Below are 72,089 nucleotides of genomic sequence, written 5' to 3'. Positions count from 1 at the left end.
TTCCAAAGTTGAATTTTATGGCAGTGGATTTGCAACTGGGGACTCATATTGAACTTGAAGTCAACTAAAACTTCAGGTTCCTTTTGTGCTGCTGTTGTTATTATTGTTGTTGTTGCTTTAACATAATCTACCGATTCTAAAGGTTCCCCCAACTTATTTATAAATGCAATTGATATTTTTATCTCGAATTAAGAGCTTTATATTTATCCTTGCAGGATGTAAATGCATCATCTTGCTAATTTCAGCTCATATTTCCAAACTGTTACAATCTTTTGGACACATGATCCTGTCATCTATTATATTAGCTGACTCTTCAATTTCTGCATCATCCACCCATTTAACAAATATGCATCCCTTCTGTGAATTCACTCAACTCACTTCTAAAATGTTGAACAGGACACATCCAAACCCAAGTATATGTCTGTACCACAAGCATCTTGTTAGAAGATGGACATCATTTTGTTTATTACCCTGTCTTGCCTTTCATCAGGAAAATCATGGTCCTGAATTAAAATGAGTCTGATGTCACTAGCTGAGACGTGAGGTATGTGAGATGACTGTGGCAGGAAGAATCACTAATGGAAGGGAGAAAGCTGCTATTTTTCACACAGATCTATAGTTAAACAGGCCTCATGGGAAAGGTAGTAGAGAAGGGCAACATACAAATTGAATTAAATTCTCATAAAATAAGATGCTCTTAATCTATTTTTTCCTGAACATCAGTGTACTGAATAATTAAAAATGCCCTTTTTCTTCTTAGATTTGCAGAAAGCAATAAATTCCTCATATCCACTTGGCAGCTTTATTAACTATTATTGTTCCTTTTTATCAAAAAGGTCATCTGCATGCTAAATTTTTTTTATCATTTTGGTAATTGTGTTTTCATGCTTATATTTGCATAATTATATTCAAAGCTTTCATATTTAATAAATGCATTGAATGCAGACAAAAAGGCAGAATAATATTGGATATGAAGAAAATGAGTATTTTAATGCCTATATGTAATTGTGGTCTTAATTAATGACCAGTCCAGAAGAAATTTAGGTATAAAACCATTTTCTTTCATTTTTAATTAGAAGTTTCCTATTTTCAAGGTAAAGAAGGAACATTTCTGCCCTAGCTGGTGTAGCTCAGTCAATTTAGCATAGCTAAATCTATGCTCAATTTTATTTCTCCCAGTCAGGGTACATGCCTGGGTTGCAGACCAGATCCCAGTGCGGGGTGGGGGTGCACATGACAGGCAACCACACATTGATGTTTCTCTCCCTCTTTTACTCTCTTCCTTCCCCTCTCTCTAAAAATAAAGATCTTTTAAAAAGATTAGAAAATAAAACCTTTAAAAAAACATTTCTTTTTCTCAATTAAGCTGTCATTGGGAAATTTGCACTATTATCAGAGAGAGGAGCCAAAATATTTTTAAAATGTTATCATTAGGTTAGTCCCTTGAGGGTCATAGCAAAACAGCGATCGAATTTGGAACACATGCAATCTTGAGGGGATAAGGCTATGACAATTGCATCTCCGAGGCACTGGGGAATATTGTGCTAGGCAATATCAGAAAAAGAAGATAATGGCAACCCCAGACCTTTCAGTGGAAGAAGAGGGAACACCACAACAAGAGGTCTGTAAATCTCAAATACATATATACTCACCTGGCTATCTTCAATGCCCGAATCTGGTCAAGAAGACACCAATTCTTGGCCAGTTGCTGCTCTTTGAGGACACATCACTGCATGGTCCCATTGTTCACCTAAAATCTTGTTCAAAATAGGAAACCTGATTCCTGGTTATTCTACCAAATCCATTCATATTTCAAGGTATACCAACAATGTTGTGACCTAACCCATACATACAACCTAGCTAGTAGGAACAGTGGGGCACACCACTGCTGTTTTTCTTGCATGCAAAAAATAAGTAACAAATATTTTTCTTTATATTTCATTTTCTTCTTTGACTCAATTTTATTTCTCCCTCTCTTTCCTGTTTGAAACACTAAATCTATGCAGTAACTACCTAATTTAATAGTGATTCTGCAAAAATATTGTGACAGTAGAAGGGATGTATTTTGCATGTGATTTTTGTGTGTAAAGGTGATTTTGTGTGAGTGGAATAAATGAATAACTAACAATAATGTGCATAACATTCATGACTTATAAACATCTATCACAAAATCACTACCATTACAGGGCTGAAAGAAACTTTAGGTTTTCTCCTCCTTTTCTGCAATATCTAAACTTTTCTAACAGACATGACTTAATTAGTGTGAAAGAGAAAAACACAGGACCAAATGACATCACTCATGCTGAGAAACCATGATACCAAACCTAGATTTAATACCTGACCTAATTGCTACCCCAACCTCTCCTAGAAACATAAACATAATCAGTCAGTCTGAAATTTTCTGGTCAACATCAGCGAGGTAATCTGTCACATGGGCCCTCTCTATGCCCCATAAAGAAGAAGCAACCTACATGATAAAAACCCTTGCCATTCTCTTCCTCCCATAAGATGTCCTGACCTGAAAATAATCCTTTACTTTATTTTCTTAATAGCTCCCTTTCTGTACCCTTCTTTGTATAAAAACCTTCCATTTTTTATAGCTCCTGGGAGCCCTTCTAGTTGCTAGATGGGAAGCTGCCCAGTTAATGGATTGCTTAATAAAGCCAATTAGCTTTTCAAATATACTCGGTTAAATTTTGTTTTTCAACACTAGTTATAGAAATTTCTCCCTTCTTTTCTATATTTTAATTCCATGATGTTGAGTGTGGTTTAATTGATCATTCATTTCCCAATAGTTTTAACAGTGCTTGGTGGATAAAAGGCACTGAAGGTGTATTTGCTGTAATGTAGAGACACTAAGACCCTGAAACATTAATGTGATCCCCAGTGGCTCACACAGCTACTCAGCAGGGGAAACCTTGGTAAGCCCTGCATCTCCCAGTAAAAATTTTGTGTCATTTATTAACTACTTTGGATTTGAGTCCTGCCTTGCTTCCTTGACTTGCCCTTGAAAACACAAACCATGTGTTGAATGTCTAGAGCATTGTCTTTGTTCCTCTGCATGCCCCATCCCAGTCGAAATGCCTAGTTCAGAGAGATCTCCAAAGGAGGTCTTTAAGAAAGACATGCATACTACTTTATTCTAAAAATTGTGTTATTAAAAATGCTTTATGGAAAAAATGTTTTATGGTCAAACCTAACTGGTATATCGTAAATTGCCACACATCATTCTTCTCTTGCCAAAAATTTCCCAGATTCCTATAAAGATCAGGGCAATGTAGAGTCTACAGGGTAACAATTTTTGTCTGCTGCTTGATAGTTCATCCAAAATGCCTTTAATTTACCACTTTAGATAGTTTTCAGCTCTTGGAAATTTGGAAAAATAAAACCTTTGTAGCAAACCCATCCACTCCAGGAAATTATAAAGGTAAACCATCGTCAACCTAAGGAACAAAGTGAACCATACAGATCTGTTAGATTTGATATAGCCAAGAGGAAAGCCATCCATTTCTTTTTTTGTGCATAACATCTCTGAGAATATTATCATTCTAAAATGCTAATCCTTACTCAGTGCCCTCAGCCCTTGCCCTGATGCCATATGGGAGCAATTCTCTCTGACTGTGGGCAGTAGTCCAGCCACCAGTAGGTAGGGGCATAAAACTGATAAACATCAGTCCCTCAGCTCGTAACCAGGGAAACAATAAGTAACTTCAACAGACAGGTTATTAACAGGCTGCTTAGCAAGTGTTCTGAGCTCCGCAAGCAGGGATTTAAGTCCAAAGAGGAACTAGTGTGTCCCCAACAGATGAAAAGCCCAGATGGAAGAGAGAACCAAGATAACACTTACAGCCTCCACCCTGTGACCCCCAAATTCAGCAAGAGGCTTAGTATACAGTAATCACATGTAATATTTCTGCCCTTGGAAGTCTACTTAGGTCCAGCCAACACCTGTACACACTTGTTTAAAAACAGATATCTTAATGCAGGAGGTGGAGAGACAGTACAGAGAGAAATGACAAACATCCTATGACCAACACTCCATGCTTTGTTTTGTAGGATGTGAAATTTACTTGCTTCTGAGAATAGCTTTTCAGCCATAAAGCTTTCAAAAATGTGGTGTACCTAATTCAAAGCCTTTAAAATTTATGTTATAAAATTTATTACAGTGCTTTATAAATCAGCACTTGGTCGTAACAAATTATCAGAATGTGCCATATATTAAAAAGATAAATCAGAATTAAATAGTAAAGAGAGAAGGTGTTTTCAAATCAAACAGCCAAAGCACTAACTAATGGGAACATTTGCAAACGTGACAGTGATTTACAGCAGGGCTCTTGGTAGATGCATAAATCTAGCAAGAGATTTTGCATTTATCAACTGAAACTTTTGGTCCATTGTTTATAAATCAAAAAGTTAATGAAGTCAGGGGTCTGTAAATCCAGACACTAAATTAGAAATTTGTAGCTTTTGATTTATAAATAAGTTACACCAAGAATTACACGTATAAATAAGCAGAAAAATAAACTGCATTTAACTCAGGTGAAGGTTAGAATTTATAAATCATAGTTGTAAAAAAAAATTTACCAATACCAACTCAAGCAATCCTATAATTCTGCATGTCATAAACCACAGCAGGGATGTGTAGAGCAGAATGCCAACACTTACCAACTTGAGTGTAACTAGCTCGTTTCTATTCTATTAATTTTAATGTTACAATTAAAAAAACATGGTATTGACATTGCAATACTTTTTTACTCTACCAAAAAGGATAAAGAATTGGTTATATGTAAAATTATAACCTGAAAAGACACAAGTCATGTACGTGAAGTTCAAAGATGTTCCTTTTCCCTTCAGATACACACACACATGCACGCACATACACACACAAATAATCCCAGGTCAGCACAAGGCTCTGTGTTTTGCTTTGCTTCCTAACTACCCCTCTCACAGTGGAGCCCTAGATAGGCACATGCCATTCAAGGGGCAGGCTGCCCAAATCCCTCATGCTTGCTTTACACAAGCCACATGAGACACTGCAGCACGTGAACCTGAAGGACGCTCACAGACCTGTTTGTTATCCCCAAATGTCTCCTGAAAAGAGAGGGAAGGTGCCCATCACAAAGACCAGGAGTAGAGCCCGGTAAGGGACACTAGAGAGCACAGGGCTAAGAAACCCTGACAGGCGACCAGCTCAGTGATGAGGCTAAACAGACATGTGTTCTCCTTTTTGGGGCTCAGTTTCAGAGAAGCCCCCTGCTGGACCGCGTCCCTGTGATGTACATCACCATGGGACAGCTAGGCCCAGTGGCATGTCAGGAGACTCATCTTGTCCACACTCCTCTATCTCTAATCTCCACCTCCCACAGTCCCTTGAAAGCCAAGTGCCTTATTGTCCAAGCTACCCTGTGTCATGAGCAGTCTGATAGCAACCTAGGCCTAACCACTCCATCTACCCCTGGCTGAATTCCTGGTGAATAAACCCAGTGATTATTCCTATGAGTCCGCTCAGATGCCACGATGTAGTCTTTCCTACAAGCCTGGCTGCATGAACCATAGCCTTGGCTGCCCAGCACCAAGAAATGATGGAAAGCAGACACAAACAGTAAGCTGCTGAACACACTTCAATGCACGCACCAATAATCATCATAGATGGCACACAGTCAACAGGAGAAGGGGAATAACAAACCCAAGAGATCCAAGAATCTAAATCCAATGATGGTCCCTCGGATCCGGGAGGCAGAAGCTGAGGTCTGCGTCTGCTCGAGGTCCAGAGGTCTGGTGGGCCGGTGGTCCCATGATGATCGGTCACAAGACGCTGTCAATGTGGACTCGTCCAACACAGAAGCTGTGCTCCCCAGCCTTCAAAGTCCAGGGATCTCATACCGAGGTATGCGGATCTTATCCGAGGATCGAAGTCCGGATCCTCCTTGTTGGTAAACACCCTTAATGCACATGCACATTTTGGGAGTGCTCCTGCCACCTTCATTTGCGCATGCTCCAGAGCTGTTTCCATAGTTCAACTGTGCATGATGATGAGGGCAGTGTTTTCCCCACCAGTCTGCTGTGTAGGTCTGCCTGAAGTGTGTTAGGAAGCCGAGGTGGCAAAGAAAGGGCCTGGAGCTAGCAAAGTCCAGCTAAGGGCTTTTATTAGAGGGGAGACACTGCGATCAAGGGGGCTGAGTCTGAACAGACTGCAGCCCCAAGGGAAGGGGTAGAGGGGTTTTTTAACAGTGTGAAGCAGACCCCCCTTGGGGGCGGTGAGTCACCTTGCTGGTCTGTTCCAGATGTCCAGGGTGTAGGTGTTTGTGAAACAACAATGTCCTCTGGTCAGGAATCACTGATTTGGCAACAGAAAGTCCTCAGGAGATTTATGGGCCTTGTTTCTGGGGAATGCTCGAGGGAGAGGGGAAGGGGCAGTGGGCAGTTAACCGGTTCTCAGCAGGGTGCCAGTGGCTATGCCTCAGTTGCCTCTGATGATAGGGAACCTCGTGGTCAGGTACCTCCTGACACATACCCTCTTTGTTTCAACATAGGTGGTGGCTCAGGTCACCAAGTCGCTGTATATTCTCACAAAATGTTATTTACTTTAGTTACTGCGAATGCTCTAAACAAGCTGTCTACTTATGCTAATTTATCATGGTGTCACTCATGCTCTCTGCACTCTGAGGATGAAGTATAATATCTGTCTCCCATTTCTAATTGTAGTGCCCCTGCCCGTGTCCTCTTCTCTCCATACCACATCATAGTGTCTCACCAATCCAAACCATTCGTGATCCAGATTTAAAAGGTTGCTAATCTGTGACCTCATGTGGCCTGGCATCTATACATGTTCATAGGTGTCCCGACAGATGAATGAGAGAGGGAGCCTTGAAGAGGGGTCGCTGGCAGGAGCTGTACCTGTGGAGGAGACAACTACTGCCATAACCGCCCTAGTCAGGAAGAGGTGAGAGGAGCACATTCCATGACCTTGCGCCCTTCCTGCCCTGCAATCTCCCACTGACACTTCTCATTGGCCAAACCCAACAGAAGCGGGAGTGCAGAGGAGCCCAGGTGATGCACATGGCGGAGCTCTGCCGCCCAGGACAGAGAAAATAGCAGAGAATACTTTCAGTAGGTCCAGGGGCACATGGAACATATTCCCCAGAGACCCTAAATCATGACTTGGTAGTTCTTTTTGCAAAGTGTCAAAGTTCTAGCTGCCATTTATTTGGTTCTTTAGTCATTTAAATGGCCTTTATTTCTATCCCTGTTCACAAATGCTCTCTGATAATCAGTCCTCTGACAGAGTCCATTTTGCACGTCAGCCAGTTGAAAAGCATTGTGTCTTTGGGCCTGGTTTTAAATTTTAACAAATAATATCAGGTGGCTTCTCTGTGCATGTCCTCTCAAGGGATCTGCATCGTATATAATAGGACAAGTGGTTCTATCTGTGGTCAAAACAAGCACACAATTGACATTTAGATTTTCACATGGTTTCCCCAGAGAATGTCATGCTGTCAGGAGCAGTGCCGCTGCCAAACTGAAAGGCAGGGAATCTACAATAAAGTGTGCAATCTGGAAACGTGCATTTGGAGAAGCTGCATGGCAAGGACCGTGTGAAGTGAGGAAAAACAAAGGACATGTCATGAAGTCTTGATGGAGAACAGGGTTGGAAGGATAAACCTTCAGTCCCTGGTCCATTCGCCACTGTTCACAGGAGGCTGTGTCTTCCTCGAGATGCTACAATTTCAGAGCCTGTGCAAGAAGCACATGGGGGAGTCCACAGCGTCCACATACATGAGTCATTAGTCAGTGAAAATAGAGGGAAAGGCAGGTAGTTTCTACCCAATCTTTAGTGCTCATGATGCAGTGGCTGCTGAGATCTAATTCAGTGCCACTCTAGTTTGGGTAGTAAGTGGTGGCCTGTAAGGTATCATCTGGGTGGTTCTGGGACAGATGTCCTTGGTCCCAAACACCTTGAAACATACAACTCTCTCCATCTACTCCCACCCCTTATTATCTCTCTGCTCTGCCTCTACAAACTCCCGTATTATTACCTTTTCCTTTCAGGTGTGGTAAAGGCTGCTGTTCTTGCAGGTCCCTGGGTGCCTCACCTCCTTCCCTAACCCTGTCCACATCTCTGTCAATAGCCCTACACTCAAAGAAGTCTTCTGAGGTTAATTTCTCAACCACCCTCCTTTTTTAACAACTAAAATAGTCAATATCATACAGTTATTGCAAATAGGGGTTAGATTTGCAATCTCGGGACTCCCAGTCTAGGCAGTACCCCACACAGCCCTTGTGGAAAGAAGCCTGGGGCAGGGGTTACAATAGTAAGAGGAAAGGCTGTGGCACATCCACAGAGAAAGGGTGGAAGTCAGGAAGACGGAGACATGGTCTGCGCACTTGCACTGGCGTCAACTGCACTGTGTTTGGGGTTACACACCTTAGGTGTGGAGGGATGTGGTCCTCTGACTGAACAGCACATTTCATCCTCCTCCCACAAGGGTCAACCCAAATTCCACCTTCTGTCTGAAGTTATCCTGGAACTGCACCCCACAATCTCAAAATTAAATTCCCATAGAATTTGTTGCTCCTAATATTGTGAAGTTCAAGTGAGATAATGCATATTGAAAAGCTTTGTAGAAAGCCATACATTTACAATAATATTAATGAGAACCATCAATTAAAAATGAGACTCTTTGCCTCCTACATATGATGTCTGTTTTGACAAGAAAGGAAATGTGAGAAAGATGCTACTTACTATCTCAACCAGTCATTAATATAGCTCCACTTTCTTCATAGGGCTCAAATGAAAGGGCTCAATAAACAATGAGTTAAAAAACTTAAATTGGCTTACACTGTCATCAGAATTCTGGCTTCAATGCCTGTTTTTGTCTGGGTTTATGCATCTGGATCACTGTCTGCAGCAGCCAATTTTCCTCTGCATAACTAACTACCAACTAGGTGGTCCCATGGACTCTGAGAGGGCCTAGGTCACCACAGGGACATGGTCTTCCTGACTATGAATTCCAAGAACATAACTGGAACTCTTGTTGGACGGATTTCACCATTTCCAATAGATTTTCTACAACCCTCCCATAAAACAGCTCCCATACACACACAAAAATGAGGATTTACTAAATCATAGTTTTTAGAGAAATCACTTGATTCAGAACTGGTAGGCAGCTCTAAGAGAGAAGGGAAACAGGATGTCTGTTGGGAACCACCTTGCCTGGTTTCAGGAGCTGTAACCCCCCATGGCTAAGGCTGAGTGAGAGACCTCTGGACCAGAAGCCACTAAGGAGACAAGCTTATCTCGCTGGCAGGAGCACTGCTTCTGCTCCTTGCCTGGCCCCCATTGCTTGGTCAGTTAGCCAATGATGGGTAAGATCCCTCATGGGAGGGGCCATCTAAGATAGGCAGGATCACATGGGAAGGCCCTCAGGGAAAGATTTGGGGGCCTGTGGAAAAAGGGGGCGATTGACCCTCACCCCTCAGCTTTGACAAAGCCTGAGTCCTCATTCTGCCTGTGAGAAGTCTCCAAATCTTTTGGATGCCTTATCTCCTCTGCCTGACTCAAGCCTGTAACAATGACAAAGGGCAGCACAGCCCTGTGCTAGAAACGGCGGGCTTTCTGGGATAATTAGGCCTGAGGAGGGATATGTAAAATCCTGTGAAACCTGCTTTGCTGAGGATGCTCTTAATTGCATTATAAATGCCTGGGCAGGAAATGAGTTTAGTCTCTTAAGTTTTGTAGCTTTTTAGCTGATAGACCCTGACTCAGTGTGAGCCCTTTTAGTTCTTTGCACATTGTCTATGTGTTTGATCCTAGCTGCCAGACAATGATTAATAAGCTGTATCTGTATTCCTACCCCCAAAAACCTAATAATAGCCTATTCAGGAAGAGGCGAGGTGCACTGTCCTCTTGAGAGAGTTGCCAGGCCACTCTGAGGCATCCTCCCCTTGAGAGGGTAGCCGTGCCATCTTTTTTCCTCCACAGGACTCAGTACTCCATGTGAATTTCTCTCATGTCTCATCCATCCACAGCACCATGAATACTGCTGGCCAGTATCTGCATCAGACGTCTTTCCCAGAGCTATACTTAATATAAAGCAGCCAGAGAATACTTGGAAACTCAGCCTCACTGAGAGTGTGTGGCTTCCAAAGCATGATAGAGATGGCAGGAGCTCTCAAACCAGAGCTCCTGCCATCTCTGCCATTTTGTATCTGAGCTGCGGATACCAAAACAACTTGAAGAAACGGGCTGAGTAGTGAATGAAGAATGATGCTCCAGGTTCAGTGAAGTGCAATTTCTCCTTTGGAGACTCAAGAAGAACTACAGGCTGCAGAGGCAGCCAACTCCTTATCCTCAATTTGCCCCTGAGGAAATTCTGCCAGTCAGTATTCATTGAGCAGTGAGTGGAAGCAGAACCACCTGCAAGGTGCTCTCAGGAAACAGAAACACAGAAGACAAATGTGTTTTCTTCCACTAACTGCCACTATCAACACAAACACCCCAGTGCTGTTTTACAGAGAGAACTCTGTCAGAGAGTTCCTGGACAAAAGGCTGGAGTTATAGTTACCATGGGCAGGTTAATGTGGGCACCATGTAGGCACAGCTGCTACAAGCAAATGGAGATGCAGACACACTCACTGTGACCCATGTGGACAACCCTGTTTTTATTTCATATACATAAATCTTCACCAGCGTCAGCATGTTTGGAAGAAATCTGATAGGTACAGCAAGATACTTCTGACTCAGAAGAGACCGAAGGAGTAATTTACTATTATTTAAAAGACCACCAAAATGTAACACTGATTCTGACTTGAATAGGAAGTGGAAGCTTCATTTAGAGGTGACATTTTAAGGGAGTCAATCTTGCTTTAACTTGTGTAGCTGACACTTTCAAATGCTGCCTAAGAGTTCTCTGAAGTTGGGCAACAGGCACTAGTCATTGGAATACAGGCCTTAGGTTGTAAGTTAAGAAAATACTGCCTTTGGGACAACAAAGATCAAGTGAATTTTACAGGCTATTAGAGGAAGCCTATCATAGACCATTTGGCCATTTGCCTGTCAAGCATATGGTAACCTTTTGTCATTTTTAGAAGGGCCAGGTCAGGAACCTTAGTAGTCTACCCACCAGCTGGGACTAATTCTTTCCAGGAGCTTGACACCAGCAGGATAAGCCTGACCTCAGGGCCTGAACTGACATCACCAGATCTCAAGATGCACTTCATAAAGAGCTTACTCTACAGGCTTTCAAGTCAGGAAACGCTGTTGTCAACTATACCCCTTGTGTGCCACCTCTAGTTTTTCATTGGCAATACAACTCTGAAAGGGCTATTTGAACTCTGGCCACATCTCTCCTCAGCTTGTGTCATGGATGAGTGCCCTCCTGTACACATGCCTGCTATTGCACCTGGTGTAAGTGTCACGACAACTCTGTTTATGAGTGTGTCTTCTAGTTCTGGGAATTCTAGTTCTTTAGGAGAATGTGTGTTTAACCTTCACTGAGATGAAGTATTCTCAACACCAGTCTTATCACATTGCAAAATAAAATATTTAGGGAAGGCAGGATGAACAAGAGGGAAGGAAGGAAAGGAGAAAAGGAAAAATTTACACAACTATGAGTAATAACAATTGTTACCATTTATTGAATCCTTGCTATACAATAGGAATTATCTCTTTTTTTATAAATATTCTTTTATGAAAGTCTCTGAGAACCTCTAAGATATTTTTATCTTTGCCTTACAGTAGGGAAAACTGAGCTCAAAAGGGTTAAACTCTCCTCAACTCATAGAAATAAAAAGTGGTAAAAATCCACATTGGAAGTCAGTTTGACTAACTCCAAATTCTGTATTCTTATCTACCAACCCCAGAAAATACCAGAGCCTAGAGAATTTGAGAATCTTATCTCATCCCATAACTAGTGAGTAGGAAAGTAGTAGAAGACCCTGGTTCCAGCACTTAGAAGCTCTTTGAAGGCAAGTGACAGAAACTGTTTCTAGGTATTTTTGCCATAAGCATCTTTGCTATAGATATCTTTGCCAAAAACATTTTTGCTGCATAACCAAGTAACCATAAGGGAATTTTGCCATAAAAAAGATAAAAATCGTAACACATAACAAAGGGATATTAAAAAGAACATAATGAAATGTGAAACAGTAAATAATGAATTTAAGAAGATTTTATTATGAAATAAAAATATTTGAATACATGTAAAATGTGCATGTGGTAGATTCATGGGAATTGAATAACTGATTTTATTTTGGATTGTAACTGATTTTATTTGATTTTGAATAACTTATTTTGTTTGGATTGGATTACCTCATCTTCATTCTGTGGGAAATGTGGATTCAACTCTGTGCCTTCAAAGAGGCCCCTTGGACTCTCTATCTTCCCAGTGGAGTGTGTTCCAAGGTAAGAAACCAATTCTTGGGGCAAATCATAGTCATCAGGAAGAAATGCTAATTATTTTAAGACCGCAACCATGTCTACTCATCGCTGTATAGACCAGTATGAGAGTTAGCTAGCTAAGATTTAAATATAATACAATACAATACAATACAACATAATATAATATAACCATGAGAACTTCATCAATGGAGAAATTATACTAAACTAACAACTAGCTTTAGTATATTAAGTCTGCTGAAGACAGTTGATTTGTCAGTGGAGAAATGAAGCCAAACAAGCAAATAAACTAACAAAAAAACTGTCAACCAGTTACTTTATCTTATTTACAGTGGTTGATTGATTTGTCAATGGAGAGATGAAGCCAAACAAACAAACAAAAATAAGTCAACCAATTATTTTATCTTTTTAAAGGCAAAATTGCCTTACAGTCCATTAGTTATACTGTGAAAATGCAGCAAAAATACAGCAAAGATACTGCAGTAAAAATGCTGAATGCAGACAGAAACCGTATCAAACTCAGATAAAAGAGAATTTTGTTCTTTAAACATTTCACAGATCGCAAAAAAAAAAAAAAAAAAAAAAAAGACTGTGTTCTCGGCATTGGGAACCATTGGGATCTGCAGACTAAAACTAAGGCTGAGAAAGTTCCTGGTAACGTTCATCTCTCTTCTGGGTTCCTCTGCACATCTGTTTCATACCTCCTTGTAGATGAGCATTCTCTGCTTCTCAGTTCAATGATGGAAAAATGGCCATCTCACAGTCTCTGAGCATAATGACACAGACACACACACAGCTTTAGCGCAGTCCCAATCCAGATTTCTGTGGAGGGGCATTTGATTGGTCTGGGCAGGTCTAGATGTCCACCCTGGTCCAAACACTAAAGGCAGATGGTTGAAGGCTACTAAGATGTGGCAGGGACTCACGCAAACTTTTTACCACTCCACATTGCTTTTCAACCCTGTATTAAAGGATAATTAAGCTAAATTTATGTTTTTTTACTCTATTGACCAATTTTGTGTTTAGGAATTTTGTTTCTAAAGAAGAAAAAGTGATTAATTTCTATTATTCTATTGAAAAAATTGAAAGTGTATTGTTTTAAGAAGGTTTTCAAAATTTTGAAATTCAAAATCCTTGAAAAAAAGCAAGCAACTGGTACATGAAACACATATTATACCTACTCTAAAACAAACAAATGCAAAATGTTAAATTTGATAAGTTTAGATGTCACTGAAATTTCTGAATTACTTCTCTGAAAATTTTAACAGGACCAAAATATTAAACATTAAATACATATTAGTCTTGCCAAAATGAACAACTTAGTTCATGTAACAATTAGGCTTTTCCAGCTAATGAATAGATTTATCTCATCTGCAAGAATGAAATTTATATAGTGAAGATTATGGCTCCTTTTATATATATGATTACAGTTCTCATATATTATTTCATAGGTGTGTACATTCATTTCAAAATAAAATAAATACCCATTCTTAGGTATTTTCCCAAGAGAAATGAAAACATGTTCACACAAAGACACACAAATGTTCACAGCAGCTTTCTTAATAATACCCAAAATGTAAATAACCTAAATGTCTTTCCACTGGTGAATTAATAAGCTATGATACATCAGACAGTGGAATACTCACTCATCATTAAAAAGAAGCAAGCTACTTGTACAGGCAAGAATATGAAAGAATTTCAAATGCCTTATGCTAAGTGAAGAAAGCCAGGCACAAAAGGCTAACATGCCCTATGATTCTTTTATAGGACACCATCCGGAAAAGGCAAAACTATAAGAACAGAAATCATATCAGTGCTGGTTATTAGGGAAAGGATTGACTGCAAAGGGGCATAAAGAAACTTTTGGGAAATGTTCTATATTATGATTATAGTGGTATGTACATGACTTTATGTTTTTAACTCACGAAATTATGCAACCCAAAATGATGAAACCACTGTATCTGAATTATATCTCAATAAACTTGACTTTAAAAAATAAAAGGAATATGTACTCATAGTACATAATAAATACAGCACACAAATGTGCTACTCTTTAAACTCACAAAAATAGGTTTTACATATATAATAATATATTTTAAAATTAAACTGTGTCCTATAGTCTTCTAATTATTTATTACTTTGATTTTAAAAATACCTTTTCATGGATTGGACAGTGAAGTTGTGTTGACCAACCATTCATTAATCTAAGTAATGGAGGGAAATATTGTGGTTTTGTCCTTTTTTATGAAAAGCCAGCATGTGTATAGTCCCCAGGAACACACACACACACACACACACACGCACACACGCCCAGGGAACATCTCAGGAAATTCTAGAAAACCCTGGTTTCATAAGACATTCAGAAACCTAATTTATCATAGCACATACCAGACACTAAGTGCATTGCCATTTAATCGATGAGAGGTTCCTGGGACCTTGTAAAATGAAAAGAATCAATTCAGTCACTAACTAGGTCATTCTGTTCTTTCCTTTATAGAACACTTTTTCATGTACACTTTTCAAAAAAACTGGATTCTAAGGTGGTCCAGATAATAAGTTTAAAACTTGGCCCAGACTTGTCAAAAGAACAAAGTTGAAGGGACCCAAAGATGAGGAAATGAAATTCATAGGAAACTCCAGTGTAGGAGATGAGAGTCTTATTCCATGAGTAGAGAAGGTTCTTTGATTCAGGGATGCTAGGAGTTCGGAGTTCAGCCAAGACCTTCCTGGTTTCCTCACACCCTTAGTTACAAAAGAGAGCTGCCTGGGTGTACTGTAAGGAAGCCCACATTCTCAGTTGCGTGACACTCCAGGCTCAATGCTTCACAACGGAAGCGCATGGCATTATAGGCATACGTGATTGATTTCCTGTGCCAGATCAGGGAATGTGGGCCTTCTTATGAGCAGAACTGTACTTTTCTGCAGCCTTGGGATCCCCTGAAAAGTTGGTTTTTCTAGGAAGTACTTGAGTCATCAGAATGAGGCAGTGAAGGCAGTTCTCTGGCATAAGAACAAAGAAGCTGACATTGGTTACTGAATGCTTTTCTGGGGCTACAGTCTTCCTCGTTGTCAAGGGCCCATCCAGCAAAGAGATATCTGAATAAGAAATGAGCATCAGGTGTCCTTGCCCTGGTTCCCTGGGGCCCACCTGCATGCCAGTCTTCCCAAGAGGGTCAGGCTGGAAATGGAGCATAGCAACAGGAGGAAGGGACTGGACACTTGTAGCATAGATGTTATAATTGTGCTCGTTCTCCCTCAAAAAAGACTTTCATGGTGTTAATTAGTATATACAACTTTTTAAAAGATTTTTTATTGGCAAAAGATAGGCAATTTCTCTGGTAATATGCAGGAGATACAAGCGGTTTGAAATTGGACCTGACAGAGGAACACCATACTAACCCAAGGCAGTTCTTGAAACCAGCCTTTGCTTCCTTTCATCTTGGAAATGTGGTTTTCCACAAGCTATCCTTGTTCCCTTTGGTCCATTTCATTCTATTTTCTGTTCCCAAAGAACTGGTACTCTCTATTGGCTCATGGGTTTTCTTTCCTCTTAACTTTAACATGACCTTTATCTATTCACTCTCATCCGTAGTCAGTGTCATGCAGTGATTAAGAGAAGAGGCTTTGGAATCCCATAGACCTTGGTTTGTATCATGGCCCCACCGGTTATTACATAGTTAAGTAACTTACCTTCCCTGAGCCTACAAATTAAGAACAGGGCCTGGGTCATGGAGCTATTATGGGGATTTGAAAGGCAGTCCATGCAATGTGCTAGATAGTATCAGGCATATGGTAGGGGCTCAGTGAATATTAGCTTTTATATTCTCACCACATCCCTTTAGCTTCTACATCCAGGTATAATTGATAAATTCCTTCTGACTCTGTGTTCAAATTCTTGTGAAAAAAAAATCAGATTGGAATAACTCTCCTACCCAACCACACAGCTACAGGGCTGTCCATAGGTTAATGAATCCTCAGTCATATGCCCTCTCCTCACTAATTCACCATGGTCTGAAAATGAGTTTAGGTTGCAAAACCTGCTTATCAACTTAGCAGAGGCTATGGGGAAGCAGTATCTTGAAGAAGAGACAGGGCTGGTTAGTACTGCTCAGTATCCTAGAAAGTGTTTATGAATACGGTATTTACAATATTGAACCAATGTTCCTTTATATCCGAAATGCCTATGGTAAATACTTGTTATTGGTTTTTATGAGTTTGGCTGGTAGAATACATCTGTGTTTTGCTTAAGCCTTCTTACTTCGAGAATTTCTATTGCAGTTTGATTAGGGTCATCAATATGATTATGATAATTAATTCAAAGGCAAGTCTGGAAATACAAAATAAAATTGTTTCCATGAAACTGTCTTCATGGCAATCAGCCTCTGACACGACGGTGGGAAGAGTGAACCTGAACTTTATCTTCCATCGCCTGTGTGGTGTGCATCTTCCTGAAGGTGAATTAGCTTCACACAGCAGGCAGGCATGCCACAAAACATCCTCATAAACCTCCTAGAAATAGGCAAGAAAGTTCAATTCAAATGAAACCATCTGTGGAGAGAGGTCTGTGATGCTGATGAGTACGTTATTTACAGGCCAATTCCATGAGGTCTACAGGCTGCATAATTAGGACAATAGCTACTCTGGCCTCTTGCCCCCTCTGACTCAGTTCACAGACTTTATCCACTCAGTCAAACACACTAGTTCTCTGATGAAACACAACACTGTCTATTCTAAGGAATAACTTTATTGACAAATTATTATCTACTTAGATCCAGTAAGTTATTTCTTCTTAGTTCATTTCCTTTTAAAACTATCAGAAAATAACTTTTGTAACTCAGCTGAATCAGACACTAAGTCTGATTTCATTTGTTTATTCACCTATTCATTTAACAAATATGTTCCAAGGATTTTCTTAGTCTAGACCTTGTTTCAAGTACTTGAGATACAACAATAGACAAGACAAGAAAAATCCTACCCTAATAAAGCTTACCTTCTATAAAGACAACAAAATTAAAATGATAAGTAAAATATATGGTAAGATGGAGAGTGATAACAACTGGATTTAAAAAAAAAAGAGCAGAGAAGAAGGAGATTTCTTCGTTACTTTTAAGTAGGGGGTTAGATATAACATTAGTAAGACTGGAAAACATTTCATGGATGTCTCACTTTTATATTCTCAAGTCTTAATAGGAAGTTGAAAAAATCTCTCACATGGACAAACCGATCTGCAGGTAACAACTCTCCATTGGTACCTAGCCTCAGGTAGAGCACAAGCCAGGGGCCTTAAACCACCCAAATCCACCAAAGAAGGAGTGAGTAATACTAAAGATCAGAGGAAGTAGTGGGTAAGACCATAGAGCCAATGAAAGCAAGGAATAGATCTAGAAACCTGGCAATTGGAAGAGGAGGAAATGTCAGGCTTATATAGAAGATAAGGCCAGAGATAATAGCAGGCAAAGTTGAAGGCAGTCACCTATTAGAAGCTCAAGAGATATATTGGTATAGAGTCAGTCAGGAAACAGGTCCCCAGACAGGGCCACAGTAATAGGGGACAGAACCCAGGCAAAGAGTTTGAGAAGCAGATTCTGAACAACTCAGCCAAATTAACCTCAACTCTAAATCAACATTCATCCTCAACCAGGGGCTTTGGAAAACACATTTTTAGGGCAGAAGTCAACTCATCCTGTCTGGCCCTGTAGGTAAAGGGAAGAAAGGGCGGCTATGATAGTAATTTCAAGAGTACTATTTAAAGTACATCACAACTAGTATTACAGTGTAAAATGGAGACAGGTCCAAGCAGGATGTAGACAGGCCCGAATGCTGAAGAGGGTCTTGGAAGTCAATTCCACGCATGCCCTGTTAATTGCTGAATGGATTATATGGCAGTGAAGGAGGGATGTTTAAAGCAAGAACAAGGAGAAGGTCTGGGAAGTGGCCGATAATCAGCTGGTACGCAAACACCTCAACGTATTGACTTAAGATCTATTACCATCTCTCAGGTACCAGATCTTAAATCCAAAGTCCTAAAATGACAGCTTTGATGACAAAAGCTTTGCCCATTAATAACATGTTGGTTCAGGTGAGCAGTGCAGAATGGTCATTATAAAACAGAATACCAGCCAAGCCACTGACAAACTGTATCTATAGCATCTATAGCACATTCCCTTTTCTCTCCAAGCCATGGCTCTCCATCAGTGAAATGGCCGTGATGACACCTACATCACAAGAGTGTTGTGAAGAGAAAAATGAAAAGAGAAAAGGCTCAGCAGAGTGACTAGCACATAGAAATTTTCCAGTAATCACTGAAATATAATGTTACACTGGAAGAGCCCTTGACAAGATCTTGGACAATTCCTAATTGTACATATGAGCAACTTTAAGTCCAGGGATATTGTCATTTCCTCATCCAATACTTTAATCACAAGATCTCAAGAGGAACACAGGTTTCCTGTCACCCAGGTGAATGTTCTTTCTTCTACATCACATGCTCCTTTTACAAATAATTTCTGCAACTTTGCCCCTGTGGTACATTAATAAGATATGTGTTCATGATAGGAACCTTTTGCTGTGGAAACATAGTGGGGAAGGGGGAAGAGTAAACATAAAATTAGGTTTTGTGCATAAAGGATAAAATCCATAGATATTTACTTAATGAAGGGACCTGAGGTACGGGTGGGGGATTCCAATGAAAATAGTATAAAAGCTATGAACTTATTCTTTCAAGAATGATCAGACAGTATGATGCTGTTTTACATTTATTGTCCTCACAAATATTTCCCAGTTATCCTCTAATTGGACTCTCCAGAAGCTCAGGCAGGGGAATATGTTCTCACAGCGCACAGACAATCTTGCCTTGAGAATTGTCACCACATCGTCTGTGAATCTGTGTTTCTCTAACTAGCAGCTTCAAGATGATGTTTTTAAGCAGCAATGAGTAGTAAAAGCCACAGCATGAAGAGTACATATACCAGATACACACTAGCCCTGACTGCTGGGGACACCACATTCACAGATAAATGGTAATGGGAAAAAGTACAATAAAAAATAAATTTAAAAAAATTAAAAATAGAGAAAATTCCCAAATACGTCTCCCTATTCCTCATTTGTCACTTATTTATTCTTAATCAATAAATGAGTTTGTGTGTGGATAAAGCAATGGAAACAAACATCAGGCCTCTATCTTAGCTACCTTCCCCTTCCCCATCTCCTCCCACAATCCATAGATCTATAAATGAGCAGCACCATTGATGGAAGTTGAGAATGTGGTTCTATGGCACATTAATATCTGACCGTGAATGTGATGTTGCCATATACACAAACTTTTAATAGTTACTAAGGTGGAAGAACATGTTCTACCTTCTAAGAAGCAGAAGAATCAGTCACAATCTGTCAAAAAACAACTGTTTGCCAAGGAACTCTTCCAGGAGCTTAACCTTTGTTTAATACATTATTGATTTTCTAAACTGTTAAGTATGGTTTATAATGGCAATAACCTACACGATACCACTCATTACATCAGTTAATACCTAGTTTATTAGAACATTAACTTTCGCTACAGGCAATTAACTGACAAACTGATTGCATGGGGGCAGGGGCAGAGGGAGAGAGATTTCCAAGACAACATTAGTTACCTACTTTTAAATGGCTTGTGGGAACTCAGCAGTGAATCCCCAACCCTTTTTAAAAAAAAAAATTTTATTTATTTTTAGAGAGAGGGAAAGGGAGGGAGAAAGAAAGGGAGGAAAACATCGATGTGTGAGACAGACATTGATTGGTTGCCTTTTGCATGCCCCCAAACAGGAACCTGGTCCACAACCTAGGCATGTGCCCAGGCTGGGGGCATGTGCCCAGACTGAGAATCAAACCCTGGACCTTTTGGTTTGTGGAATGAAGCCCAACCCACAGAGCCACCCCAATCAGGGCCTAAACTCTTCTTGTTCTTACCTTTTCTTCCTGGAAGAAATAGCCCAGTACCATGCAAACATGAAGCCCTACTGACATTGATGAGCTAACCCACAATTAGCCATTGAAAATGATGTGCATGGTTAATTAAACGTCACTATTAATGGAAAGATGTGTGTGTGTATGTGTGCAGGTGGAGAACTTGGGAATATGATAAAGAAGAATTCTAAACTAATGTAAGAACATTAAGTTTTGCTTCATCATTGGTGTCAGGTAACATTCATGTTTATTCCTTTACACAGAGGTAGAATAATATGTGGAAAGTCCTTCATATTTTATTGTATTCTCAACTTAGTATCATTTTTATTAAATAATATTGTCTAGCCTATCTATACTCATATAATGATTTTTTCCTAAGTGTCTCTATGAAAGATGTTTAAGATCCTCAGTAAACATACAGGGGTGTGTGTGTGTGTGTGTGTGTGTGTGTGTATTTATATTTATATATGTATATATATGAAAAAGATGCCTTGATATCTCTGTATTTTTAAATTTTTATTTATTGATTTTTGTACACAGGAGAAGGGCATAACAGAGAGACACACATTGATTTGTTGTTCCATTTATGTATGCATTCATTGCTTGATTCTTTTTTAAAAATTTTATTTATTTTTAGAGAGGGGAAGGGAAAGAGAAAGAGAAGGAGAGAAACATCAATGTGTGGTAGACTCTCGTGCACTGCCTACTGGGGACCTGGCCCACAACCCAGGCATATGCCCTGATGGGGAATTGAACCACCACCCTTTGGTTCACAGTCTGGTGCTCAATACACTGAGCCACACCAGCCAGGGCTCATTGCTTGATTCTTGTATGTGCCCTGACCAGGCATCAAACCTGCAACCTTAGTGTATCCAGACAATGCTCTAACCAACTGAGCTACCCAAGGCAGATATCTTTGTGTTTTGTTTTGTTTTGTTTTGTTTAAACAAACAAGTTTTAAAAACCTGGTATTTGGAAGAGACAAGACTTCTAGAACGGTGGAATGAAGAGATTTGCAAGTCCTGCACCTAACACACAATGATACAACTGGAAGCAATTGTCAAAAAACAGTCATTTCAATATTGTTTGGCAATCAACCAAAGGCATACAACTATCTGAGAATCATTTGTTCATGCTCAAAAAAACTGCAGAAATTTGTGCTTTAGGAACAAACAGCATTTTCGCCCGTACCTGCTCCCTTTCTTCCCCTACCCCCTGCTGAGCTCATTGTGGATAGTAGCTCTAAACTGGGCAAGCCATTGTCATCAGGAGCTTCACCACCAGTGCAGGCTGACCTGATCCGGTAACCCACATGCAGGGAATTTGTCTGAAACAATAGCTACTTAGTAGCAAACAATCAGCAAAGGCCAACATCACAGCTATCTGAGTTGTGATACTAGATGTAGCAATTTACCATACAACCCAGTAATTTCACTCCTAAGTATCTAGCCAAAAGAGATGAACAACGCAGATTTGTACACAAATGATCATAGCAGCATTATATGCAATAGTCAAAAAACTAAAAATAACCCAAATGTCCATCAATTCATGAATAGATACACAAAATGTGGACTATATATATAATACCCCACATCACATTTTGGTTATATGTATATATACATATATACATATATACATAATATTTCATTATATACATAATCAAATATTATTCAGCAGTAAAAGAAGAATGAGATATTGCTACATGCTACAACATAAATGAATCTTTAAAAAATAGCTTAAGTGAAAGATAACCAACACCAAGTGAAAGATCACATATTATATGATTTCAATTACATAGAAAGTCCAGAAAAGGGCAGTCTATAGAGACAGAAAACAGATTAGTAATTGTCAAGGACTGAGGGTGAGACTATGGAGTGAATTTAATGGCCAAATGGATCATTTTAGATTGTGGTTATGGTTGCACAACTGTATAATTTACTAAAAGATCTTTAATTGTACACTTAAATTGAATGAACTGTATGGTATATAAAATTCCCAGAATAAAGCTGTTAAAAATTGGTAAATGATAAGAGTATGAAGATATGAGTAAGGATACTAACACTAATACAGAATGAGCATTTGCTCTATTATAATAATCTAACTTCTCTTAAAGTATGAAGCATCTTGAAAGAGCATTGTATGATTCTAAGTAATTTCTCTAAAGCACATCTCTTATTGCTTCATAATATACTAAAATAGAAAATTCTAAGAGCCCCATTATTTTCCTTGGTATACCTTAAGAAATTTTTCCATTTGGAAATGGTTTCATAAATGATGATAATAATTTCAGATAGTTATAGGAGAATTTGTTCTGAAATTACATGTGTTCTAATAAACTACATATAAGAAAAACAAAGGAATTACTCTGTGTTCCAGCTATTGAAAGAGAGAAAAATAATTGTTAATAATTTACTCTGGTATTAGCTTGGCATCAGATAATGCAATGCACTGAACAAAAGAGTGAATATCATTGCAAATAGTATCTACCAAGGTCTTCTGAAACTGATGTAATTGTCAATTTTTAAACTAATTGAAAAACCTAAGACCATTGACCTTTTGTTCCCATCAGAGTTTCTTTGCTACAGATTGATCAGAAGCTCCATTTTATATTTTCTCAGAACAAATGCAACTCAATAAAACAGTCATTTTGTGCTGTAAAGTTTTTTCCTTAAAAAATAAAATATAAAATGATGGACATTATGCTTTCTCTTTAAATTTAAAATGTTGAAAGGGCTGTTTCCATCTGTGAAATTTATCTAATATATATGTACATACACGTATTTGTATACAGATACATATATAACATGTATGCATACATTTAAATAAATTCTATTACCTAATGTTGGTGGGGATGTGGGAAACTTGATAATACCTTTTGTTGCTGGTCACATTGCTAAATGGAAATCAATTTGTCTGTGTTTATCTTGAAACATGAAAATCTTCATGCTTGTGACTAGTAATTATCTTTTAGAGAGTCTGTCCAAATATTTTGCTACTTGTGTATTACTTCAATAGGTGCAGCTTCTTTGGGGTCCAGGGTATGTGTGGATTTGAGAAGGAACAATATGATTCAAGAATATTAAATATTTTCAGAGAGCCTGCCTGCATTATGATAAAAATAACAAAACTAATGCAGATTAAATCACTTTTCTCCTCTGACATTTTCTAAAACCCCTCCCAATTCAGCTTTATTGCCACACCAATCCACATCCCTTGTGAATTAATGGAGATATTACCCAAAGGATCTTAACATAATGAATCTGGAATTGTGACCTTTGAGGTTAACGTAGAAACAGTAGTCACTTCAGGTCCCATTTGGTAAGATTCTACTGTTTTTAAGGCTTTTGGTACCTTGTAACCTACACTGTCTGCCAATGAGCATATATGGAGTCCTTGTTGAAGTCCCCAGATTCTTTACCAAGGGTATCATTTATGTAACTGGATGAAGAATGCAATTATTTATGTAGGATCAGAACAAGGGCACAAAAGTTGAAATGAGAACAGTAGTTGCCTGGTGAACACACTAGACCAAAGGGTTGGCTCATCTATGGAGGATTTGCAAAGGGTGTAGCCCAAAGCTGGGTCCTCAAGCATTAACAGATCACTGGTCTCCAGCTCAGAAAAGAGGGTGAGATTAAAAAGACAAGATAGTTCATCTCATTGTTGTTGGGTTGGTTTTGTTTTCTTTTGTTTTGTTTTATAATTTCTACTGAAGTGTAATATCCAAAAGAGAAGGGTATGTATTAATAAGTGTGTAGCTCAATAAAAGTTTATGAACTGAATTTACCCATAACACTAGCACCAGATCAGGAAACGTAACATTACCAACAACACAGATTCCTCCTTCCAGCTTCTTCCAGCCAATCTCTCCACTATTCCTGACCTCCAATATAACAGAGTAACTTGGCTTAGGTTAAAGGTTTTGTATAAATGCTGTCATAAAGTATGTACTCTTGTGCCTGGCTTTGTCTGCTCAATATTGTGTTTTTGATAGTTTAGCATGTGCAATTGTTGAATGATCATCCTCAACACTGTATAGCACTTCATTGTATGAACATTCCACCATTTACCTTTATATTCTATTATTAATAAGCAATTGGACAATTTTCATTTTGGGGCTATTACAGATGAGGCTTCTGCAAACATACTTTTGTTGAACATATGTGTGCATGTCTGTTAGATATATCCCTGAAGAATAGAGTTGCTAGGTCATAGAGAATAGATATATTCAGCTGTAGTATATAATGTCAAGGCATTTTTCAGTAACTATAGCATTTATACTCCCACCAGTAGTATGTGAGAGTTTCAGTTGCTCCACATCCTCACTAACACTTAACATTTTCATTTTCATTTTCATTCTGGCCACTCTGGTGGGTATTTGGGGTATGCAATAGTGAGAGGACTTATTTCATTGTGCTCTGCTTCACTTCCCCTCAACTCAAGTGGGAGGAGCTTTGGAATCTACAAGTCAACCTGGAAATGTGTTTCTGAGGGTTTGAGGAACAAGAGGACAAGCATCTGACTTCTTCCTATCAATTCTTTTTTTTTAAAGATTTAATTTATTTATTTTTAGAGAGAGGAGAAGGGAGGGAGAAAGAGAGGGAGAGGAACATCCATGTGCCAGTTGGTTGCCTTTCACACTGTCCTGCAACCCAGCAGAACTGGTGACCTTTCAGTTCGCAGGCAAGTGCTCAGTCCACTAAGCCACAACAGCCAGGGCCTTCCTATGAATTATAAAGGCAAGATCTATGGCTGTGTCTATGAGGGGAGAATTCCCCCCACCTACCCTTCTTTAGTTCTTATAGCTAGACCAATACTTAGTGCAATTAAAACAGGACTACAGCAACAAGAGGAAAAAAAAAGTTTAATACTTGCTCATGAGAGAACCACAGTGTGATGCTCGGATCATATAATGAGGCTCAAGGAAATGATGGAACCAGAAGCCTTTTTACACTTTTGAAACAAAGAAACAACAAATTTGTGAGCAATTGACAGGACAAAAAAAGTCAGTGCTCATTAGAAAGGAATCTAAGCAAGGTTTGGACTTAGGAAATAAATTAGTAAAGACATGACAAGGTTTGTTTATACAGGCTTTTTTGACTCTAGATTTAATAACTCTTGTGATAAGGTTGTGTCTCAGCCCTTAAGGAGTAGGGAGTGCACCTCTCATGGAGATTTATCTCCTGCGGAGATAAAAGGCGGGGAGATTTACCCCCTTTTTGGGTGACAAAGGAGAGCCAGCGAGCTCTTCCTGCTCAAGCTGCTTCTCAAGTGATTTTAGTTCAAAATGATCACAAGCCATTGTGGCAGCCTGCCCTGACAGCCGGTGCTGCCCCTTGCAACTGATGGAGTGGAGACCGCTGACCTTCGAGCTAGATCCTCTTCCAACAAATGTGGGGCAGAGCTGCAGGTTTCCTGAGGACCGCAAATGACTTTGAAAAAGGAAAATAATCTGGGGTTTCTCCAAATTTACTTAGGGACCTCAATTATAAACCACTAAAAGCCCACAGGCCAAGACTGAAGTAGAGTACAGCCAGCCCGAGAAAAAGGCATTCACCTCACTGAGGGTCAAAGTGGGAGATCTCTCATAGGGAAATTGCTAAGAACCCCATAAATATGCCCCATGGGAAGGAAAGAGTCATCATTGGAACACTATTATTGCCAGAGTACCCCAACGCCAGGAGTCCAACTGACCCAGCCACTTCAGGGCAACTAAACTCTTGCTCTTTTCACCGTTGCCCTAGGGCCAGCCATGTACTAATTAGTACATGGTTAAGAGAAGAAGCTAGTTCCCAACCTTCTCCTGTAAGAAAGGCTATGCTAGCCCTGGCTGGCATAGCTCAGTGGATTGAGTGTGGGTTGCAAACCAAAGTGTTGCAGGTTCGATTCCCAGGTAGGGTACATGCCTGGGTTGCAGGCCATAAACCCCAGCAACCGCACATTGATGTTTCTCTCTCTCTCTCTCTCTCTCTCTCTCTCTCTCTCTCTCTCTCTCTCTCCCCCCTCATTCCCTCTCTAAAAATAAATAATTTTTTTTAAAAAAGAAAGGCTATGCTTAGGGAAGAGAAAAGTTTAATTCTGAACAAGTTTGGCAGTTGAAATAACACTAGATTAGACTGGAGCGAAGACATTATGAGATGAGATTAAACTTATCAATGCTGTAAAGAGATTTAAATGTTTTTTATTGTTTAAGAGGGACTGGAAAAACTGGAGGGCAATGTCAAGGATTTCATCCAGGGGCAGGGAGAGAACTGATCCCCAGTAATCATTAAAAGGAGGACAATGAGAATGAATAAGGAAGAATTGCATACAATACAGGTGATTGATTTAATGTTTAAAAAAAAAAAAACAAAGAAACCCTCTGATAACCCCAATGCTGATTTCCCCTATGATAATCAATCACTTGTGGATATAGTTTATAGGCAAGCAGCAAGCAGGAAGATGTGTGAAGTTAAAGGGAAAATGGCTGCAGTGTATATAAAAACAAATCAGCTTCAGCTACTACCTAACCATGTGCTTCAGAAAACGCAAAGTGATTCAACAGGTGTCAGATTGACACCTCTGAGTGTGCGTAGCCTCTACTTACCAGTGAGCAGTGATGACTGAACGCCTGTGCCTTAACCTACTACTGCTCTGAAGATGTTCCATCAAACTGTTCTAACAGCCCCTGGGGACAGAAACAGTCTTGCTCCAGTTGTAACAGGAGCATGTGTGGCCAACATACAGACTACTGAACTTTCCGTGACACAAGTAAATTCCAATGAAAGAAAGTTCAGGGTGTACACCAAGTACAAAGCATTCCTCAGACTGCCGCACAACCATTTCTCCACCACCAAAGCCAATGGTCCATTCTTCAACATGTCCGATAAACCAACCTCATAGACCTTCAGGGACTGTAGCAACATTTCCTAATCCTCTAGAAGGAGTCAAGAGAACATTGTCACCTCATAAGGAAGAGTGCTCCAAGAAAACCAAAGCAGAAGAGAATAAAACAAGTGAAGATGCTAATGGTCTTGTTCTGAGTGGGCATGAGAAAGCAAAAACAGAGGAACAACTTTATGTACAAAAAAATACGACTCACCTAAAAACTAAAGGGCTTCACTGTTAGCCTCTCAGAAAGCATCTCGTACAGACCTTTCCAATATCCCTGGTCTCCCTGAAAATCCTCTTAAAACTGAGATTTAGCCCTGGCTGGTGTAGCTCAGTGGATTTAGTGTTGGCCTGCAAACCAAAGAGCAGCTGGTTCAATTGGTTTGATTCCCAGTCAGGGCACTTACCTAGGTTGTGGGCCAGGTCCCAAGCAAGGGGCATGCAAGAGGCAACCACACATTGATGTTTCTCTCCCACTCTTTCTCCTTCCCTTCCCGTCTCTCTAAAAATAAATATATAAAATCTTTTAAAAAAAACTAAGACTTAACTGGTCAGAACAACTTCAGGGGACATCAACAATATGTGCCAACTCAACCTGTTGTCTTCGAATGCTAACAAAAGAGACTAGAGACTGCAAGTTTAGTCCTGACTAAAAACTGATTGTTTATTTGGTGACTTCCCTAACTGGTGAAGGAGAGCAGACTTTTTCACCCCAATACGTGCCTCTTTGAGACATAGATTATTTTGAGATAAAAAAAGACTCAGGGAACACCTCCCACCTTCCTCCTACCTGCCTAAAAGAATTTAGGTAAAGAGCCTGCTCCAGGTAGGGAGTTGTCATCACGTAGTTTAACACGAACCAGTTGTGACAGGCAGAGAGGAACCTAGCAAGGCCTGTTTGATCTGAGTCCTCTCTGGGTCCCATTGTCAAAGTTGGCCCAGCAAGCACTTGCTTCCCGAACATTTGCTTTCCATCTTCTAGTGAATTGCTTTCAACACTTTGATGTCCCACCACTACTCTCCTTTCCCCTTAGGTCCAGAATGGCATATAAGCTTCAACGGCCCTGTTTGTCCTTGGGCTCCATGTTCTCATGGAACCCCAGTAGTATTGAATACATGAGTAATTAAATTTGATTGTTTTTCTTCTGTCAATCTGTCTTATGTTATTTGAATTATTCAACCAGGCAGAAGAACTAAGAAGGGAAAGGGGAAATTTCCCCCTCCCCAACACTGGACTCAGCAGCATTTGTTACAAAGTCCTAATTAGTAAATGCAGAACCAGGAATCTATTATTAGTTTGTTAACAGTAGTATGATGTATGTCAGATATTGGTAAACTTAGTTACTTTTTCTTAATCTGGACAAAGAAAAAGAACCAAGTTTTACAAATAACATGTTCCATAAATTCCCCATTCTATCATATGTGGATTTTCATGTTAAATTGAAATTATTCAAACTCTGTCTTTTTAAATTAATTTCCCAAAGTTGGAGTATAGTTTTTACACACTTAAGAGATGCATTAATTGAGATTGTCATTCTGCTTGCTTTACGCTGTCTAGTACACATTATTTCTTCTTCTCACATTTTTGTTCTCTGTAGTCACTTTGCCTCCCCCTCCCCACTGCCTAAAAATATGGTTATACTCCTAGGTGAAGTGCACACAGTGAGTGGTATTTCATGTAGCTGTGAATTTAGATTGAAATTGTCAGGCACAGATTCTGTCTTGTCATTTTGTTTACACCATGAAGAAAAATTCAGCCTATTAAACATTTCATAAAATGGCACCTAAGCTTTGCCAAGCAGGAAAGTTGGACCTTTTCTGTATAGAGTTTTTAATTCTAGTTTTCATAACCTAGAGATTAGTCTGTTGCTTTTATATGATGATATATTTCCTCATTGCAACACATTTTTAAAGCCAAAAAGAACAGAAGAGAGAGAGAGAGAGAGAGAGAAAGGTAGGAAGGAAGGAAGGAAGGAAGGAAGGAAGGAAGGAAGGAAGGAAGGAAGGAAACAGCAGTAACAACCAACACCAAGTTCACAAGGAAAAAAATCAAGAATGAAATAAGCTAAATGTTTAGTATTAAAGAATTGAAATTGTAAATTTATTTAACTTTATTTAATATTTCTAATTTTCTGTTATTTGAGTATATAACATTCCTAATGTTAAGAATATAAAATTATGGTAATAGCTGGAGCTGTTACCATATTTTTTGGACCATAAGACGCATGTAAGTTTTAGAGGAGGAAAATAGGAAAAATAATTTTGAAGCAAAAAATGTGGTAAAATATTTAATAGCATAAATAACATAATATTTCACCAGTGTAAATATAAGCAGAACTCAACAGCAGCATTAACAACCATTATTCCTCCCAAATTTGGGGGGGAGGTGCATCTTATAATTTGAAAAATATGGTAATTTAAAAAAAACATTAGAGAGCAAAGATTCATATTTTACTTTAAATGGTTACATAAATTTAATGATAGCTTTCACTGTCTATACATTTAGAAGTTATTTTGGGAAGTAATTTATAATATTTCCACTAGATATATTTTGATTTATACAATACATATGCATGGATATATAGATGTGTGTGTCTATATATATAGTGTGTATATGTGTCTATGTATAGGTCAAAAGCATTTACTGTCTATTTCATTGTATATAGTACTTTTAAATGTATAGTTACAAAGTGTAATAACAGATATAGAATCCTGCCTTCCTGGAGGCTGGAAAACTGTAAAGCAGTAAAGAGCTAAGAGAAATTTTCATACATGTTTTCCTGTGTTTTTTTTTAATTAAAATATTTTATTTATTTATTTTTAGACAGAGGGGAAAGGAGGAACATAGAGAGGGAGAAACACACTGAGCTGCGACAGAAACATTGGTTGGTTGCCTCTTGTGTGCCACCAACCGGGTACCTGGCCTGCAACCCAGGCATGTACCCTAACTGGGAATCTAACCCACGACTTTTCAGTGGCAGGCCGGTTCTCAATCCACTGACTCACACTAGTCCGGGCAAGTGGTTTAATAGGATTACAGGATATTTTGTGGCAGAGATGCCACAGTGTTAGCTAAATCATCAAATAATTTTTAGACAATATTACTAACATCAATGTCTAGAGCTTATGTCTAAGAAGTTATACTTGTAATCCTGGGTTAACTCTGTGATTCCCTTAATCTTAACCACCCTAAACTCTTTGTTAGGTACAAGGTCTAGGGCCTTTACAAAATCTAGATAATATTGGTCTCAATCCCTTGTAGATAGTCCAGTTGAGGCAGGATGGTAAAAAGCTAGGAAGTTCCTGGGCAAGTGCACCGGGGAAACTGAGACACAAAAATCAAACAAGGCCAAACAGTTTGAGCAGTTTATAGCCAGCTGTCAAATCACAAGAACTTATCTCCCCTAACCAAGGACACTCGAGAGCAAATGGTTTATACCTCTCCTCCCTAACCAGAGAATGAGTAGCTTAAATCTCCCTGGTCTGGGAGATGGAGAACAGAGACCCAATTAATGTCATTTGTGCCAGACAAACCAAGGACAGATGAAGTCAGGAACAAATAACACAACCCCATTAAAAGCCAGACAGACTCAAGATAAAAGCAAAACAACATAGCAGACCAAAGAATATTCCAAAACCCCTCTTATGTGCTCATTTTGACACATCAGCATATTAAAACTGAACCTGGAAGGTTGATGAATACTCTGCTAACCCCCACCCCCCGCCAAGGTTCTCGCCCACAGAAAAAAGGTAAACAGCGCTCAGGACAAAGACTCAGTGTGGGCTCATTCTAGAGCTCACCCATGCCGCTTCCCTGGCGTGAACCTTTTATTTCCTCCTAAACTCTAAAGGTCCCTGAGAGAGTTGGAGCCAGTGAAGCAGTAGACAGCGGCAGCACTACTCAGGCTAACCCCTGGTCCTGTCTCCAGGGCCCCCTTTTTTTTTGACTTCCTAGTGAGCTGACAGCAGACCTTCCTTGGCTCACTCCTTTCTTATAACTGTTCTAGGGAGCCAAAGCAAAGCACTGCCTAGGCTCTCCTGTTACTTCTTCTACCCTAAGTCCTCCCTTTGTTTCACTGTTCCTCGCCTTAATAAACATACCGTCAAAAGCACCTGGACTCGTGTTGTGCAATCTTTCCTACATGAAGTCAAGAACCCACACTCACAGGCAGGCCTGAGGCAGACCCGCTCTGGGACCATGCCTGTCCAGTAACACAATGGCCCATCAATGATTATTGCAAATTCCTGGGAGAGGTGTCAAAGTAAAGAGGAATGCCGGGTCGGACTGCATGCCTTCAGTTAGTGCTTACTCTCTACTCTGTGTCTCAGTGTTGTTCCCTCCGCTCCACCCTAAGGGAAAACCTAATATGAGATTCATACCTCACTTCTTGAGGCCTCAAACCAAAAGTGAACAGGATATTATTTTAAGAATTATGTTGAGCCCTGGCTGGTGTGGCTCAGTGGTTTGGGTGTCATTCCGCAAAGCGAAGGGTCACCAGTTGACTCCTGGCCAGAGCACATGTGCGGGTTGCAGATTCAGTTTTCAGTCTGGGTGGGTACGAAAGGCAACCAATTGATGTTTCTCTCTTGCATTGCTGTTTTTCTCCCTCTCTTCCTCCCTTCCCTTCTCTCTAAAAATAAGTAAATAAAATTTTATAAAAGAAATTATCGAATAATATATGAGCATGATATATCAAAGCAAATTGAAATTGCATAATCGATATGCTTATCCTTCAAATCCATTGATCATCTAGTTACAAGAGATTTCTTCTCAATTCCACTGTCCCAAATAGCACTCTCTCCTGTTGACATTTCCTGAATCCCTCTACTCATCAATTGAAACATATTCTCCCAATGATACTACAGTAATTCCCCCTTATCCATGGGGGATATATTTCAAGACCCTTCAGTGGATGCCTGAAACCACAGATAACACCAAATTCTATATATATATATATAATGTTTTTTCTATACATACAAGGAATCTGTCCAGAAAAAATCCAGCTATCGTTAATATAACAAGAACAGTTTGCACGACATCAGTGAACCTGGCAGCCAAGGAGAGTGGACTGGAATGTTCATGTGTGAACAATGATGACTTCACTGTACTAGTCAGTGGGGGCAGTAGACACCATTGAGTGAGCATGTGTACTGTGTGGCCGTCACATTCAAAATGACTGAATGAGTAGAGCAACAAATCTGCATCAAATTTTGCATGAAGCTTGAACATTCCTCCAGGGCAACTATTCAGATGATTCAAAAGGCCATAGCCTTGGACAATCAATGATTGGCAGCTTCATAGCAACAATGCACCTACTTATGCATCACATCTCATGCAGTTTTTTGGCAAAACGCCAAATCACCCAGTGATTCAGCCCCTTTGCAGCCCAGATTTGGTGCCCTGCAAGTTCTGCCTTTCCCAAAACTCAAATTGCTTTTGAGAGGGAAGACATTTAGATCATCAGGAAGATTCAGGAAAACACAACAGGGAAGCTGATAGAGATTGGGAGAACTGTGTAAGGTCCCAAGGTGACTACTTTGAAGGAGACTGAGGCGTCATTGTCCTATGTACAATGTATCTTGTATCTTCCTCAATAAATATCTCTATTTTTCATATTGCATGACTGGATACCTTCTGGAGAGACCTTGTACATACCTATGATAAAGTTTAATTTATAATTTAAGCATAGTAGAAGATTAACAAGAATAATAAAACTGAACAGCTATAACAATAAAGTTATAATAAATAAATAATGAAACTAAATAAAGGCTTGTCATAAAAATTATGTGCATGGCTTTGGGCCATTACTAAATAAAATAAAGGTGACTTGAACACAGGCCCTGCAATCCTGTGACAGGTGATCTGACAACCAAGATAACCACTAACTGACTAATAGGCAGGCAGCATGTACAGCACAGCTGTGTTGGACAAAGGGGTGGTCCATGAGATTCCATCAGACTACTCAGAATTGTGTATACTTTAAAAGTTCCGATTTGTTTATTTCTAAAGTATTCCATTTAATATTTTTAGACCCTGGAACTGTAGGTAACTGAAACTGTAAAAAGCAAAACTGGATAGTGGGAGACTACTGTATTTTCTTACCCCATTTTTGAAAACAATTAAGAGCTTATTAGTATCTATTTCTATAACCACCACTTATAACCACCTAAATAAAAAATATCACAACAAAAGCCATATGAACAGGGGATCCTAGGAGGGGGACAAATTTACATTGATGTTTTATAGATCCATTGACTGCATTTGTCCAGTCCATTTCAGGAGAGTTGAGGCAGCACTAATTCATGCGTTTTGAGAAATATTGGCAGTGTGCGACCCTCCAAAGATACTACGTTGAATGAAACAGACAAAGCCTCTGCGCTTCCATAGCTTACTGTCTAGGGGAGACAGACAGACAAATTATCACACAACTAAGGCACAGTTCAGAACCATGATGAGTGCTGCATGAAGTGTAGGTTTGTTTTTGTTAAAGTATGCAGGGAACCCAATTTCCACTGAAAACTCCAGGAGGGCCTCTCAGAGGTCGTCATGTACAGCATGCCCTCAGGGATGAGAACGAGGCATGGAAACCGCAAGGAGGAAGATGGACAAAAGCCCTGTGGTAAGAACTTGGGTGTTGGAGGAAATGGCAGGAGTGAGTAGCATAGGGAGGGCATCAGCAGAGCTGTGGAGTGCAAAGAGTTTGTAGAGAAAGGCAGAGGTCAGCTCTAAAAGATTCAAGATGTTATCGTTAGGTATAATGGGAAATCCTTGAAATGGTTTTGGAAGGAAATGGCACAATCCAGTTGACATTTTAAGGTGATTACTCTGTAGTTTTGGAGGATTAGATCCAAGGACAATAATGGATGGCAATTATGTTTATAAATCTAGAAGAGGTTATAAAATTGAGGAGATATTAAACAAATTATATATAAGACAACACACTTAAAGTGTTTTTGGAAAGAGTTAGGTGTCAGGAAATACATCCAATTTGTCTAATGAGAGAAGAAGAGTCTATTAGGAGTGTTAGAATCCTAGAACAAAATTCCTGGTAGACACTACTTACAAAAGCTTCCTCAGGTAGGTAAAAGTCTAAATTACTTGAAATGCTTTTTCCCATTTGATCATCAAATGGGACATCTGACTCTAATATTCCCCTGTATCAAAGCCATGTCAGATCATTCAGATACAGTTTCACGGGACAAAGCCAAAAATTGCAGGTCTAATTTTTATTGCCATTGCACTCACACGTCTCCATACAGCTAACTATGTCACTACTGCTACAGTGAAGAATGGGGCTCGCTAAATTTAAAGCTATATCACTCAGAACACTTATTATTAATGTGTGTCCTAGTCACTCTAGTAATTATATAAATCCATTGTACAAGGATTGCTGTGATGGCTGAGAGGCAATATACACAGCACTATCATCATGCAGTATAGGGTTGGTACCAACCACTTGGTGAATATGAGTAACAATATCATGGACTCAATAGGTGATTTTTTAATTAAATGTATGCATTTTAAGAAATTGGTTGCACACATATTATAATAAAGAGGCAATGATAGAGGCCACTATTTGTTAAAAATGAGTTTCACACATTAAAGCAAAAATACATCATATTAACCTCATGCTAATGTTCAGAAAATTCTCTACAGTCCCTGCTTCCCTTTGTCTACAGTTTTGCATTTTCCTACCAGTTTTGGAATGTATAAATTTTAAATTTAGTGTAGGTTGGTCTATTCCCCCATATATTTCCTTCTTGCAAAACTGTTGGGGAACATTTTACATTTGAATTATCACAGTAATTCAGATGAAGTTTTGCTGCAACCAATCTCAGCTCTTAATAGCTTATTCATATGTGAAGATACATGAAGTAGGCTTTGTTTTGTATTTTAGGAAATTTAGCAGCACATTGTGTCCTTCTTTTCTGGAAGTGGAAAGTGTTAACTAGAAATAGCCCAAAGCATAAAAGAGACGAATGCAAAGCACAATTGGCCAGACCCCCTAGAGTTTTTCATAACGTCCATTTCTAATCTTCCTGGAAAAAAAAAAAACTCCAACTTTGTTTTCTATGAAACAAATTCTGGCCTTGATTATTAACCATTTCCAACCATATTCTTAGTCCATTTAGACATACATTTAGTGAAACTTTCCCTGTAAATCAATAAAAGATCTCAATCTCAAAAGTGCTTCATGCTATTTGCAGAATTTCTTTTCAGAGGGTGCCGCCAAGGGATTCCTATAATCCTAAATTGGTCCTTAGTTTTCTGTAGTATATACAATTTGGGTTTTGCTTTCTGCTGTCACATCGATGGAAATTTTAAATAAAAAAGGTTAAGAGAGCCCAAAGAATATTCCCTAATATCCAAAATAACAACAACAAAAAGGAATTGGATCCTCTAAATTTGATTCACACTAAACATGTAGCTGAAGGGAAGAGAAATGGCCTGGGTTGGAGGGTGTAGTTAACTAGAAAGTATCACAATCTGCTCCCCTGTTCAACTCTGTCTGCAGTTCTGGGGCCTTTGCTTGGGAAGAACTGGAGAAATCGTGACAATAAAGGGTGAAAGAAGATGGGCACAGTTTAATTACACAGCAACCAGCAGAGAGTAAGTGATGACGACAGAATGGATTTGACTATGTGTGGCTTCAGGGTTTGAGGAGTTTGGGAACATTTCAATAGACAGAGGGGAAAGACTGTTTCTGCAGCCATGCATGTGATACTGTGACAGAGAGTAAAGAAGAAAGAGGATTTGTGTTGATTGTCAATAAATATAAACATCCATAGCCATTTCTTTAGATGCTAAGATTTAAAAAATGAAATGGCTTTCCAGTTGGGTTGGTCATTGTTTTTTTTTTTTCTTTCTTTTCTTTTCTTTTTTTTTTATCTAACGCAGGGATGTATACATTTTGTATACAATCTCTCTAATCCTGACAAAGTCATTACTATTGTACTCATTTTCCAGATGATAGAACTGAGACTCAGAAATGTTAATTGGTTTGCTCAAAGCCACACAGTTAATAAGTAGACCTGCTGGAGATTTGAACCTGATATGTATGAATCCAAAATCTATTTTCCATTCTATCATGCTGCTTCCCTATACATTAGTTCTGAGCAGAGAAAATAAACCAAGTATTAGGAAGAAAGAATTATTGAACTTTCCCTTTTATCATTCTGCTGTCAACATAAATATTCCCTCTATAAGCCTACTTTGTTTTTAAGTATATTCTATTGATTATGCTATTACAGTTTTCCCAATATTTCCCCCTTAGCCCCCTTCCACCTGATACCCTCCTTCCCTCTAGCAATCCCCGCTCTTAGTTCATGTCCATGGGTCATGAATATAAGTTCTTTGGCTTCTCCATTTTCTATAGCATTCTTAACCTCCCCCGTTTATTTTATACCTACCAATTATGCTTCTTAATCCCTGCACCTTTTTGCCCACTCTCCCCCTTCCTCCTCCCAGCTGATAACCCTCTGAATGATCTCTATATCTATGGTTCTGTTCCTGTTCTAGTTGTTTTCTTAGTTTGTTTTAGTTTTTGTTTTTTAAATTCATTTGTTGATAATTGTGAGTTTGTTGTCATTTTATGTTCATAGTTTTGGTCTTCTTTTTCTTAAACAAGTCCCTTTAACATTTCATGTAATAATGGTTTGGTGGTTATGAATTCCTGTGGCTTTACCTTGTCTGGGAAGAACTTTATATGTCCTTCCATTGTAAATGAAAGCTTTGCTAGATAGAGTAATCTTGATTATAAATCCTTCCTTTTCATAACTTTGAATACTACTTGCCAGTCCCTTCTTGCCTTGAAAGTTCCTTTTTGAGAAATCAACTGGCAGTGTTACGGGAACTCTTTCATAGGTTACTCTCTGCTTTTCTCTGGCTGTTTTTAAGATTCTCTCTTTATCTTTAACCTTTGGCATTTTGATTATGATGTGTCTTAGCATGGTCCTCTTTGGGTCCATCTTGTTTGGGACTCTCTGTGCCTCCCAGGCTTGTATTTCTTTTCCCTTTGCCAAATTAAGGAAGTTTTCTTTCATTTATTTTTCAAATAAGTTTTCAATTTCTTGCTCTTCCTCTTCTCCTTCTGCCTTCCCTATGATTCAGATGTTAGAATGTTTAAAGTTGTCCCAGAGGTTCCTAAAACTCTCCTAATTTTTTTTAAATTATTGTCTCTTCATTCTGTTCTGGTTGAATGTTTATGTCTCCCTTATGTTCCACATTGTGAAACCTGGCTCCCTTCCCTTTATTGTTGATTCCCTGTGGATTTTTCTTTATTTCACTTAGTATAGCCTTCATTTCTTCCCTTATGTTTTTGCCATACTCAATGAGTTCCTTGAGCATCCTGATAATCATTGTTTTGAACTCTGCATCTGCTAGGTTGGCTATCTCTGATTTGTTTAGTTCTTTTTCTGGAGTTTTGATCCATTCTTTCATTTGTGCCATATTTCTTTGTCTCCTCAATTTGGCAGCCTCCCTGTATTTGTTTCTGTGTGTTAGGTAGAGCTGTTTTGATTCCCTATCTTAGCAAACATCTTAAGTTGTATGGGGTGGAGACTTAGGTACTCACCAGGGCAAGCAACCTGCTTTACCCACTTTGTGGTACTGCCAGGGGCTGAGGGTTGGAGAGGGGACAATGCTACTTCCTGACTTCTGGAGGCTTGCCTGGCATTTGCCCCATGTCTAGTCACTTCACCCACTTCCCGCATGCAACTGGCACCTTGCTAGCTGTTGCCCTGGTGTTGATTTCCAGATTGGTTGTGTTTGCATATGTTCTAGGTCTATGCAGGCTCTTTAAAACAGTCTCTCCTGAGTAACTGGAAGTTTCTTCCACCACCCTAACCGCAACTGGTATTTATAGCCAGAAGTTAAGAGGCTTTATCTTCCTGGCACTGGAAGCCTGGGTTGGGCAGTCTGGCCTAGGGCTAGGATCACTCACTCCTTGTTCTCTCTACCCTGGCCCTCCAGCTCCAGCCCTTGTACCCATCAGAATGAATATAGCTTCTTTAAATCCTTGATTGTCAGACTTCCATACAGTTTAATTTTCTGACAGTTGAATCAAAACAAAATATAGCACAGGTTAGTTGTGATTCTTGTTGTGGTTGTGTGAGGAGGTGAAGCATGTCTACCCATGCCTCCATCTTGACCAGAAGTCTAAACTTATTTAAAATCAAAACATGAATACTCTTAAATAATAGTAGATAATTTCAAGAAAAACACACAATTATCTGGTTCAATTGGATTTTGTTTGACTTATTTCTTCAGACAGACACTGTTTTTAGTGTGGGTGGCAGAACATACATTAGAAATAATGAATCAGTGGCTTGTACTAATAATACATAATAGGCATTCTCATTCTTTTCACACAAATCACAGACAAATGTGCTCCCAAAGACTCAAAGATTCGTACAGAAATGAGAAACAAAAACTGGTACTGAAGTCCCAGTTCTCTAAATAAAAGAGGAATATCACAGAAACACAAGGTAACAAGGTTTCATTGATCATTTTTCTACCTGGGATCCTGTCAGCAGCATTCAGTTTCAATCCTCTTTCTTATCAGAATGTTTGTCTGGCTGTGTCTTTATGGATTATCTATTTCTACTGAATAACTGGCAGCAGTGCTGCTAATCAAGAGAGAAAAGAAGCTGCCGTTGGTGATGAAAATTGTTTTCCAGTGACTGATTGTGCTAATCAATCTTCTACAAAGGAAATCAGGAGTAAAAGATGGCCAATAATTGCAAAACGCTGCTGTACACATGAAGAAAAACAACTGATGCACAAAGCACAGAAAAGCAACTCTTGAAAAAATGTTGCAGAGTTGGCTATTTTAAAAGTATATACATATATATAATGTTGGAAAGCAATTTTTCACAATTTAACACCTAAGCCTTATTTTTAATATGTGGGTAAGGACTATGCCTACTTTATCCTAGTATTAATAGTATCTGACAATGCTTTATAATTTGAGAGTAACCTGACATTTCTTGTTAGGAATCTGAAAACTCATTGAAAGTTATAAAAATTATCAAAATTGCTGGTGCAGGGATTGCATTTAGCCTCTGATTATAATTTTGTGTATATGATAATCACAACTGAGTTCATGGCAGAAAATCTTTATATCTAATGATTCCCAACTGTCAGCGCAGCTCAAGAAATAATCCCTAGTGTTTCAGCCTTCATTTACAGTGTGCTTGCAAGTTCATTGTGCTATTGCAAGTATGAAATCCAATGTAATGTTGATTCTACAGGTACTTCTATGCAGATATTTTCAAGTACAATCTAAAACTTACACTCTTTATAAAAAAATTATGAATTGTTTTTTCCAATCTATTGTGAACTAAACATAAAATTTTTAGGATTTTATAATTTGAGTCAACTACAGAAGAGATCTAGAATCATATACGTGAGTAAAATATGTTAGATAATGCCTGAAATTTTAGAAATCAATTTTGGCTGCTTAGAAGTGAACACCACATTTATTCAAATCTAGGAGAGCATCAGTTTTAAGTCTCACTAAGAAAAGTTAAGGAAGAAATATATCACAAATTAAATTATTATATATTGCTTTAATGAAACTCCTGCATGACACATGATCTGGTCACGCCAGCCTCTTTTTGCTTTGAACTTTGCTCTTCTGAGTGATTTGGAACTTTCTCCTGCCCAGAGTGACATTGCTCAGGGTATTTTAGACAATTTCAAAAAAAAGGTAGCCAAAACCTAAGACAGCAGCATCTATGTATGATGAGAATCTTCCTAAGGTCTCATGAAGCCTTTTTATATTTCTTTGTATAAAATCATGAAAGCATGTCCATGCCCCCAATGATAAGTATTTGCTTTAATAGCATTAATTTTATACCCTACTGCTGTATATACATGCCCAAGTAATTCCATATTTCAAACCGAATGATATTGTAATCACTGATAAATTGTAAAGCAATGAAACTCAACATGTTGATTAACATAAGTTAATGGGAATGATATTAAAAGCTATTATCAAGAACGTACATGGGCAGGCACTGACAAGTACTACATAACTGCTAGCTTGACAATTGCAGTTGTAAGATACAGATACATCCTGACTTCAGAAAAGTTAAAATGTGAAAAGTGTGCATCTTAGGATTTATGAAATATAGTAATATATTGCAAGGTAAAACTTTAGAAATAAAGATGCTCAAATTTCTTCATTTTTCACAGTAGCTCCATGAAGACTAATGAATTAAAATCTGTTTCAGATGGTAATGGAAACTAGATAAGAATGTTAGTTTTTAAAAAATATTTTATTATTTTATTTTTAGAGAAAGAGGACAGGAAGGAGAAAAGGAGAGAAACATCGACCAGTTGACTCTTGTATGAGCACCCACTTGGTACTGAACCCATAACCCAGGTATGTGCCCTAACTGGGAATCGAACTAACAGCTTTTAGCTTTGCTAATGACACCCATCCAATGGGACCACACTAGCCAGGGCAAGAATGTAGATTTTTAAGAGGATTTATACTTCATTAATTCCTATTTTGGTGATCTTCCCCTTTTGAATGATTCATTACTTTATGATTTTCTTATTTTCTTGTGCTCAGGCTGTTATTTGGTTGAAGAATGATTTATCTCATCATTCTATCAACCACTAATCATTGAAAATGCTACATAAGTACATAAGTTGTTTTTATTCTTTATAAATTGAATGTACTTGGCAATATGAGATATTCTTAATCCATTATGTAATTTCAATACATTATTTACTTTGTGGCAACTAAAGGCTAAAAATATTACTCTTGATTAATCTTCCTAAAATAACACTTTCTTTCTGCCAAATTAAAGGTCTTCCTTTTGTTTTCTGCATCACTTCTAAATTTCTCTACCCAGTTTTTAAGATTTCTTATAATTTAGCCACATCTAAATTACTCAATTTTATTTTCCTCTGCCAGAAACCACATTATCCTGATTTTTATTTTTATTTTTTAAAGATTTTATTTATTTTTAGAGAGAGAGGAAGGGAGGGACATAGGGAGAGAAACATCAATGTGTGGTTGCCTCTCACACATCCCCTGCCGGGGACCTGGCCCACAACCCAAGCATGTGCCCTAGACTGGGAATTGAACCAGCGACCCTTTGATTCTCAGGCCAGCACTCAATCTACTGAGCCACACCAGCCAGGGCTTATCCTGACTTTTAATTTTGTCATTATAATGACTACTCATACAATTGCTGTAAAACTATTCTCAAAAGTTTAACTTCTGTCCAAAGAACCTTCTGAAAGTCAAATAATTTATTGTATTATTTGGCTTTGGCTAATAGCATACAATGTGTACCACATCTGGACTTCGAGTGTTACTAACTCTTCAATGCATTTGACAGAACCAGAAGAGGAGGATCTGGAATACCAGTTCTGACTTCTTCATCTGGCTTTAGTGGTCCTTTCTAATGTTGGTTTTAGGGATGCTTTGTATGGGGTAACATTGTCACATATTAAGTGTATGTGAAAGTCTTCTCAAGCAATGTATCTCCTTTTTTGTTCTTTTATCATAACAGTATATCTCTGTCAGTAATGCAGCTTCTTCCTAAAACAAACAAAAAAAAATTTAAAAACCATTAAACCAACTATCACTGAATACATTAAAATTACCACTATATAACAGATGGCTGATACTGACTTTTGGTAATTATGTCCCTTACACATCTACTCTGCCAACAACAAAAAAAAAAAACAGAGCTCAAAAATATTGAAGGACAAACACAATACAAAAATAAGATACTTCATAGTAAAAATAGACTTACCAGTACCTGAATGTGTTTGTCTTCATTGAGAAAGTATTCTGGATTGGTAGAAGTAGTATATTTTCCCATGTATAATGCACAATTTTTGCCCAAAATTTTTAGGAGAAAAATAAGGATGTGCATTATACATGGGTATAATGATTACATGCCATAGGTATAATAATCCCATGTACAGTGCACATAAAATGTGGGTGTGCATTATACATGGGGCACATTATTCATGGCAAAAAAACAGTTTGTTTAGCTATAGGTCAAAGGCCTGAGGAGAAATTATATGTTGTTTGAGTTGGTGTGTGATGGGCAGCAATTTCCTTTCACCTTCTCTCTTCTGTAATTTAATAGACTATAGTCCTAAATACAATCTTTAACCCAAAAGCCATGGTCACTTTGTCATAAAGATTAGTCAACCATATATATGATATAAGCTGTCCTTTTCAAATAAAATTATACCATCTATATAATTACAGATATTATGATTCAATCACCACCTTTTATATAGTGAATCATATACATGTATAGCATTATATATATATAAACCATATAGATATGAGTTTTAGATTTATTATGAGCACAGACTTTACAAATTAAGGTTTTATAAATCAATATATATGAAAATAAATTTAATATTCAAAAACCAATAATTTAATTAACATGATGGGGTACAAACAACCATTAGAAACTATGGCCTCACCTTGACCAGTGTGGGTCAATTGGTTGGCTGTCCTGCAAGGCAAAGTGTTGTTAGTTCGATTCTCAGTTAGGGCACAAGCCTTGGTTGCAGGTTCGGTTGCTGGTTGGGGTGTGTACAGGAGGCAACCAATGGATGTTTCTCTCTCCCTCCCTTTCTCCCTCCTTTCTCTTCTCTCTAAAACTAAATAAGTAAAATCTTTAAAGCAAAGATATTGTGGCCTCAAGCAATGTCTTCAAATATATATAAAACATTAATCTTTTTTACTCTGATTTTGATGTCTTTTTAATTTTTTTAATTTTTAAATCATTTTTACTATTATTCTACTACAGTTGTCCCAATTTCCCCCCTTTTCCCTCCTCCACCATCCCACCTCCCTCACTACCACAGTCAATTCCCAAACTCTTGTCCATGTGTGGTTATCCATTAACCTTATATTAAGTTTTTAAAAGAATACCATGTCAGTGCTCATTTTGGCAGCACATATACTAGAATGGGAATAATACAGAGAAGGTTAGCATGGCCTTTGGACAATGATGACACGCAAATTTGTGAAGCTTTCCATATTCTTCCCAGTCAGGGCACATACCTAGGTTGCAGGTTTGATCCCTGGTCCAAGTGTGTATGATTCCCAGTCCCGGCACATATCACATCACTGTTTCTCTCTCTCCCTTCTTCTCTCTCTAAAAGTAATGAAAAAATGTCCTTGGGTGAGGATGAAAAAAATAAATAAAAACATACCATGTGACCTAATGTGATCCTAGCTAAAATCTATACATATTATATGCATCTAACAATATATCTTTATCTATATATTAATATTTAGAAGAGTATACACCAAATGTAAAATGAGAACAGAGATTAGTATGAGCCATGGCATTATTAAATACTATTCTGGTATTCTGGCAAAATGAGATTACTTTGGTGTTACAGTATGTTCATTTTATGTTATTGTTCTTTTTTTCAAATACAGAGCACTCACATTTTATTTATTCATAATATAATATGAAAATATTCTATTATGCCTATTAAAGAAAAAGCCACTTACTACTAGATATTTGCAAATTGCATGACAGTGGTCAAATATGTGTTGTTAGATTACTTTGGTTGCCTTCAGAAATCAATGGTAATATCTATAGAACTGGTAGATCCTAATCTGATAAATCAATGTAACCCATGGCTGCATTGGGTATAATAATAGGTAACAGGATTGTTTTAAGAAAGAAATGCAGTAATGTATGTACCTAGTATGCAGCCTAGAAATTAGTAAGCACTCATTAATGGTTAATTTTCATAAGAAAACTATGTTATTTTAGGTTTTTTACTTAAAATCATATCAGCAAATATACACATCTTGAAAAAATAATGACAAAATTAGTAACATAATGTTAAACGAAGAGTTGAGGAATCCATTACACCATATAGTAAACATGTAGACCTTGTGCTAATAGGTACTTTGAAATCCCATGTATATTTCACCAATGAATACCATGTGAAGGTATTTCAAATGACAGCTTTTCCAATTCATAGATTTCTACTTTAAGGGACTATATTTACAGTTATATTAATTTAGAATTAATGTATTACAAACCTCACTTCACCTTTCCATACTTCTAACATAATTTGCCAGGCATGTCTGCAACTCTTAGAAAAAAAATTATGTTAAGAAAGGAAACCATGACATTCTTATTGAAATGAAACATTCAATAATGGATTGAGAAATTCACAGGAGGCAATCACCATTGTAAATCAAAGCTCCAAAATATTTTCTGAAATTTATTTTCTCTTTGTTGCTAGTTACTATACAAACCACCATACTAGCCAGGGATGGAAATGAAGGTTTGAAGGGACACGAGTAGAGAAACAACCACAAATAGCCACAAAACTCAATTCTGTATATTTCACAGCGCTGTTAACTTTAATGAAGGTTAAGGTAGTGGTTTCAATTTGTCACTTTAGAAAAATTTTCAGCCCTGGCTGGGTAGCTCAGTTGGTCTGAGACTTGTCCTCATAGGCCAAGGTTGTGGGTTTGATTCCGGGTCAAGGCACATACCAGAATAAATCAATGAATGCATAAATAAAAGGAACAACAAATTAATCTCTCTCTCTCTCTCTCTCTCTCTCTCTCTCTCTCTCTCTCTCTCTCTCTTTCTCTGCCCCCCCAAATCAATAAATTTAAAAAATTTTCTTCAATCAACATGGAGCTGCTCCAGGTGAAGCAGAAGCAGAATCAAGAATCCTAGAGTCTGTCTTCTCAAGGAGGGTTCTTGGAATCCCTAGATCTTTCCACTGAACAGAGCTTTGAAAAGACCTGAGTTAGAGAATAACCAAAAGGAAAGAAACACAGGGGAAACACAAACCTAGATAATATGACTTATAAGGTGCAGTTTGCTTGTTTTCAATTTGAGGACTTCCAGAGAGAAGCTTCTCACCAGGGAGCAAAAATTGCAATATCTATCACGAAAAAGAGTGCATACATATTTTTAGATTCCTAAAGGTCTCAGTTCAACAACGCTAAGTCCAAAATGAGGTTCTTTTGCTCATGCTGGCCCTAATTTGACTTTCCTTATACGTTCTACCTCTTAGTCTAGCACCTAAACTCTTCCAAAGCATTGACACAGTCAGGCCCATTCTCTCAAGGAAGACTCTGCCACAAAACCTTATCTGAATACATTGTCATACTCAAACACAGAGTACAGTGGATCCACACCTACCATATCAGCTGTGGTTTCATAACACAGTATTCCCCAACCTCCTCAAAAGTCTAAGTCCTAATTTTATTTACCACCCATTGTCATATACTGGGACTCCATTTCCTAAGGAGAGCCACCACTGCAGCTCCACTGCAGTTTTGTAGCACCCCATACAACTAAAGAGTGTCACTAGTGATTCTGTGGGGAAATACTAAATTAATTTGATGCTATAGTGATCTATTAATTTAGATATCCCCAACTTAAGTGATCATCACCAGAAGATGGCATAAATATTCTAAATAAGAAAGTGAATGGATATTTAGAGACAGTTTCCTGTTAAGAAACACAAAGAAATGTTTTAAAATTATCGCGCACAATCCAATACAAATTGTTTTCTTACTTATCACAGAGCTCTTCTTTACTGTAGAGACTGGGTGTCATAAAAATGTAAACATGCTCTCTTCATCTACATTAATGTCAATAACTAGAATTTTTCAAAAGTAAAAATCTGTGTAAGTCTAGAGTCAAATCTAGAAAAAAATGAAATCCTAATTTCAGTTTATATTTTCAATATGAAATACCTATTTTTCTTGCCACTTTAAGGAAATAAACATTGATAAATGTTATTAACATTTAATGAATGATTAATAGCACTGTCTTTTCCATAATAATTTATTATAAGAAGTATTTTATCATATTCAAGAGACATGTAAATAATTCTACGCAATGCCATTTATAAATGCTTTATAATAGGGTGATAGAACATTATTTAGAACCTGTTTCAAACTTGAAAAAGGTAAAAACAAGCCTAATGACTGAATCTTAAAAGTCTGTGTTCTCATCAACCAAGATTCTTAAATCATTTCTAAATGTTACCTTGATTTAAAAGGCAACCACCATTTCTTATTCAGTTTTGCTGTCAAGTAGAAATAGAAAAATCTACAGCACTGAACCTGGAGTGAGCACCATGGCATAGAAGTGTTAGGTGCAGTGGTAACAAAAGCTCCAGATCATTACCTGTCATCAAAGCCTAGAATATTCTGTTATGACTTTTACATAGATTCTAAGTAAGGGATATATTAGAAGGAAGGAGTTTATTACAGTTTTTAGATAAACTTTTCAAACTAATTTACTGATATTAAACCTAACTTAGAAACGAATGACACCTATTACTGGAAAATGGGAAATTTCCAACCTTATGTGGCATTTTTCTCCTTCCTAGCCTCTTGATGGAAATTTTATCTTAATTCTGCCATTGCAGATTTTTGAAATGTAATAACCACTTTCAGAAACTGTGGTGATGAGAAAAATTCACACTGGCCTCTGATGGAGGTAAGGCATCAAGCAGTCCCAGTTGGCTTTGGGTGGGTGGGGTGGAATGGAATATTGAGATGAGGTAGGGAATTCCATAGAGTTTGATACCTCCTTAGCCACTGGTCCTTACATTTGAGGATTTTAAGATCACGTTTTCATTGTAGAGCCTATTCTCCTTCATGCCTTGCATCTGCTCTTTGTAGGACCCAAAACATTGGCTAAGTCTTTGAGCATGTGCAATCAGAAATAGCATATTGAAGTAAAATTAAAAAATATATTTTATATAAATTTGGGTAAAAGAAACAAACTGAAGAAAATAAATAACAAAACTCCTACACTGCTATAATAAGCATGACTCCAAATTTTAACAAAAGCAATTTCACACTTTAAAAAGATCTATCTAATACTGTAGTTATTGTTTTGTAAATGGGAGACAGTTGTCGGGTTGCCCAACCCAGGACTGTGAGTTCCCACTTGGTTATCTCTACCTTTAATCTTTTTCTTGTCACAACCACCCTCCCTGCTCAGATATGCCTCCTCTCCCTGCCTGAAGCTCCTCTCCTCTATACTTTTCTTATGCACTCCTGCGGGATTTCTTTTCCTAAACATAACACTGGTAGCCCTGGCTGGTGTAGTTCAGTGGACTGAGCGTGGGCTGGGAACCAAAGTGTCCCAGGTTCGATTCCCAGCCAGGGTACATTCCTGGGTTGCAGGCCATAACCCCCAGCAACCGTACATTGATGTCTGTGTCTGTCTGTCTGTCTCTCTCCCTCCCTTCCCTCTCTAAAAATAAATAAATAAAATCTTTAAAAAAAAGAAAGAAAGTGACTTTTAAAAAAAAAACAACATAACACTGGTCATACTGTTACCCAGCAGCAAGTGGGGTCCCGCTGCCTGCCACCACCCTTTGGGCAAAATTCCAGAGGCAAAGCTTTGGCAATAAAGGAAAGGAGTCTTTAGTCAAAAGCTACACAATTTTGGAATAACACCTTTCCACATGAATTAGTCACTTAAGCCTATCAATAAAGGCTTTAACTGCTGAGTTACCTGATCATTCCCCCTGTTAGTTTTATAATTGTCTTATTTGGATTGGATTAGTTTACAAACTAAAACAACATAAGATACAAAAGCTACACCATTTTTGGAAGAATGACAGTCTTCTGCCTCAGAGCCTGTCCCCTCTAGAACAGTGGTCCCCAACTATTTTGGCACCAGGGACTGGTTTCATGGAAAACAATCTTGACACAACAGGGGGTTGCGGGGAGAGACAGGAGACGGAGCTCAGGGGCTGCTTGGCCACCACACTTTGTGCTGTGTTGCCTGGTTCCCAACAGGCCATGGCTGGGGGGGTTCTCTAGAACATCCAAGGAAGAATAACCCTGCCACCCTCTGCCAAGTCAGCCTGACCCTAGGCTGGGACTGGGGTTTCCTCTCCCATACCAAATCCATCCAAATTACTGTCCTTTGGGCAACCATGCAGCTGCAGCAGGATCATCCTGGCATTCTTGTGGAAGAGAGCCAGAGAGCCAGTGTCTGCCCTCTTTTTATTTTAAATTGTCTGGCCCATAATTCCTCCCTCTCCGGAGGTATTCAGCTTCTCAGCCAATCCTGTTCTAAACTGTTTAACATTGCCTTGGGCTACCTCCTGCTTTGGCCCCTTCCTACTCCTCCCCAGTGATCTGATCGATCTCTCTGTATCAATACCACTCCTTTGGGGACCTGTCATTACTTACATTAGCATTTCTAATCCAAGATCCTCAGAACACATGTGTTTCTGGATAGGTTGCCTGGTGTTTGGTTGAAAAAAAAGAATTTGTGATTAAATATACTTGGAAAACACAGGGTAAACCGAGTTTCTCTACTCATAACCTTTGGTAGCCCAAAAACTCAATGTGAATTTCCAAGTTAGAGTTAAAATATGAAGTACTTTCCAAACTTATTGGTTCATCAAAATTGTTATTTTGCACATCTTCCAATATTTTGAAGGACACTTTTGTGATAGTAGTCGACAGTATAATGACTGAATTCTAAATCTGGCCAGTCCATGAACTTCACAGTAGGGTCCTGTATTAGTTTCCTTGGGCTGCCATAACAAAGTACTATAAACTGACTGGCTTGAAAAAGCATAAATATGAGTTCCAGCCATGAACTATGTAAAAGAGACATTTATTGAAGAAGATATAAGATACAACAAACATTGTGCATAGGACAATGATGCCTCAGTCCCCTTCAAAGTAGGCATCTTGGTTTTCATTTTTATGGTCACAAGGTGGCTGCTGCACTTCCAGACATCATGTCTCCCAATTTTCACACAGTTCTCCCAGCATCTCTTCCACTGTTCAAACCACCCTGCAAAATCTTTTGTTGGAGTCAGCTGCCCCACCATATGTTCCTTCTGCTTTGGTAGCAGAAGCTGCAGAATGAATTTTGCCATGACACTTTCAAGCCAAGATCCTGTGTCAAAATTTTGGACACAGTAGTTTTTGGACTCACCAGATCAGGTTTTAGTTCTTGCACTGCTAGTTGCCAGTCTTTGTTGATTGCAGCCCATACACATTCAACATTCTCAGGTGTTCTGCTTGTTGCAGGCCTTCCAGAATGTGGATCACTTTCAATAGATTCTTGACCATCTTGGAAACATTTGTACCACATTTTTATCTGCACGACACTCATTGCATTGTGACTGAAAGCCTTCAGAATCATCCAAATAGTTTCCATGGAGGAATGTTCAAGCTTCATGCAAAATTTGATGCAGATTTGTTGCTCCACTCAGTCATTTTGAATATGACGGCCACACAGTACATGTGCTCCCCCAATAGCACCTACTGCCCCCATTGACTAATACAGTGAATTCATCATTGTTCACCTATGCACATTCCAGTCCACTCACCTTGGCTGCCAGGCTACATTGATGCCATGCAAACAATTATCATTATATTAACAATGGCTGGACTTTTTCCAAACACATCTCATATATTCTCTCCCAGCTTTGAACCTTTGAAGTTGAAGATCAAGGTGTCAGCAGGTCCGTGTTCTTTTTAAAGTGTCTAGGAGAGGATTCCTTCCATAGCTGTGCCTGTTTTTTAGTAGTTGCCAGCAATCCTTGGCATTCTTTGCCTTGCAATTGCATAATTCCAATAACTGCTTCAATCATCCCATGGCCATCTCCCTATGTGTCTGTCTTCACATCAACTTCCCTCTATGTGTGCCTTTGTGTCCAAATTTTCCTCTTCTTATAAGGGCACCAATCATTGGATTAGCTTCCACTATAATCTAGTTTGACCCCATCTTGACTTGATTGCATCTAAAACACCCTATTTCCAAATAAGTTCATATTCTGAGGTTCCAGGTAGTTATGAATTTTGGAGAGACACTATGCAACCTAGCACAGGCCCCAACCATCTTTGCAGTATTTCCCATCACTATTCTTTTACGGTTTCCTGTATTTCAACCAATAAGGTTCAGCTACCATACTTTCCTTCCTCTTTAGTTCAGATTTACAGATTATGTCCTGAAATGAGTTATCCTTGAGACAGATCCTATATGTAGGCTCACTGAACAACTATACAATAATAAAAAATTCACTCTCCCTCACTTTTTCCTACTATTGAAGGTAGAAAGGGACGTACTTGAGATCCCAGCCACCCTTGCAGCTATGGGTGGCCATGTGAAAATTTCCACACAAAAGTCCTTAGGGAAGGTTGTCATCAAAAAATGAAAATGTAAATCATTATAAGGAGAGAAACTATTCCTTTTTATTTTACCCTTTTATTGTCTTCCTACCTAGAAAATTGGGAGGCATGATGGCTGGAAATGCAGCAGCCACCTTGTGACCATAAAGATGAAAACCATACATACCACATGGGGTAAAACAGGAAGATCAAAGTAGCTTGGGTGCTTGCTAACACCATGGATTGCCTGTTCCTTGAACATTTTTGTGTGCAAGAGCCACTGTTTGCAGGGCTTTCTTCAGCTAGCAGCCAAGTTTAATCCTGATTAATAAGCCTCTTCTATTTGTTAAAGTCAAGCTCTGTCAGTTCTCAATAATCAGACACTGCTTTCTATAGCTGAAAGAGGGCTTTCTTCTTTGAATTGACATAATGACTGGTTGCAGGGATTCATTTATCAATAAATCCTGCCCCTGCCAGGCAGCATTTCTTCTATCCTGCTCTTGAACTGTTATTTCAACATTTTGTGTACCTGAACTCTTCTCAAATTTACCTATATAACTAAATGTAACATAGTTGTATTATATGACTCACAAATATATTCTAACATACTTAAGAGAAAGTATGGCTTCTTACACTTCCTTCTACTTCACAGCATATAATAGCTAAAGTATTTTATCAGAACATGTCCACTATGTTATTAAACTTGGGGGGTTGTAACTGTCTGTAAAGGTGTTATCTAATACTGTCTTCTCAAATAGCTCTTTTTGCTGAATCTTCTGCTACATTCATCAGATTGTCTTGTTGACATCCTGCACAATAAACCTGGAAGCAAACATTGCAGAAATTTTGTATAAGAAATACTTAGTCTACAAATTGATTTCTTTGAGACAAGAAATTAAGCTTCCACTCCTCAGAGTCAGTTCAGAGTTTGTTTTTTGTTCAGACCATGACTTCTCTCCACTCTTGGAACTTGACTCTTGGCAGAAAGATAGACAGGCCTAAAATGCTCTTCTGGGAGTCCAGAGAGAAGGAGCCAGAAAAGACTGATGCTGACGTTTGCAGTAAACTTTAAATAATTTGGTAAATGTTCCATTTATCCTAAGATAACCTTTTGACAAGTAGAGGAAAATCCCTTTACAATAATCATTTCTGAAGGTGACTATATACATTTGCTTAGGCCTGGCCTCATAGCATGGACAGAGCCGAGCCTTTACTTAGTGCCTTTGCTATACATGCACATTCATAAATGTGTACATATAACCAACACACATGCATTCATAAATATGTGCACATAGCACATAGAATCCTGAACTAATCTTTATGTACCTTAAATATGGCAGATCTTCTAGGTGAAATGGAGAAAGAAATGTCTACAGTATTTTCACCATAAAATTTATAACAAGAAGTTTCTGCTGTCTCACCATGCAGATAAGATGTTCATGAACTAATGGCAACTATTTTGTTTTTAACTAGGACTGGAGAAATCCCAGAGCTCAGATTCTTTTACAAGTGTTGTTTGAAAACACAGTGCCATACCACACCTCTCCTACATAATCTATGTGAGCCACCCACCCCAGCATTCATTTAGCTCCTTAAATGCTGCACCATCTTTCCTGATTCAGACACTGTCCATATTGTTCTTTTCTGTTTTCTGGTTAACTGGTACTTTTCTTCCAAATCCCTGGGTAAATTCCCCCTCCTTAGGGAAAACTTAATTGGAATAAGCGCTAAGTGAGCTCCTCCTTTTATAGTCTTTTATAACCTTGAGTATATTACTTTTATTGTTCTCATTAAAGGCTGAGATTTTACATTTATTTGTGTGATTATTTCATGAAATGTTTTCTCCTACACTAGACTATAAGCGAAGAAGGCAAGAGTTATCTAGTTTGTATAATATTACCTTCTCTGAACCTATTAGAGTGACTGTTACATACATAGTAGATAAACAATAAACATTTGTTGATTTGATAGGAGGTTATCTCTGAAAGACCAGAAAGCACAAAGCATTACTGCCTTATATCAGAATATATTCAGCTGTAAAAAGATCAGCTGACTATGTCTCAAACAATAAAGGAAATTTATTGATTTACAAAGCTACATAGTCCAGATATGGGATGGATATCAAGGATGGTTTGATTCAATGGATCAGTGGGGCCTATAAGAACCCTGATCCTTTTCACTTCTCTCCTTCTCTTTGACTTGGCTCCCCTCCACCATCACAAGATGAATGACTGCCAAAAATTCCAAACGTTACATGCTTTCTTGTCTGTATACCCAGGGGGAATATATTCACCACAGTAAAAGAAAGAAATGTACAGGTTTTGAATCGCTTCCCCCCAAAGTTCATATGTTGAAGCTCGAACTTGCAGTAACTTAGAATGTGACTGTATTTAGAAATAGTCTTTAAAAGGTTAAAGTGGGACCGTGAGGGTGGGCTCTAATCCAATACGACTGGTGTCCTTATAAGGAGAGGAGATTAGCACACAAACAACTCTGAGGAAGGAATGTTTATGTGAGTTCACAGCAAGAAGACAGTTATTTACAAGCCAAAGAGAGAGGCTCAGTAGAAACCAAATCTGCCTATACGTTGAACAATTCTATCCTCCAGAACTGTGAGAAAACACATTTGTCATTTCAGCCACCCAGTCTGGACTTTTGTTATAGCAGCCGTAAAATACCAATACATGGAGATAATGTCATTTCCCAATTAATTAGGCAGCTGTATAGAACTTAGTGGAAGTACAGTGAGAACACAGAGTTCACACAGGGGTCTGATACATTTACATGGCTTTTCCCTGGACCATGGATTCCCTCATCATACATGGTTTCCTGTGATGCTCTCATACAAAATAATTCCTGTCAGAGTAGAAAAATATTCAAATCCCTGCTCTTTTATACTCAGGCTTCTGTATTACTGTGCTTTCATATCAGGCTTACATCATCCTCTTAGAAGACTTACCATAAGAATCCATATATTTCTATGTGAAAGATGTTTATAAATACTGAGTATTTTTGTCTCTTCATCAAAACTGAACAAAAACATGCACATTACTTATTCAGCAAGAGAAAATAAGGTCTTCCCAAATCAGCCTCCCTAAAAAGCAACCATGCCTCTCAACATTCTATGGTTCTAGAAAGCCAATAGCCCTACAGTCCAGCTACAAGGACTGTCACCATGAAGCCATCTCTTCAGCAGATGTTCCCACTTCGCTAATGTGACTGTTAGTAGAAGTGAGGTTAGAGTCAACATTTTCCAACAGCTGGCAAATGAAAGACAAGTTCAGGGCCCTGCATCTACGTAGACCACAGAAGGCTTATAGAAACCTCTAGTTCAGAAGGGAAAACAACTACAGCATAAACCTACTAGCCCATGAAAGAGCTGAAACCCAAATCCTCTGCTTTCTTTCTCTTACTTTGCAGTTCTTATATCAGACATGAACATAGGGCCACACACTCAGCTGTGCCAGAATTGCAGATTTGTTCATTGCTTTAAAACTCCTCATTTGGATTTCTGTCATGATCTATTCCACTGCCATGCTGATTATATTCCATGTGCCCTGTGTGGTTTTGTGCCTCAGGAGGCTGACCTCTACAGACTTCATATGCTACACTCCCTTCTTGTTCTTTGGTTTGGCCAGTGGGCTGAGAAAGCAGGAGATAGTCAGTTTCCCACCCCACATTTCTCTGCTGCTGGGCAAAGCCCTGATCAGAGTATAGTCACCTTCCGCTATTCCAGCTATGCTTTCTGCCCTGCTGGATTGTGGCAAAAATCTAGAAATTTCCAGATAAGATTGCATCAGGCAGGCTGGTGCAAGGCATACAGGAGATCCACATGGAAGTTCATGGTGGCAGCAAATTATCAAGCAGTACGGTAGGATTTCTAAATGTTAATAATTATTTTTGCTGTATAGGTTCTTGCTGGCTGAATACCAGTCCTAGTTCTGCTCTAAGCCATGGCCTGCCTGTGGGAGTGAGTGGGAGTGAAGCTTCTGCTAAACTATCCCATGGCCTAAATGAGGCACAATGGTCTCACCAAATTATAACCCAGTATTTTTTAAAAAAAGAAAATGAGAATAAAACTTTCCTTCTGTGATTTCAATAAACAACTTAACTAGCTTGAACTTAAATTTCTTCAACCAAAAAGTGAAGATGGTACATACCTCATAGGATAACTCTAGAGGTAACTGAACTCAGCATATGTAGTATGTTCAGTATTGTGAATGACACCCAGTTTAAGGATGGTACTGGAGCAACTAATCCATATTTTGAATTTGTAATGAACATAACAAGTACTACACATACTTACTATAGCAATGCAGGAGTCAATTACCTTTCAAAATAACTTGGAATATCTTTCTCTTATTTAATTGTTTGTATTTACTTTCTCCATAAAAAACTCAGAACAGCTCCATCCCTTCTTTATTACAAGATAAAATTTTGTGAGGTTGTAATTTTAACTTATCCCAACCCAACCCAACCCTTCCCACTCTCAACAGTTGCACTTTTGCTATGCTGGTGTTTCTCCTCCTAAATCAGAGAAGAAAATGCTTTCTTTTAGATTTTTAAAAGTCCTGAAATAGGCAAGAAAAATATTTTTGCATTAAAATGAACCATCTGGACACTTTATCCTGTTCTACATCTAACATCCATAGTTATTATAATATTTATTTATTGGATTCTTTATTCATGAAACTGATATTGCAACTATAAATTGCCATGAATAGTCAGCAACTGCTTTTAACTATTTCTATTCCTTTTTTTTCACTAAGAAAAATTCTCTTTATGAGATAGAATTAGGAAATGTTCATGAAAGTTAGAACGCTGATTGAGAAATATGGATCCAGCCCTGACCTGTGTGGCTCAGTGGGTTGGGTGTAGTCCCACGAAACAAAGGGTTGTCGGTCCGATTCCCACTCAAGGCACTGAGTTGTCAGTTTGGTTCCCTGTTGGGGCATGTGTGAAAGGCAACAGACCATGTTTCCCTCTCACACCAATGCTTCACTCCCTCTCTCCCTCCCTTCCCCTCTAAAACTAAATTTGAAAAAAAAAAACTTAAAGAAATCTAGATCCAAACCTTAATTCTGCCGCTAATTTTGTAATCATCAACAATTCATTTTATTTCCTCACCAGTTAAATGTAGGATTGGAATAAATGATCCTTAAGGAACCCTTCAGATTCAGTTATTATCTCTTGCTATTTCTAAGGTATTTTAGCATAAAATAGCACCTAATATATTGTCAGCAATTATATCATGGGCATGTGCATTTAATAATCATAGCAACCCTACTTTGCAGATAAGAAATAAAACTGTGAGGCTACATTTCTAACTCAAGATCTTACCAGCAGTTACTGTGCCATGGCTTGAAAAGGTCATTTTGAATTCAAATCCTATAACTCACTGATTATTACCTTATTTGATGATGATTTTCAAAATAAACTAGAAGCTTAAATGACTGGAAAAAATAAAATTTCACAAGCAATCAGTCAGCCAGTAAATAAGTAAGTGACAATTTTAGCAAATTTGAAAGACTGCTAGGCATTCAAAGTGTGCCAGTTAATAAATGTGGAGATATTTTTAATCCACTTATTTTTTTAAAAAACTATAAATGTAACTACATTTCTAGGGAACAGAACAATAACAGCTACAAGAAAGAACACATCTTTCTGCCTCAGTGGAACTCAGTTGTTTTACTCCAAGCCAACTCCCAAGAGCATAGCACCAGCTGCTTATTTGCCTGCTGTGCTTCTCAGGCAGGTGTTTCTTTGTTGCGTGATTGTGGAATTCAATGGATGGTTGGCTCATGATCTGCAAATTTTTACTTACATATTTAATTTTATAGTCAGCAGTGTGTTTTCTGGGTAGATTATATCAGTTTCCTAAGGTTTACATGAAACCAGTGACTCTGAAATTCCTACTGGTGGAAGTTACAAAAAGATTCACAAGCTAGGAGTATCTTGATTGTTTTACAAATAGAAAAGATTAACAAATATAATCTTAAAAAAAAACTTAAGCCCTGGCTGGCATGGCTCAGTGGATTGAGTGTCAGCCTCTGAACCAGGTCACTGGTTCGATTCCCAGTAGGGCATATGCCTGGATTGCAGGCCAGGTCCCCAGCAGGGGGCATGCAAGGGGCAACCACCCATTGATGTTTCTTTCCCTCTCTTTCTCCCTCCCTTCCCCTCTCTAAAAATAAATAAATAAAATATTTTAAAAGGAAAACTTAAAATGTAATATATATTTTAAGTTATCTTAGTAAAAGGAAATGACAATAGCCATCTCTGTGGCAGTATTGTGAGGATTAAGGGGATGGATGATATTGACACAACTTTTTTAAAATGTGAGATGATATTGCTCTTGCTTAACTATTAATTTCATTTATAAAGTCTTTAAAAGAAATACTTTCCTAAGGCTGCAATGACATTTCCCTTCATACTACACAATGCTTGTCTATGTAGAGTGCTGTAAAAAATCTTGTGGGGATTTGGAACTTGAACTTTACTTCTATTTATTGGTGCAAAAACATCCATAAATAGAAATCACAGTAATTAGAATCAATAAATAGAAATGACACTTCATCATTTCTATTTAGATACAGTCTGATGTCAGTTCTTCTGATTCATTGAAATTAAAGCTCAATGTACTTCTTTCCCTGTATAAGGCAATAGAAAAAAATTCATTATACATTGATTGAGATAAACTTTTACAACTAATGCTGTGGTGTCAGGTCCCCTGAAAACTCGGCATTTCAAAACCATTATATTTACTTGTATTGCAGCTGATCAAGGCTGGGCAGATCCACTCTTGCTCCTGGGACATGGAAGAAAATTCGTGGAGCCGTGGGGATGCTTGACATACCTTTATTCACAGGTAGACAGGCCACACACGCCACAAGCTGCATGTCTCTAACTAATGAGAAGCCCCTACTTGTTTACGTACTAGAGGGGAACAAAGCTGGAAAAATGCCAGAACATAACAAAACATAACATAACATAACATAACATAACATAACACAATTCTATGTATGCAAACTCACTTCATGTTATGGGAACAGTTTATCAGACCCAGTCTCAAGGCTAAGAGAACACAACTTATCAGGCCTCTCTAAGGCTATGGAAATATGGCTTCCCTTAGTTACCCAGACACCTGGGTGAGGAAGCCAGACTACCTCCATTACCCTACACTACTGTTCTCAGGTGACACAATCTTATATGTAGGAAACCCTAAAGATTATACACACATACACAGTTAAAACTAATAAATGAATTCAACAAAGCTCAAGGACACAAAATCAACATATACAAATGAGTTACATTTGTGTACATTAACAAAAAGTTCCTTAAATGTAGAAGTAACATGTTGCTATTTCTCTCTACACCTCAATCCTTAATAGAAAATAAACTTCTCTTGTCAATGAGTTTATATTTTCAGTATTTTATAAAAGATTCTGATTTTTGATGATCAAATTCCCCAAGCTCTTAATTATATATTCCATGATTGTCAGAATGGAAATCAGTGACTGGAGAGAAATTAGAAAGTAGTTCAGGGATTGTGTTTTATCCATCTCTCTGTCATACCACCTGTCAAATTTCCTAGTACTGCATTATTGAGGATAAAGAGAGCTCTACATAATGATCAAATGTTTCAATTTGCCAGAAGATAATAATGATTCTTAACTCATATGGGCTTCATAATATAATCTCAAGTTGTATAAAGCACAAAATGAAAGACTTAATGGGAAATTACAAAATCTCTATCATATTGGGTGATTTTATCACATCTATAGTGACTCATGGACAAAACATATAAAAACTTAGCAAGAATATAGATTTGAATGCCACAATGAATCAGCTTGGTCTAATGAATGTATATGTAACATTGCATATAATGACTACAGAATTTTTTTCTGCAAGAACTTGAGGAACATTATGAAAATTGATTACAACCTAATCTACAAAGTAAATGGCAATACATTTTTTTCTCTCCTTGTTTCCCCTTGGTCCCTACTCAGTCTACCCTCAAGTTCACAACCAGAGTGATCCTGGGAAAATCTAACCTGGGTAAGTCATACCTCTCTTCAGATTTCTCCAATGGCTTCACATCGTACTACAAGTGAAAGTTAAAGCCATATCATTACAGTAGCCCACAAAGCCCACCCACCTAGCCCTCCAGCCAACTTTGTCTCTCTAATCCCATCTCTTCTCCACTCCCTCACTTAGTGTGTGCCAAGTACATTTGTCTCTGCTGTCCCATTAACAGATTAAGAGTGATTCAGCCTCTGAACTACTCAATTTACTATTTCCTCTGCCACAGTCTTTCATGCAGATAATCAAACACTCAGTGACTCCTTCATCTCCTGTAGGTCGTTTTACTAAAATCTTCAACACCCTATCCACAACTTATTCTCTATCACTTGTTCTGACTTCATTTTTCTCTAAATCATTCCACACTGTCTAAAATGCTACTGACTTTATCATCTGTCTCCCTTCACTAGAATGTAAACTCCTAGAGCCTATGGTTTTTATTCTACTTTATTTATTGTTATATTTCTAGTAACTAGAGCAGTTCCTGATATATTGCCTGTATGTAATAAGAATGAATGAATTTGGAAATTTAAAAGCACTTTTTATATAACTCTTGAGTTATAGAAATAAGTAATAATAAAATTATAAAATATTTCAAACTAAAGGACCAAATTCATACATATCAAAACTGTAGAATATAATTAAAATAGTACTTGTAGGAACTTTTATAACCTTCAGCATGCTTATTAGAAAAGAATCATTTAAAAATAATTAACCAGGCATCCAACCTACAAATTCAAAAAGCACAGGATAATACACATCCTCAAAATATTAGGGAGTAAACAATAAGATAATAAATAGAAGCAAAAGGTGAGGTCAACAAAGCCCCCGCAAAACAATTATTTGTAAAGACTAATAATTTGGAAAAATTTCTGGTCATAAATAGAGAAGGCAAAGTAGACACTATTAGGAGTGATATAAATGCTGTAATTACAAATACTATGGTAATTAAAAAGATAAAATTATGTTATGAATAATCTTGTCAATAAATTAAAAATATTAGATGAAATGGAAAAATTCTAGAAGAATGCAACCTGTATAAACTGGTTCTATTAGAAAGAAGATAAAGCCATTAAAATTCAGAATGAGTAGATGAGTAGTTTAAATTAACCTACCAAACACACACACACACACACACACACGCATATATTAATATCAGATGGCTTTGCAGGAAAGTTCCAGGAAACATGAAATAACAAAGAATTCCAATAATAAACCAACTTTTCCAGTAGCTAAAAAGAAGGGATACTTCCTCCAACTTATTTGATGATGACAATAACTTTAATAGCAAAAGTTTTTAAAATAGTGTATGAAAAGTTACAGGACTGGACTTCTTGGAGAACTGGCTGATTCTAGGACTGGCGCTGAAAATGTACACAGTGAGCCTGGGGCATCTCGTAGTGCCAGAAAGGAAGGAAGTGTTTGGAAAAAAACAAAACAAAATAGCACAAAGATTTGGGTACGTCAAAGGAACACAGAAGACAACACTTGAGTAACAAAAGAAATAACAATATTGAATTGCAACCCGGGGTAGGGAGTAAATATCCATGAGTTCATAGTAATGTAAATAAGTGATTAAATAAACAAATAATTAAGGGAGAAAAAACAAGTCTCCTGTGCAGAAGAATTCCAAATAATGTATGTAAATTTCCCTCCCTTAAGGAGGGGGAGCATAAATCTCCAGTCCTTAATTGTGGACTGTGTATAGTGACCTCCTTCCAAAGAGTATAGGATGTCAAGTTCTAGGCACATTTCATGAATACAGATGCGATACTCACAAACAAACAACCGACAACCTGAGTTTAGTTTTGTTGAAAAAAATCATCATTACCAAATTGGTATCAACCCAGAAAATATTTCAACATCAACACAAATTTTAATAAAATTCACTAGATTAAGAGACAATAAAAGGGAAAAATATAAACAGATCAATAAAACATTTGGTACAGAGGCTCTGAGGTACTAATATCCTATTCTGAATTTGGTGTTGGGTACATGATTGCTCATTTCATTGTTATTGGTTAACTTGATATACCTCCCTTTTGTAAACATGCCATATTTCATAGTAAAAATGTGACTGTGAAGAAAAATGGTTTGGGGGTTGGCAGGTGGTTTGCTTGGAGATGTACTTGCTTCTCTGCAGTGGAGGAACTTATTTGTAGTATTTATGCATTTGGACATAATCCCCTCTCAGGACCCACCTACCCATGCTTAGATGCCCATTTCCACCTCACCCATGCCCAGCGGTGTTTCCAGCAAGGTGTGAATCAGGTACACAAACCCAGTGGAAACTGAAAAGTATGTTTTTAGCTGGGAAATGACCCACAGCCTTTCAGGCCAGTGGGGAGCGTGTGGAAGCGCCTCCTAAACAGTGGGATACCTTGGACGCCTTAGAGAGATCTATGGCATCCACCACTTCTTCTCAGAGAATTTTTCTCCATTTCACCTCTCCCGGCTCCACTGTGAACTTCTCAGCTATCATCTCATTCCCGCAGCCATATACCTGGATTTTACTTCTTGGTCTGGTACCTTTGGCTTGAAAATCAGTTTACATGGTTCACCTGGCTGCTCCCCAGGGTGTAGCTTTTATATTCTTCCCTTATCTGCATTCAGTGCACTTCCCATGGACAAATAATGCCCTGGCCTGAGTTCACTGTCTTGAGGGAGAAAGGCATATGCAACTGCTGTAGCTTAGCTCTTTTAACTGCATATTGGCATGATTTTTGTGATGTAAAACAACTAACCTGCATGGAGCGAATATTTGTCCAATTGTGATATGAAAATGATAAATTTAATATTAAAACTATAAATAATTTTTCTAGGATAGTTACATAAGTGAAGTTACTTGATGAATGATGAGCAAGAAAATAACCCTAAATGAATTACAGATATTATAATGACTTTTTATACAAATCATAGTTCCTCTAAAGCCATAGCTTTTTTGTATTTGCATAAATAGATATTAAATAACCCTATTTCTGCTCTTGGAAAGATAACTAGATCACTATATTCAATCTAACAATATTTTCTAAAATGGGGTTTAATGTTTATAACTTTTTTCAAAAGGTTGGGGTGTAAACAAGGTTATATCTCTTATTTTTCAAACTGATTGCTTAAAACCTCACATCCTCATTAGCAGTATTCCAACCTCTCCTTTTTGAGGGCTTTAGCTTGTATTTATCAAGAAAAGGAGAGCTCACCTAGTGTAAAAAAAAAATCAATTCTTTCAAAATCTATCTACACAGAAAGTTAAAGTGTAGTTCTAACACCGCTGTGTTGTTGCCATATGGAGTCACAGCTGGACTCTGATTCTCCGAGATGTGATGGTTGACTGTCAAGTGCTCAGGTGAAGCTCTTCGGTGGTTTGGATTTTTTATGGGACACGGGGGTACCATGGTCCAGGGTTCCAACATTATAGCTGTGTGTGTCTTATTGACGTCACACTCACATTCTCAGCTCCTGTTCTTCAAAGTAAAATGGGACCTCCTCAGAGACTGACCTATTTACCAATCTTGTGATACCGGCCCACAACACTTCCTTTTAATAAGAGCTCACTGATGAAAGTGCCCTAAAAACTGTCATGAGTAAGTAATTATCCAGTTGGTGGGGGTGTTTGATTTTTTTAATTGAAAGCATTTTACTTTACAATTAGATTTTCTCTTTATTTTTTAAAGATTTTGTTTATTTATTTTTAGAGAGGGAAGGGAGGGAGAAAGAGAAGAGAGAGAAACACCAATGTGCGGTTGCTGGGGGCTGTGGCCTACAACCCAGGCATGTGCCCTGACTGGGAATCGAACCTGCGATGCTTTGGTTCGCAGCCTGCGCTCAATCCACTGAGCTATGCCAGCCAGGGCTGGGGTGTTTGATTTTAAGTACAAAGAGAACTTGCATACTTAGGAGTCATTCTGGGTTTGGACTGCATCCAGATTTTTGTGTGATTATTTCCCATTTTTTACCATTGCTTTTCCTACATTTATTTGACAATTATCAGAATATGTTCAAGCACTTTAAACAGGTACCACAACAAACACAAATAGTTTTTGGTGGGACACAGAAGTGGGCCTACAGTTGAGTAGCCTACTAGCCCTGAGTTGACCTGCTTTATACACACAGTGCAAAGTGTTAGTTAAATTGGTTAGTTCCTTGAATTGACATAGGTTTCTTACATGAGATGATGATATGTTAAAATGACATATAAAATATGATGGTACAGCCCTGGCTGGTGTGGCTCAGTGGATTGAGCACCAGCCGGTGAACCAAAGGGTTGCCAGTTCTATTCCCAGTCAGGGGACATGTCTGGGTTGCGGGCCAGGTCCCCAGTGAGGGGTGAATGAGAGGCAACCACACATTGATGTTTCTCTCCCTCTCTTGCTCCCTCCCTTCCCCTCTCTAAAAATGAATAAATAAAATATTTTTAAAATATAAAGGTACAAAGAAATCTGAACTAGGAGACAGAGGTGTCCCTATGTTTACTATCTTTCAGTTAAGATGCCTTCACTCATCCCTGGTTAATACAGTAGCCTTACAAATTTTTGGTTTGTATTACTATGTAGATTGTGCTCTACACAAAGTAAGCTTGGTGTGTGGGGGGTTATAAATAATGCTTAGTCTGAAACACTAAGTCTCCAGGTGGAAAGAAAGGCAATTAACAATGCAGGGGTGGGGCAAGGAATGGTGAATGGGGGATCAGTCCTGGGTTGAAGTCTACTAGGAGGAATAAAACAAAAGGCACTTAGCCGTGTTTGTCATCTGATTCCCTGAGTATAACACAGCTTTAGACCCTCTTGTAAAAAACACATTAGTTGGCAACAGTAAAATGAGCTTGATGCTGTATCAGTTTCAGGTGGCATAAGACAGAAATCTCAGCCTTTTTACTTAATGGTGTGGCCTTAGGTAAGTGACTCAAACTTCACACAACTCAGTTACCTCACCTGGAAAGCAGTGCTGGCACCTACCTCTTTTGTGTGGTTGTATTCATTTAATAGATTTTAAAAGCATGTGTTAAACACTTAGGAACAGCTAGCAGTTGGTAGACACTCAATAAATTATAACTAATAAAAACATTAAGAAAATTATGTGCAATAAAATTTGATTTAGAGCTACTTACATCTCCCTCACACTCAGTCATTAATACACGTGTTTCACAACAGTTAAGTCTCAGACAGGCCTTGACCAATCATCTGAGTGATGGCCACAGGATTCTCTTTCCCAACCTTCTGGCCATACTTGACAGCACATTGTAACATGGTCTTATAATCAAAGTCCTTGCCTCAAATTTAAATAAAGTACCAAATAGGACAGATACGGGGATGCTAGAGTGAGGGTGACAGAGACTCCCTCTTCCAACCACTACATTTTCAAAGAATACAAAGTAGGACCAGTTCAGTATCTCTTGACCCCTCTGCCTGATCAACAACAGAAATAGAGACCTACAATGGAAGCACTACCTTTAAAAAAAGAGCGATTTTATATGTCCAACCTGAATCAAGCCTGAGCTACAAAGAGGTTTTAATGCTAAGTGAAGTTTGGAGATTTAATATATTGCATCCGGGCATTCTAATCGCTGAATTGAGCTTGTATTTGCCACCTAAAGTGACCATGGGGCTGCCTATTACCTGAAAGTGAATGAACAGACACCCATGACCTCTGTAAGAGATTTCAGTGAAGAGTGGAGGAAGTTTACCCCCGTACTAAAAATGTTTAAAGGGACCCTGGGAGAAAGACAAAATATTAAGTGGCCTTTTCTTTCTTCCATTTTTATTGTGGTAAAATGCACATGAAATTTATCATTTTAACCATTTATAAGTGAACGTTTCAGGGAATTAAATGCCTTCGTAATACTGGCTACCATCACCCACTATCAATTACCAGAACTCTCTCATCTTGTAAAACTGAAACTCTAAACCTGTTAAACAGCAATTCTCCATTCCCTTCTTCCTCCAAGCCCCTGAAAATCACCATTCTACTTTCCATAAGTTGCCTTTGGAATACGTATTTTTTTTTTCAAATAGATAGATTACCCATAAATGGTGGCATCATTTCCAACTCTTCACTCTTTAGTATCCACATATCTTGGTTGTTTCCAAACAGGTTTTACATTTTTTTCTATATAATGCTTTTACAAACGTTTTCTTCTTGCAAAGTCATTGTCAAATAAATTATTCAGAATATAACTAACTCTAACTTAATCTAGACTAATTTCTCTATTTCTGATCTCTTTCAAGATCAAGCGAAAAGGTGAAAAATGAAGAGAAGGAACTGAGGGACGTGGACAGCAGCATAGTAATTAAGAGGGAGCAGGGAGTGGGTGGAGGTGGAAGAGGGTATGGGGAGATAAATGGTGATGGGAAAAATGAAATAAAATAACAAATAAACTACGATTAATGATTACCACCAAAGTATCCTCACTTATGTACATAATCTACTGTTTTACATTTGTTCTGACACTTTGCAGAAGGGATGATCACAAGGCAAGAAACACCATACAAACTAAATAGTGAAGCATTAGCAGATATATTGAGAACTCAGACATCGTTGGAAAGCCTTTTGGAAGAGTGAAAGAACAAAGCCACTTAAACACTTAGCTTCAATAGTAAAGAAGCCTGGCTGAGAACAGAGATCAAAGACAGAGGGAAAGGTTTTCACTACAGATTCAGGAATGTCATGTCTGAATTTTGCAGGACACTCCAGAGTTTTAATAATTGATCTAGTTGTTCCCTTAGTACACTTAGTTGGTCAGAAGTTGTGTCCTAAATTTGGGGTTGATGGCATGCTGGTTGGCATGGACCTGGCTTGGTAATGGCAAAACCAACCTCACATTCAGTAAAATGACAGTGGGGACATTGTCTCAAAATATACAGAGACTTTTCGGTCTGGTGAAATTGCTCACATCCAGGGAAAAATATTTCTACATATTTCTTAAGGAGAGACCAGGATATTCATGAAGACTGTATGCCATACAAAAAATACAGTATGAGCTCTGCATGTGTCTGTGTGTGTTTTCAGACAATTTGATCCACTGCTCGCTTATTCCAAAAAATAAAAAGTCAGAATGTGGATCCTGTGAGAGAATGAATATGACAACAGCATAAAAGGAACAAAAATAGGATTTCTTTAAAAAATGGGCAAGTGTATATACATTCTTTAGAAATGCCTTTTAATTGTTTTAATCTCTGTTTCTGTTTCTCTCCCTGGAACTAGGGAACAGGAGTAAACATTGAAAATCATCAGGAAAAGACCAAGACTTTAAAAGAATTTGATAAATGAAAGTTGAGTTAAGAAGCATGGAATAACTGAAAGTATTTTGCAGCAGGTCTATCAATAATTAAAACCACACCCTTTAAGATAATTTCTGTTTTAATTTTGCTGATTGCAAAGCACAAATTTAATGTGTGTATTTTTCTTACATTATTTCATCCTGCACTCAGAAACTTGAGCAAAGAATGAAAACCAGATTTAGTTTTTTTCCCGAAAAGGAAGCTTGTCTCTAAGAGAGAAATGTACTACAGGAAAAGGCATGAGCAACAGCAGTGCACATCCATTCAGTGAAAAAATATATTAAGATCACAGAAAGACCCAAAGCACACAACATATACACAAAATATGTGCTCTCCACCATGGGTACACACAAAGTATTAAGATGTATGACCAAAGAAGTGTCCAGAGATCATAATGAAAGTGATAGTGAATGGTAATATGGTTTGAAACATTTTGAGAAAATTGCAATATTAAATATAAGGCTCTGTTGGGAAAAAAGGTACTTCTCTGAATGTGTTTGGGAATCTGCTTTATCTGTCTTCCTTTATCAAAACTGGTGATATCTTGTTAAGAAATAATAACGAGTTTTCAGAAAACACAGCTTCACTCAGTGCACTGTAGGGCTATGGTGTCAAAACACAGAATGGTGGTGTCGGGCACCCTGATTCTATGCCAGCTATGAAAAATTGGGCACTGCAAGGGTGACAAGCATGTTCTTCAGTCTTAATTGTCAACTGTAGTAATCAATAACTTTTATTTATCTGTCATTTTTGTCCTGACCTGCCAAGTATTCATATATAGTTGAGCTTTCATAATTTTAATTAAATATTTTATTCTATTACAGCTGTCCCAATTTTTCCCCTTCGTCCTCCTCTGCCCAGCCCCACCCCACTCCCACAATCAATCCCCACACCATTGTCCATGTCTATGGGTCACTCATACATTTCCTTCTCATAATTTTAAAGTAAATTTTAGTTGTCTTCCTCTTTAGTTTTTTTCTTCATCATATGGAAGATTCTGCCTATACTTTGTCTATACATCATGTCCCCTGGATCAACTTTCTCAAATGCCATATTTAGCTTTCTTTTGCTTCCACAGGCAGTTTCTGTTCTCAGCACTGTTCACTGGCACACCACTTGTTGGCTCAAGATAAGGCATTTATAAAGAGTCCATAGAGTAAATGTCAAAGTGGCCAGAGTTTGAAACCACAATAATGCAGCTTCATCATCTTACTTTATCTAGAGATATCATTTCCAGGCATGTGACTCTTGGTATTTAATGCTCTGTATCAGCGGGGATTCGCTGCCCTTTTGTGCTTTGCTCCATGATGCTCTTTCAGATGGCTTGGATAATTAAACTTCTTTCTGCCTTTTACTTCTAGATCCCTAGTAGTTTATTTATGTATTCTGAAGCTGAATAAAATATCTCAGAGTTAATTTTCGAGAAGCCAGGGGTCACTCTTAGTGTTCCTCAGTCTTAAAGGTTGGTTTTTAAGGTGCACTTGGAGAGGCATCATCATTTACCTTCATCAGTCAATTAACACATTGTCAGAATCTTCATACTGCACTGCGATTCATAGCCCTCATAGTGGAAGCCAAACAAAACAAGGTGGTTTAGAACTATTGTATCAAGAATATACCGATGCTGGCGAGGCCAGGCAGAGTGGAGCCAAGAGGTCCGGAGCAGTGTAAAGGTCATTGGAGTCACTTGCCCATATGCAGCTCCTTCTTTGTTAGAGCCGGCCCCGCCCACCCCAGCATGCTCTCGCCCTCACCAGGTTGGCTCCCCTGTGCTCAGCTTCAGCACCTAGGCCCAGAACAATGCTAAAAGTAAATGGGCCCTGGGCCTCTGGAGTGATTGGGCAGCCCCTTTCGCTTCTTCTGAAGAACAGCTCTATGGTGAGCCACCTGATCCTCTACGATATTGCTCATATACCCTGAGTGGCTGCAGATCTGAGCTACGTTCAGACCAGAGTGACTGTGAAAGGCTATCCGAGACATGAGCAGCTGCCAGACTTCCTGAAAGGTTGTGATTTGGTGGGTATCCCGACAAAACCAGGCAGGACACAGGATGACCTGCTCAACAGCAATGCCACAATCGTGGCCACCCTGACTGCTGCCTGAGCGCAGCATTGCTCTGAGACCATGAGCTGCATCATTTCAAATCCTGTTAACTCCACCATCCTGATCACAACTGAAGTTTTCAAGAAACATGACATCTACGACCCCAATAAGATCTCTGGGGTGACAACCCTGGACGTTGTCAGAATCAACGCCTTTGTTGCAGAACTGAAGGGTTTGGATGCAGCTGGAGTCAATGTTTCTGTCACTGGCAGCTGTGCTGGGAAGACCATCATTCCCCTGATTTCTCAGTGCACTCCCAAGGTGGACTTTCCCCAGGATCCGATGGCACCCTCCCTGGGAAAAACCAGGAGGCCAGCACAGAGGTGGTCAAGGCTAAAGCTGGAGAAGGCTCTGCCATCCTGTCCATGGCATATGCTAGGGCCCAGTTTGTCTTTTCCCTTGTGCAAGCAATCAACAGATAGGAAGGAGCTGTTGAGTACTCCTTTAAGTCCCAAGAAACGGACTGTCCCTATTTCTCCACACCATTGCTGATGGAGGAAAGGGGTATCAAGAAGAATGTTGGCGTTGGCAAATTGCCCCTTTCAGGCAAGGCGATCACTGAGGCCATTTAAGATCACTGAGGCCATTTAAGATCACTGAGGCCACTGAAAGCCTCAATCAAGAAAGAAGGCTGTAAAAAGAACATGAAATGAGAAAGCAGTTACTGAACAATCCTTTTCCTTAACTTACGAGCACATCATGTCACTATCAAGTCATTTCAGATATGTTTGTATTTCAGTTTGCTTTGATGAGTGTTGTATCCACATTACCATCCCTTCCAAATCGTAGGTCAGTCTACTGGTGCCTCAATAAAAAACAGGCCTTGATATTTTTTTAAAAGAATATGCTGATACTAGTTAAGGTAGACAATGCTGACTAATCATTGCTGATGGGACCAAAACTAGTGACAACTTGATCCTGATGTGACAACCTGAGTGGTCATGAAAGAAATACCATTTTCTTGGTCACCATGTAATGTGCTGAAGGATAAGGAAGAAACTTGGGATTTTAAAAAATCTCTCAGCAGCTGTTTTGATACAGCTACTTGCAGTAGAGGTGAGTCCTGAGAGGCCTGAGAAGATGCACATGCAATGCTTCCTCAACTTTAACTTATACATGAATCACTATGGGTCCATTAAATGAAGATTCTGATTCAATAGGTCTGGATGAGAGAGGCCAGTGATCTGGACTTCTAGCGAACTCTCAGGTAAATCCAGTGCTGCTGGCATCCTTGGACCACACTTCGTGTAACAAGAATTGAGAGCACTAGGGATGGAATCTAGTGAATGAGCAGGTGGGGAGAGATGGGAGGGATGGGGCTGGCAGAGGATAGGGGGTAAATATGGTTCTGATGAGGCAAGCAAGACCTGGAAGGCTTTACTGTTCATCGTGCTGTACCCCTTCCTCATGACTTCTCAAGTACTTAGAAAGTTTAGTAATCCAAACTATATAGTGCTATTTGATGTTTTTTTTTTCCTGAAAATTGGTGAAGGGGCTGACATTTTCACATAGGGTGTTTAGGGGTAGAACTGAGCATTTGACTTGTTGTGGAACCACTTAAAGAGAAGAACAGAAGAAGCAAGGGTTTGGGAAAGGAATTTAGACTCTGAAGAATCATGAAATTAGATTCGAATGAAGTTTACCTTAAACTCCCAGGGACGAGAAGGCCCTAGATGACATCTGGATTATAATGATATAATAATTATAATGAGTGCTTACCACATGCCAGACATTACACATTATATAAATTACCTCATTAATGCTCACAACTCGAAGATGTAGGTATCACCCCATTTTATAAAGGAAGGAATGGAGGCTAATGGCATGCCCAAACCCATACAGTCAGTAGGTTCCAGAGTGAGTATCTTAACCTTGGTCTGGCTGAATCAAAACCAGTTCCTATTCTTGTTCACCAAAGAGTACTTAGCTCCAAAACTTTCTCAAGTAATAAACCAGGCAAAACCAAGTATAACTTATTTCAGGGTCTTCATGATGATTTTCTTTCAATGTCTCCTAAGATTTTCAAGTTCTCTAGATTGATTTTTACAAAGGACATTTTAACTTGTGAGCAGATATAATTTCTCTTTTGTCCACATTTATAGAATTATTGTAATCTCCATGGGAGGGGCAGGGGATGTGAAACAGTAGGTTATGGAAAAGTTGAAAAAAAGATTCAGGGAATGACAAGAAGCACTGGTCTTCATATCATCCTGATAGTTCTACCTATATTTGTTTGGATCTGAATTAGCTGACATTTGAATTGTGACAGACTGCTGACAAATCATGCTGCACTACTAACTCACTTTACAGACACATTTTAAAAGGTGAAATATAGAGGTGAGAGCTACACTGAAATACAATTCCTAAGAGGATCATTTCTCCACTAGCCCCAGTTCCCTAGCATTGCTGACATTTAAGACCTCCTTTTGGAAATTCCAGAGAGAAATCGCTTAACTGCACTCTTGTACTTGGAAGTGTGAGTATAAATTGCTCCACGGACCCTTTCTACTTAATCCTTTTTTAATTTCAGCCTTTCCTTCAATTAACTTTGAGCCATCACTATACTTGAGATGTATACATTTGGGGTTCACTTCTTTTCCCATTAATAATGTGAATCCTTCAGACCACAAAGGAGAGGAGGGACCCACACTTTCTAATGAAAGAGAACTGCCTTATACCACAGATATAGTCCCTATGAGGAAAGCACTTGAGAAGGGCTTCCAGCCACAACTCTGAGACTGTGTATACTACAAAAAATGAACCCATGGGAGAGAATACAACAGTGCCAATCATCACGGATGAAACTGGTTTTCAGAAGAGAAACTGACCCTGTTGCTGTCTAATTTGGGAACAGGGCGTGTTCTAGGCAGGCATTTCTTTGAATTTTTCTACCTAGTCACAAGTGTTTTCATTCAAATATCCAAGGATTAAAGATCTCGTTAAAAACTCACCAAGGAGTGCGCACAGATGGCTGTAGGGTAAAATCTAAAGTCACATAGGAGGCTTAGCTAATGAACTCCAAAGAGAGCAATGGAAAGGGTGAACAATTGCCCACTGTAATTCCTGATGATGATGATTTCATCTCTGCTCTAACTTCCCTTGGTTTGTGTTGAAGTCAAGGGCTAAGTGATGGTTCAACACTAATCCCCTTCACGCTCCATCAAGTATAAACTAAACCTGTTCATCCCACCAAAGTACTCAGCTATTTGGGGTAACCATTTCTCAGGCTTCCAGTGGTCCATTTCAGTTCAGTCCTCAACCATGGTGCACACCAGGAGAGGTGGAGAAGTGATGTGTCAGGCTGATGGTGGCCAAGCATTATCGAAATGCTACCAGGATGATAATATGTTAGTAGGTGAGCACCTGCTTCAGAGTAACCAAAAACTTCAATTTATTGTTGTAGCAACAAGAAGACAAAAAGTTTTAAAATGCAATCATGAGGTGCTTGAAGTGCTTATACCTGGTCATTTCTCCACAAAGCTGTGACTACAACAAATAAAATATGAATATGAAGGAAGATCTGTGCTGATAAGTGCTTGTTATTAAGGAAAGAGAGGCTTGAAAACATGGAGAAAACATTTAGATTTAGTCCCACTGGAAATATTCCAATTTTCCCTGTATTCCTACCTCCTGGGCATCCAATTCACACTTCTTTCATTACAATAAACATATTTATTTAAAACTAATCACCCTTCAACTCCAGTGGCCTCCTGTGTTTTTGCTTTCAGGATTTATTTCCTTTCTTTGTGGGTGAGTAAATTATTATGGTCATAGCTACTACTGCAAAACAATTAACTTGAAATCAAAACATCAACACATAGTGTGAGTGTGCTGTTACTGACTTGAATCAAACTGATTTAACAATATACATTTTCAATTGGAAAACACATTAGAAAATGACGGAATTTCATTTTCTGAAGGTGAAATTTATGTTCTTATTTTTTAAAAAAGAATAGCAATTATTACTCACAATGGTTGCGATAACTATAAGCCAAGAACAATGCAACAAGAAATCTCATAATGCACTTCAAAGAGCAGAGCAAAATGGCTTGTCCCTGATTGGTGGAGCTGACTCCATTCGGATGGTGACCTGGATTCAGAATAACTGGAGGACAGCTGTCCACTGCCTGCCTAAAGAAGGAGTTGAAGGGGCTGCTTGACAATGACAAGACTGGTTGGTGACTTGAACTGTTACAGGGTGCAGCCAAGAGGAGGGACCCCAAATGGGCATTTGAAATGGGGTCCAGAACTCAAGGTGTCCAGGAGATTTTAATA

The 72,089-nt window shown here is 38.5% G+C and overlaps 1 non-coding gene and 1 pseudogene across 1 annotated transcript; both read left to right on the top strand.

Annotated features, from left to right (window-relative positions):
• Positions 1–33,755: 33,755 nt before the first annotated feature.
• LOC114505651 lies at positions 33,756–68,386 on the top strand (annotated as a pseudogene).
• Positions 43,139–43,245, top strand: LOC114505814. Its single transcript, XR_003685284.1, has one exon. It is a non-coding gene; the product is annotated as a U6 spliceosomal RNA (small nuclear RNA).
• Positions 68,387–72,089: the final 3,703 nt, after the last annotated feature.

Source organism: Phyllostomus discolor, chromosome X (genome assembly GCF_004126475.2).
Source record: "Phyllostomus discolor isolate MPI-MPIP mPhyDis1 chromosome X, mPhyDis1.pri.v3, whole genome shotgun sequence".
Classification (NCBI taxonomy): domain Eukaryota; kingdom Metazoa; phylum Chordata; class Mammalia; order Chiroptera; family Phyllostomidae; genus Phyllostomus; species Phyllostomus discolor.
This window is presented reverse-complemented; position numbering and strand designations above follow the sequence as displayed.